This window comes from Cryptomeria japonica, chromosome 9, assembly GCF_030272615.1.
Source record: "Cryptomeria japonica chromosome 9, Sugi_1.0, whole genome shotgun sequence".
In the NCBI taxonomy this organism is placed as follows: domain Eukaryota; kingdom Viridiplantae; phylum Streptophyta; class Pinopsida; order Cupressales; family Cupressaceae; genus Cryptomeria; species Cryptomeria japonica.
In genome coordinates, this window is record NC_081413.1 from 585,192,082 (window position 1) to 585,264,170 (window position 72,089).

Consider the following 72,089-nt stretch of genomic DNA (forward strand, 5'->3'; position numbering starts at 1 on the left):
ATAGCATGTTGCATGGGAAACCAGTAAAATACAACTGGAAATGCAAAAGTCAATGGAGTAATTAACCAAGATGGTAGAGATATAGCAGACCACAAACATAAGTTACACATATTATTGTAATTGACCAAGAATGGTAGAGATATAGCAGAACACAAACACACTTCACCAAACAATATAGATATATGACAATTACAGCATTGACCAAAATGATATGGATGTAACAATGTCATTTAAGAACCAAAAACAATCAAAAAGTTCAGCAATCCACATTCTTGAATTCAATTTGAGAACTTTTAGAGGGCTATGAGATCCACATTCTCCAATTCACATTAAATGCAAACAATCTTATTTCCATTGTTTCATATATATATAAATAATTAAGGGTCATTATCAAATATGAGATTCACATTCTTCAATTCACATTTGCAAACTTTTCTGAGTACAAAAAAACCTATCTTCATTGTTTCACATATATAAATAGTTAAAGATTATTATAAAATAGAAGATGCATGTTTTGGAAACTTCTCTAGAGTGCAAACAACCCAATTTCCATTGTTTTCGATATAGAGATAGTTAAGAGTTATCATAAAATAGGAGATACATTTTGTAAAAGAATAAAATGTTTTTTACAAGATTTATGTATATAATTATACTGTTTAGAAGAGCTTTACAATGGCAGTAAATAGTAAAGTGCATAATAGCCTATGTTAATAATAAAAAATAGTATCACATTCTAGATTATTTAGATTGTGTAGATTTTATGTTAATTTTCTTATACCAACACGTCGAATAAAAATTGAAACATGATCTAATTCAAAAACAGAAAAATAAATATTATACTTCTGCAACTGCAACTTATTACAATTGTGCTTCTAAATTTAGTTTGTTTGCAGTTAATCATATGATAACATTTTTCTCCATTCAATTGCATTGTCCTTGCAATTGAATGACAGGCTTTAAAAGAATGGCAGTCATAACTATGAAGGAATGGTGTACAATAATGTGTGTTTATGGTTGTGTAAGGTCTGCTCCGTTGCCTGGGCACCCTTACAGTTGCAGGGTTTGGTGCGTGAGGAGGGAAAGAAAGGGTTTTGGGGTATTCTATTAAATTCTATATGTTTTAATGGCTAAATAATTAATGATCTTTTTTGAATGAAGATATTTATTGAAGTCTATGAGATTAGATAGTTTATGGGATTTAAATATGAGAACAAAACAAAGATCATTAAAGAATCAATCAATTAAATTTAGAAGCAAATTAAGAGCGACTAAAAATTATTGCTGATCAAGTTTTTTCTACTGTGAAATTTGATCAAGTAATGTGCTATCCTTTCAATTTATTCCTCCTCAAAGAAAGTATTTAGAACCTCAACTTTTAGAATTTCTGTATATTTACTTTGAATGTCCTAAAAAACTGTGCAGTGAAATGACTATTAAGAGCAAAAATAAGGACGCGTCTATTCTGGCTCCAAAAGTGACCTGTCATACCAACGACATGCATCAACATACATGTTCGAGACATGTATACCATGCCAATTTGGCGCAGTCGCCGGACCCACAGAAAATGACGTGGACTTGTCTTAGACTCACCAGTTTAAAACGTAGGGACCCACACGAAACTACGTGGACATGCCGGAGGACGGCGGATCCTAAGCCGTGGCTTGCAGTGGTGTGTTGTGCATAACACACACATTAAAAGCCATGAAAAACAAACAATTGGCAGCAACTGTAGATGACCACGTTCGGACAACAAAACGGCGGCAAAAAGAGGGCACAGGCTTCCAAAATGCGCAGGCTCCCTCCAAAATGGACAAAACCTCTCGTACATGTTAGTGACAGGTGGCTTAGTCCTTAGTCAATCGCAGCCGTTCATTGAAAAATCAACGATGTACAACGTACCACTAACACGCATGTTAGGCAAACCGTACTACACGTCCCTATACCTCCATTTTCAAAATACCTCGTGCCATTTTCTACCTCATGTGGAAAAAAAGAGGACTAATGGGACTAATGCAATTGCAGCCGTTCATTGAAAAATTGACGATGTACAATGCGCCACTAACATGCATGTTAGGTAAACTGTACTACATGTCCCTGTACCTCCGTTTCAAGATACCTCGTGCCATTTTCTGCCTCATGTGGAAAAAATGAGAACTAATGGGACTAATGCGCGATTAAAGCAAGTGTCCTCATTGTTGGGCATCCTCATTGTTGAAGTCTTCTGCTATTGTTGAAGGGAATGAAGGGCTTGAAGGAGGCAACGAGTTATAATTAAAGGGTAGCCTGCATTGTTGAAGGATGCTTCAATTTTTAAGGTTGTCAGGTATGTGGACAAGTCATTTTTTTTCTGTTTGTATATTCTGGGTTTCAATTCTTTGTTTTTTGTTTTTTATTTTTCTTTATATGCAGTGGGAAAATTTTCTTGTTTTGCTTTATATGTAGTGGGAAAATTTTCTTGTTTTGCTTTAGTGGGAAATTATTCTTGTTTTGCTTTAGTGGGAAATTATTCGTGTTAGGGTTAGATATCATGCGGGATGTGTGTTTGCTGGCTCCAAAAAGCCGTGGTAAAATGTGCGACAAACACGCGTGTTAGTCTCGTTGTACTACCATTTTGGAGCTAGAATAGACACGTCCGCCACATTAGGGTTAGAATTGGTGTTAGGTTGCCCATGTCTATTTGGTCTGTCATGTCTAGGCGAAGCTATTTGGACTTTCTTTTCGCTACAACCTTCACATTTGGCGACATTTTCACTATTGCGCTTTTCGGTATAAGTCTTACCGATAGCCTCATCGGTTATCGACAAGATAATTTTATGTTTTTGCCACTTATGTTCACTATACCGATGAGCCTTATCGGTATATGCTTCTCTGATATAACTGTCATTGACTTTATAGTTTAATCGACGAGAGTGATGCCGATAGGTCCGACCTTGGATTTCGATGCATTGTTATCAGTATATGATACACCAATCAACAACTAGTATTTGTTGCGTGTTTTTATCGGGGTTACTTATCCCAATAGTGTAACTTTCCATTATTTGTAATTTTTACTTCCATAATCAAGTAGGAACTTCTTCCATCCATAAGGGGGCGCCTTTTCTCATTATGCTTCTTGAGTTGTGCACTCGTCTATTCTAGCTCCAAAACCACAGTAAGGATTTAATAGAATAGCCGCATGCGTGTTAGTCGTGCAATAGCCGCGGCCATGCAGACTCCACCATACGGATTGACTAACACGCATGCTAGTCCTTCCATGATTAACAATTAAATATACCCAATTAGGTTGACAAGCTCGTAGATATAATACCACTCATTCTAAGACAACAATATACGTAAAATATATAGCAAAACACTAATATTCAAATTATTTTCAAATGATTCAAATCCATATGTAAAAATATCCATATAAATTTGTAGATAATTTTACACAAGTTTTTTGGTCTTCTTATTTTAATATAATTTACTATTTATTACATAAATATTCTACAATAACAAAAAAAGTTTGTTTTGGAGCTCTGGTCGAACGCGTCTATTTTGGCTCCAAAAAGTCAATACGAATTGACTAACACACGTGTTAGTCGCACGTGTGTGTATTATGGTTCGAAAATGAAGTACAGATTTACTAACACACGGGTAAGTATAGCGTTTTACACCGTCGATTTTGCAATTAACGGCTGCGATTGACTAACCTGTCGCTAACACGTTGTACGAAAGGTCCACTTTGAAGCGGGAGCACCTATTGTACAGCATGTTAGCGTTGTGTTAGTCAATCGCTGCCCATTGATTGCAAACTCGATGGTGTAAAACATGTGACTAATAGGCGTGTTAGTCATTGTGTACTACCATTTTGGAGCGGTCATGCGTGAAAGCGCATAACGCGCCTTATTAGTCGAAGAAAATTTTTATTAGCTATGTGCATCATATGAATCCAAGGTCTTCGTAGGATAGCATGATATGGATATGTGTAAGTGTACAAAAACATCCACAGACTATTGTGCAGAAAATTAGATTCTAGAATAACATGGAACATGTGGTAGATGAGCTTAGTTATTAGAAAGCACTAAAAAATTAAGGCATAGGTTGATAAAAATTCAAATAATTTATAGACATCATTGTTAGTCTGATAGATTTGCATGTCCATTTTGGAATCACAAGTATCTCGATTTCAAATATGGAGGCCAACTTTTCTTAAGAGACAAGCAAAACACAGGTTGCATTTTGGGGACGAATAAGTGATGATAGGTTGATGAACCTGTTTATCTATGAAGACACTGCATTCCTTTATGCGGTGAAGTTGATCCTTGGACTTGAGTATGTAGACAATGGATGGAAGTACAGAACGAATGCGGACATAGTGTCTCTATTTATGGCATGGTGTCTGGAGCTCTGACCTGTTCTTAAAGTCAGAGAAATCATGAACAAGTGTGTGAAGAAGGAATGGCTAGGCGGAATGGAAGCTTTATTAGGTTTGGTACGAGACATGGATGGCTTTCAAAGTGTGGACAAAGCGTGGATTCACGTGAGTGAATTCACTCCTCCCTTGCGACCACTCTTGCTCTGAAGCGTGACATTCACTAAAGAGGCCAGAAGAAGTGTAGCACAGGCTGGAATGTATGGTATTCTGGAATACCTTGAGATGGTCGATGTTTGGGAAGCGGGTGTGGAGATGGCAAAATGGGTACCTTGGTCAGAATATAGAGCACTTGTGCAATGAATAGTTCCTACACGCACAAAACGACGGGGTCGAACTTGTGGAAGAGGAACAACTAAGAAGGGTCATGTGCTGCAGTTCGGTGAAGGCTCCAATAGGGAGACAAAACTGAACCAAGTTAGGAACATGGAAGTGTTGGATGTGGAAGAGGGCACGGTCACTGTTTACATAGAGTAGCGAGATGGCACATACAACCTTTATTGAAGCAAGGACTGTGTTTGATTTTTTAAATGTTTTTGAATGTGTTATGTATGAACCGTTATGTATACCGGCTTTGATGGTCTAGCCAGCTAGTTGTGGAGGTTTATCTTTTACAATGTAAACATTTTCAAAATTAATATAAAATATAGCTTTACCGGACAAAAATAAAAATTGTTGACACCAACTGATACTCTTATCTTCCCTATTTTGAAATTGTTGTTAACATTTCATGATATATGGTAAAAAAACAAGTGTTTTTAATTGTATGTGCATGAAATTGTTCTATAACATCAAACTCAAGCATTTCAATATATATGACTACAAATTAGATTAAATTCTTGTAGCACAATTGAGTTTCTATTCTGGCTCGATAAGAAATTAGAAGATTTCAATATATATGTTGGAAAAAAACCATTAACCTTATCTTCCTCTTCTGTGCTCGGCTTTGTCTCCCACATCGGGTATCGGCATAACCCAAAACTCCTCTCACCGATGATTTGAGTTATCCCAATGACTTAGTATTTCTACCTTTCGGTATTGCCTCATCAAAGTAAGTTATGTTGATGATATCGTCTTTGCCGTCTAGCCCATCGAGTATCGGAGTAGTGTGGGATGACATTCGCCGATGACCCAGTTGGTCGCTGAGTCATGATGGGCAAAAGGACTTGCATATTCCCATCGCGGTCTCATGACCACCGTTGAATTTCCTTGGACCTGACCACAGTTTAAAGCGCTTTTTCCTCTTCACACTTTCTGAGCCCACCATTCAGTCGCTGATCCTCAAAGAGTAAAAGGACTCACAACTCTTCATTGCGGTCTAGCGACAATCGTCAAATTAAATCTTTACTGCTCAAACTTTAAGATCCCTTCATCACTTAACTGCCAGCATTGGATCTCTAGGCGACCCCACCACTAACGACTTGTCACCGAGTCGCGATGGGTATTAAACGTGCAACTTCCCATTTTGGTATAACGACTGTCATTGGATCAAAAAAGACCTACTTGACTTTTAAGAACCCGATGCATACATTAGGAAACCATACTTATACTTAGGAAAATTAAAGCGATCCAACTTAAAAGACAAAACCCGCCTAGACTTAAAACTCAAATGGCCCCTTTTCAACGACATAAAGACCCTTTCGGCTAAGTGGAGAAAAAGGTAATAGACAAACAGATTTTTCTTAGAGACAATAAGACATGAAGGATTTTTATCAAATGTTCTCAAAATTATTAAACCCAAAATTTATAATTCATGGACAGATTGTTGTAGCAGTGTGAATTGACTAACACATGTATTAGTTGCACGTTTTACACCATCGATTTTGCAATAAACGGTTGTGATTGACTAACCTGTCACTAACACGTTGTACGAAAGGTCCATTTTGGAGCTAGAATAGACGCAGCCCAACTATTCTGGCTCCATAACAAACCTTTCATACAACATGATTGTGACATGTTAGTCAATCCTAGCCATTTATCACAAAATTAACAGTTTAAAACATGCGACTAACACGCGTGTTAGTCAAACTGCTCGTGAACCTTTGCTCAGGTGAAGAGCAATACAAATTTGTAAACACACCTCAAACCTGCACCAAAAGAAATTACAAACACTTCTTGAGCAATAAAATAACATACACTAAACCACTATGAAAGAACAGTAGCAAGGTCAATCCATTTGGTATAGAGTACTGCTACAAAAATGACAAAATTACAAGGTAAAATCTGGAAATTGTCTTCAAAATCTATTCAAACTTTCTCACAAATGTTCCAACCTATGTAGAATCATTCTCAGAGCATTTTATATGCCATTTTGGTCATAATAAACTCTTCATCGATTTCCTAACCACCGATTTGCTAAAAAATTGCAAAGTTTCTCAAAAAGTTGCAAAAAGTTGTCCAGCAACAATGACAACTTTTGCTCAAATGTGCATTTTTGACTTTGGTGCATTTTTACTTATACTGAACCTCCTAGCATGACTTCCTAACATTAAAATGACATGCATAAATGCCTAATTAGGCTTACAGGTTGTTTTAGATCATAATGCAAATTTATGTCATTTTAGGCTTACAAGGGCTCATAGGCCAGATTTGAGAAAAGTAACAATCTAGGTGACAATCATCCTTCAAATGACTATCAAACACACATGTGGAGCTCTGAGTATTCCATTATTCAAACACCTAATCTAAAATATGGATCATCACCTCAAAATGTGGAAAATGCATATATAATGGTTAAAAGCTAGGTGCTCCTACACCAATGGGTGTCCAACTTACCTATTTCAAGAACTTTGGAGATTCAACATTATACATTATGATTGTAATTAAATGTTAGAATATTTAAACAACAATTTAGAGATAGACTCATTTAATAGTATTTGGAAACCCTGGTAAATAGTTTCCTAACACCTCACTTGGTATGATGAATCTCCTTAGCATGGTCTTAATTTCCCTATCTCTTCCATTTGGTGGAACAAGCTATTTTAGTATAAGGAACACCCTTTATGTCGGTGAATGTGGATCGAGCATGGGAGCTTCGTTTTAGCTAGAGGTAGGCCATACCCTAGTGGAAGGACAAACTAGAGACTTCTGTGTTTTTTCATGCGCTTTGGCAGATTGGTATCAAGTCGGTTAGATAAAGTACGTATGAGCATGGACTTGACAAGTTCTCATAATAGTAAAGATATGTTGTTCGGATGAACCTTGATTGGAATTCGGGCCTGTTTTGGTCTCTAGACTTCTCTAGAAAGTCGGGAACTTTATATAAGGAATGGTTCACATTGCAGTCTTAAGCCTAGAAGTATTGATCTGAACCAATGGTGCATGATTTTGGTCTCAGTTGCCTATGTAGAGAGGAATCGATTCAGGCCCAATGCAGTCAGCTATTTCAAGCAAACGATGTACTCTGGAATGCTATATGGTAGGTGGCTAATGGTATAATGGGTGCTAATAGACACTGGTGTGATGGGTTTGTTTATGAGGCTGTCATTTGCCCTATGGTTGACATATTCAATTCAAAGGAAGTGACCATACAGAGGATCGATGACTTTGTCTACCCGTCTGATGGATAGGTCGTGGCAAATGCCATTATAGAGTTGGATTCTGATTGTTGGGTTAACACCCTCAGCATCTATTTTAACCACACCAACTACATCTCCTCTGAATCGGAGGAGTCAAACAGTGAAGATGAGGAAATTTCCCAAAAAAGGGCAGCACAGGAGAGGAGGAAGAACTTCATCAAGGAGGCATGGGAGGTGTTTAGGGTAGGGGTGAGGAATGGGAATCTGGATATCTTCTGCAGACTACTCAACTCTAATGATAACTTCCTCTCAGCACCAGCCGCTATCAAAGTAATGGAGATTGGAGAGAACATGGTTGTCATACTCCAATACATTGGGAATTAGTTTTGTTTTTTATCTACAATTTCCTGTTTTGCCCATGTCACTTGAAACTACACTTCTATGACTCTATTGCAAACAATAGGAATAATTTTGTAAAATTAGCAGTAGCAATATTTTAGGTACTTACCCACTATGTTATAAAACAGCTTGTTATGGTAAATAGGAAAAAGTGTCAGTTGACACTATGTTAGAAATGGCTCACCATTGTAGGTACATGGAGCGCCTTTGATGATCATTTTGTAGCCAATATTTTTATGTTTAAAGATGTCATTTTCATCTACATGTACTGATGATGGATGGTGGACATTACAATTTGTAAAGAACCAATGCTTCTTATTTTTTAACACAATGTTTGTTAAGTATTGATGTAGTCAAATACAAGTTTTCTATCACATGAAGTATTGATCTATAGTTGTTAGTTTTTCCTTTTTTGTAGTTTAATATTGCTTCAATCTCTCTGTTAGCTTCAAATTGTTATGCAAAATCATTGTACCGAATCATCATATATGGATTTGACAGATTAGAAGCATTTACTCAACTCAAATCCTCCTATGATTTGCCTTGTGTGAACAACAATATGCCCGTTCTCTACATTTAATAATGGCGGGTTTAGGGTTTTTCAATTAGATTTTGTAATGGCTAATCGGCATAACTTTTTTGATAATTCAATTATTTGGCACCACCCGTCCTTCAGTCGGCATAGGTCTTACCGATCACTTTGCCTCCTAGCTAGGTTCTACTTTCACATTTATATCACCTTGGTGTAGGTCATTCCGATACACCCTCCTTTTATTCCTCCATGGTGTTATCAATGTTTTGGATGTTGTTGGAAGCTTTTCTTGGTATCCATAATTTTCCAAATTTTGGATTTCATCCCTTTGAAAATCTGAAAAAAAAAAACCTTTGTGTCGCACTATTTCCAAATCACTTCTATTTGCCTGTTGCTTTTTTCACTTAAGTGGAAGGATCACCATGTCATCGAAAGGGGCCATTTTGAGTTCTAGGTTTGGGCGGGTTTTAATTAAATTTGAAATGTTTCATAGTTTCCTAAAGTCCTAAGTATTTTCCTTTATGTATGCATCGAGTTCTTAAAGACCGAATAAGTATCTTTTGATCTAACAGTTGTCATGACACCACAATGGGAAGTTGTGTGTTGAATATTCATCGCAACCCAGTAACAAGCCACTACTGGTGGGGGCTGGTCAAACAGTTAATCCATACAGTTAATGGAGATAGCTAGCGGTAACGATTTAGTGGTGACGGCTAAGTAACGAAGGACCTTAATGGTGCGGGAGCACCTAGGACTTAGGCTCATAGTCCTTTCACAATTTTGGCTTGTACTGACCTTAGCCAAGTCAGGTTCCTAATAAGGACTCTAGGAGGGTCCAAGGTGTGTGTGTGATGTTTGATTTGAGTCAAGTGTAGGCTTACTTGAGTTAGTTTTCTTCCTAGGTTTGCACTTGGTGAATAGGTAGTAGTTGAGTAGTTGAAATGGCCTTCTTGATGGTAAAAAGTGGCATAACTTGGTGTGATAATTAAAGAGGTTTAGAATGGTCTTAGGATTTCTTAAAAAGTATTGATTAATGACTTATAATAGGTTGTTTAGGTTGGAAAAGCAAAATGTGGAAAGTTGTAAAAGTTGTCATGACAACTTTTGTCCTAAAGGAGATTAGTGGTGGAGTTAGGGAGAGAACAATTCCCTAGAATGCCTCCACACATGGGTAAAAATATTTAAACCTCCTATTGCATGGTTACCAAGGTTGGAAGTTTATTTTTGTATGATTGACAATCTTAAACTGCTCATTTTCGAACTGTTATCACTGTTTTTGGCTTATTTTGCATAAAATGTGAATGCTAATGAATTGAATCCATTGATCCAGTTTTGGATTGTAGTTCTTTAGTTTGTTCCAGTACTATTTGTTTCATTTCATGCTTTGTAGATAGGGCATTCTATTGTTTTCATTGTTTTGTTTCCAATCAGCCAGTTTTGGCTTGTAAATAGCAATTTCATGTAAAATGGTTGCCCCATAGAATCCCTCTGCGCTACCATCATGACTTGTTGGTAAATGGAAGGAAACCCATGGTAAAATGTAAATATGAAGGGAGGAGTTTTGGAAGTGAATATTGATATGGTTATCACCTTGTTCTAGGCGAGTCTAGGAGCAACCCGACTAGAGAAGACATGGTGAAAATTGAGTGCATAGTGCAAAGGTGAACACAAAACCTTAGCCAAATCATTTGGAGAGGTTCATGAGGTCCATATAGAGTTTCCAATACAAGCCTTGAAAAGACCTGTAGATGCCCATTTCACAAACTTGAACAGTCACTGTCGGTTAAGAGGCCTAGAAACCCTAGCAAACCCTCATTTTTGGGTTAGGGCACTGTACGACAAGTTGGGAAACCAAAACCACCAAAATCTCTTGGGGATAGGTGAATGCTTGAAGAAAAGTAAAACTCTTTGCAGGGTCTTTTGGACTGTAAAACCAAAAACCCTTGAAAACCGGATTTCAGAGGCCTAATAGGGGCTCATTCCTTGTAGCCCTATTTCTAGACAAAATGGTGAAATCGGTAAGAAAGATAGTGAATGCAAAACACAAATGGACCCAAATGGAATTAATTATATGGTAAATTCTACCTCCACACATTTGCAATGACTCACAACAATATGCGGGTGAAATTGACAAGTTGTTGTCAAGTTACCAAGATTGAGCATATGGGAAGCACTTTGAAATGGTAGGGTTCCTAGTCAAACACTTGTTACAAACACCTTGAGATTGGCAAAGAGAAAGCCCTAGAAGAGATTGAGAAGGACTTGGAGGTCTTTGAGAAAAGATAGACCTGGAGTGGTTGGTGGAATTGAGCAACACCAACTAGGTGAAGTGTGAGAAAGCTAGGCAAATCCCATCACTTAAGGATCGAACGGTTCTTGTTAGACTGCTATGAAGAGATGCTCATCCTTTAGTCTTCATGGACTAGAAACTGAATGGCGGGTCTAACCAATGTGACAAAGTCTAGAGGAAATCAATAGCTGTCGCTAGACAGCAAAGGGAAGATGCTTGACCATTACCCATCGCAGATCAGTGACAAAGAGCAGGCGAGTGATGAAATGATGGGCCCACTTTGAAGACTAAAGTGATTAAAGGCAGCATTGAATCTGCATGATCTAACGGTTCTTGGTAGACCACGATAGGAAGATGCTCGACCTTTACTCATTGCGGATCAGTGACTGAAGGGAAAAATAATCAGAAGAAGTCCTTTTGGTTTGTTGGAGCCGAAATTTGAAATTTAAAAGAATTAATGTTAGAAGTGCGCAGTCCTATTGATGATATTAATGCTCAATTGTTGGTAAGGTGCCTCCATAAGACATTGTTTTGAAATTCAAATTGCAAAAAGCTGTCAAGAAGATTAGCAGTGACTAGGTGTGTGGTATTTGTGATTTCTCAGGCAACAAGTAAGTTTTTCTACGACTGTGCTTTGCAATACCTGTTTGTGTGACATTGTTTGGTGGTGGAAATTTAGAAGGGGTTATTTGAATAATAATTGAAGTGATGATAGCTTTAGATTGATAAGATGGCACCATGAAGAGAATTTAAGGGAAAGATAGATTACCAAGAGAGGGCTATTTGCGATGACTTTCTTGAATAATTGGTTCAATCCACAAATAGTGCAACCAAGATAAAGGAACTTGTGCCCAAATCTCCCCGCTTGTGGATTGGTGATGGTTTATACGACAAGGGCTATTGGCTGAGAGATCCCGAGATAGGCATGATAGATTTAGGTATATTCAGGGTAGGGTTTGGCCAACAGAATACACTTGGTCCTATAAATAATATATGGGAATTAGATGTTGGGAAACTAGTGGTCCTTGGAGTTTTCGTGGACATTGATTTGTTGACCCAGATTGCAAAAATTTATGACCCTTTCACTAGGACTATGAGGAATGTAAACGGGGGCCCCCTAATTGAAATCACTGATGATGAACTCAGAAGAGTATTTTGGCTTAATGAAGCCTCAAGTTATTTAGAACCCATTGATTTTGAAATGCTCAAAAATGTCTATGATGCCTACAAGGATCATCTTAGGAATGGGCCATTGAAGGAATTTTTTGCAAAGATAAGAGGGTTAACATTGGTAAGCCCTAGCACAATGGAGCCTTTCCCTATGAATTTCTTCACTTTAAGGGCTAACAGTGTATATTGGTCTCTATGTCAATTTTTCGGAGAAGATGTAGAGAATGCCATGCCAACACATTATATGCTTATGATGGCACAAATTTTTAACCCGTCCTTAGCAGTAGCATATGATTTTACACCTTATCTTGTAGATGTCATTCATGAGGGTTTAATTGGGATAAATAGTGCTAAAGTGGACAGACCTTTTGGCTGGTATTCCATGTTGATGCATATGTTCTTGTTTAAAGGTGTGGAATATTTTGGAAAAGATATGGACCTACTAAGAGAAAGGGATGGTGAAGACATGTTAGTTCAGTTATGGAGTGCAGATTTGTCTTGGGAAAGAGAAGATGCTAGCTATCTAAAATTTGATAGATGCTTTGCATCTAAGCTTAGGATTATTTTGTGTCAAGAGTGTTGGTATTATGGATGTGCTGCATTGGTTTTGTCATTGATGTCAACACTTATCCTTTTGGAGATCTTTGGTTATGTTCACCAGCATGTTCACTGACTTATGCATAGTCACTGGTGTCTAGTTCACCGATAGGTTATATTGTTCACCGGCACTGAGGATGATTTGTTATCATCTGGAGATTACTTGGTTATGTCGATGAAATTGTTTGGACACTTGGTTTTGGTGATTTGGTTATTGGTCTAATAGAGTTTGCATATTTGTTGTTACCGGCAAATAGGTCTAGGTTATGGACTGACAAGCATTATCTATTTTAGATCAGCACGACACGTTATGGAGATATTTTATTCATTGGTTATTATTGTAAATGCATTGAGCTGACATGATGTATCGCATATTGATTCATTTGTAATTGATTTAATTGTAATATTCTTAGTGAGCCGACCTACACATTTGGTCTTAGGTTTTGGTATATATGTAAGATCTCAGTTGTGAGATTAAGAGGAAGGTGTGGTAGAGGATTGTAATAAGGTATATGTGAATATAAGCATATCTATACACACAGACATCATTTGAAGATTCAAAGAAGGTATGAAGAAGACAATCAGAGCTTAACCAGTACTGAATCTAGCATATGAAGATGCTATTTTGAGAAGTACATTATCATTGGATTTAACCATCCAATTGTAGTCAGTGTGACTCCCATTTTGTGATTGAGCAGTGAGCTCTAGGCAGTTGGCCTTTCTGCATGTGCAGACCCCATTTGTACACACATACTATATGGAGTAGTATCATCTGATTGTGGGTAAGGTTTCCCACCGTGGTTTTTCCCCTTACAGGGTTTCCACGTACAAATATCTATGTTATGTGTTGTGGATGTTATTTGTATTTATGTTTCATGCATTAAACTTTACCGATACTGTTATTAACTGTTAAACTGTCTACTGGCATTAAGTTTGGTTTATCGGTATTATGCACTAAGTTTGGTTAAGTTATATTTGAGTTGAAATTAATAGACAACTGATTCACCCCCCCCCCCTCTCAGTTGCCTTCGGGTCCTAACAATTGGTATCAGAGCCAAGTCCTCTTTTTATATAAGTTTAATAGCTTGAGGAGATTCTATGGCAACTAACTATTTTAGGGAGGACAACCTAAAGCTTGATGGAACTAACTATGGTATATGGAAGATCAGAATGGAGACACATCTAAATTGCATTCGAAAAGACATATGGGATGTTACAAAGGGTGGCTATGTTGGTCCTACACAGAGTCAGCCTAATCCACCAACCTTGGCTAAAGATCAAGAGAATGATTGCAAAGCAAGAGAAGCACTTTTGAGCACATTATCAGATCATAAAATCATGGGATTATCAAACCGATCTACTGCTAAAGCTATTTGGGATAAATTGGAAAAATTGAATGAAGGTGATACCACTATCAAATTTGCAAAACTGGAATGCTTCTGGGTCAGGTATGAAAATCTGAAAATGGAAGAAGATGAAAGGATTTCTGCTTTTATGGAAAGAGTTAATGAAATTGTTTTGGGTATAAAATGTTGTGGAGGATCCTTAAGTGAAGATGAAATTGTTTCTAAATTTTTAAGAGCATTGCCACCAGCATACAAAATGAAAGTAACTTCTATTAATGAATTGAGAATAATGCCTAATACATCAGTATCTAGAGATACTTTGGTTGGAAAACTTCCAGCTTTTGAACTTGAGGAATTTGATCCTGTTGCTACAATTAAGACAGATTTGGCTTTCAAAGCTTCATCATCTGCAACATCATCATCATCATCTAAAAAATCTGATTGGAAAACACTCTATGCTAGAGAACTTGAATAAATCAGAAGAGAGAATGAAGAACTTGAAGCACTATTTGCAAGGAAAATGCCTAAAGGTCCAGTTGGAAGTAAGTATGAAGGTAAAGCACCATTTAAATGTTTTAACTGCAATAAAATTGGTCATATGGCATCTAGGTGTCCTGATAGACATGCAAGATTGAAAGAAGAAGCTAAAAGAACATATAAGCCTAACCCTGAATATCAGAGATACATATTTAAGAAGAATAGAGACAAATCATGTTACTATGTTGATGAAGGAGTTACTGATGATTCTGATGAAGAACCGGTAGACAATGGATGGGCTTTTTTTGCAATAGTAGAAGATCAACCAACACCTACTATTCAACCGGTAGAGCAGGCCCTCATAGTTAAAATTGGAGAAAAGGATGAATGGATCATTGATTCTAGATGTTCACATCATATGACTGGTGATAAAAGTAAATTTTTAACGTTTCAAGAATACAATGGAGGTCTAGTAAGATTTGGGGATGATAAAGCTTGTTTGATCAAAGGAAAAGGCACTATATCTTTTGATGGTAAGCACAATACTGACAACGTTTATTATGTTGAAGGTTTGAAGCATAATATTTTGAGTGTTGGTTAATTATTTGAAAAGGGATTTCAGTTACAATTCAAGAATGGTAAATGCAAAATCATGAACAGAACTAGTTTGGAAATTGCAACCGGTAATCGAACTAGAGGTAATATCTTTCATTTGAATAACAATGAGAAAACATGTTTGATTGCACATATTGATGAAAGTTGGTTATGGCATAAAAGACTTTGTCATGTAACTTTTGATTGCATTGTGAAAATCAATATAGCTAAGGTAGTAAGGGTTTTACCTAAGATTGTTAAACTTCACAATCCGGTATGTAAGGAATGCCAATTTGGAAAGCAAGTTAGAGAAACTTTCAAGAGTATTCCAAAAAAATCCAATAATGTTCTTGAGTTAATTCATACTAATTTATGTGGTCCAGCAAGAACTAGAAGTTTACAAGGGGATAGATATTTTATGCTAATCATTGATGATTATTCTAGAATGTGTTGGGCTACTTTTCTCAGTGAGAAATCAGAAGCTTTTGGGAAATTCAAACTATTCAGGGTAATGGTAGAGAATGAAACCGGTAAGAAAATCAAATGTTTGAGATCAGATCAAGGAGGTGAATTCACATCTAAGGAATTTAATACATTTTGTGAAGTGAATGGAATCAAAAGACAATTATCAGGACCTCGGACACCCCAGCAACATGGAGTTGTGGAAAGGAAGAACATAACTATTTTGGATGTAGCTAGAAGCATGATATTAGAAGAAAACCTACCTTATGTCTATTGGAGAGAAGTAGTCAATACAATTGTTTATACATTCAATAGAGTTCACATCAAAGGTGAAACTGGTAAGACCCCTCATGAACTATGGTTTGGTAATACGCCTACTCTTAAATATTTTAGAATATTTGGAAGCAAATGTTATATTAGGAGAGATGATTATATTGGCAAATTTGATCCTAGAAGTGATGAAGGAATATTTCTTGGTTTTTCATCTAAGAGCAAGGCACACATATGTTTTAACACGGGATTGCAGAAAATCATTGAGAGTGCAAATGTGAAGATTGATGAATAGTTTAGAGGTAATTCAAGGTCTATGGACTTTGAACTAACATTTGAGATAATCACAAATGAACCTACACCTAATACACCGGTACAGAATGTTGATCCAGTCATAACAACATCATCTAAGAATTACACAGTGACTAAAGAACAACAGCAAGTGAATACACCTAGGTATGTAAGATTGAATCACTCTGAAAGTTAGATAATTGGAAATAAGTATCAATGAGTTATGACTAGAGGAAGATTGGCAAATGAAGAGGTGTGTCTAATTTCTCAAATTGAACTAGCAACTATTAATGAGGCATGTGAATATAAACATTGGATTAAGGCTATGGAAGATGAATAAGAACAAATTGAAAAGAATAACACATGGACATTGGTTCCCCAGCCTAAAAAAAAATGTAATTGGAACTAAATGGGTATTCAGAAATAAACTTAATGAAGATGGTAAGGTAATCAGAAACAAAGCAAGATTGGTGTGTAAGGGAAGGAATTGATTACAATGAAACCTTTGCACCAGTAGCTAGAATTGAGGCAGTCAAATTATTCTTAGCTTTTGCAACACATAAGAACTATAAGGTATATCAAATGGATATTGAATGTGCATTTCTGAATGGTGATCTTGAAGAGAAAGTTTACATTGAACAACCTGATGGATTTTCTTTAACAGATGACAAAGATATGGTTTGCAGGTTAAGGAAATCTTTATATGGATTGAAGCAAGCTCCTACCACTTGGTATGCTAGATTGGACAAATATCTTTTGAAGATTGGTTACACTAAAGGTAATGTTGACAACAACATATACTACAAAGTGACTAATGATGACATCTTGGTTATTGAATTTTTTGTTGATGATATCATTTTTGGAGGAGAAGAAGGATTGTGTAAAGACTTTTCTAATAAGATGCTGGAAGAATTTGAAATTTCTATGATTGTGGAGATAAAATTCTTTTTAGGATTGCAAATTTCACAGAATGATAAAGGTATATTCATAAATCAATCAAACTACTTGAAGGAATTACTTAAGAAATTTGGCATGGAAAACTCTAAACCGGTAAGTACTCCTATGACTACAACTGATAAACTATCATTCAATGATGAATCGACACCTATTAATCCAACAAGATATAAATATATGATTGGAGGTTTACTATATTTGACACAAACAAGACTTGATATTAGGATGTATTGTTTCAATATTTCAGAGTAATCCTAAGGAAAATCATGAATCAACAGTGAAAAGGATTTTCGGGTACCTACAAGGCACAACAAATCTTGGTTTATGGTATCCTAAAGATGAAAATTTTGATTTATGTGCATACACAAATGCAAATTGGGCAGGAGATGTAGATGATAGAAAAAGCACCACCGACAGAGCATTTTTTCTTGGTAGTAGACTAATTTCATGGTTGAGCAAGAAACAAAGTTGTACATCACTATCAATAGCAGAATCAGAATATGTTGCAGCAACAACTAATTGTACATAGGTATTATGGATTAAACAAATGTTGAAGGACATAAAGGTAAAATGCAAAGAACCTATAATCATTTACTGTGATAATATGGCAGCAATTGATATATCAAAGAATCTGGTATTTCACTCTAAAACTAAACATGTTTCTATCAAATTCAATTTTCTGAAAGAGAATGTTGAAGTAAAAGAATTGAAATTGGTTTATGTGAATACTAAAGAGAAGATTGCAGATATCTTTACTAAGCCTTTTCCTAAGGAAACTTTTGAATATCTAAGAGAGTAGCTTGGAGTTATACCCTCATAGGTAGAAACTTAGACAGTTGGAGCATGGCATCGGATCGATAGCAATGATAGAGAAATCTTTTCCAGCTTTGATGAAGGAGAGCTACTTCTCAGGGGGAGTAGATTGGATAAATTTGGTTATAACAATTGGTATTTGTAATAAGTTCCATGAACTAATTATATTTGGTTTTGTATTTCTTTGCCATTTGATGTCAAAGGGAAGATATATCTATGGAAAAACACATTATCTTTTAGGGAGAGATTATTCATTAGGGGAGAGATTGTTACTCTCTATATCTGTATTTTGATTTTTGGCTAATGATCTCTTTCGGAGATTGTTGGTTTTTATTTTTTGGCATTTCTGCTTTGGCACTTAGATGGTTTTTCCATCTTGTGTTGCCATAAATGCCAAAGGGGGAGATTGTTGGTATTATGGATGTGTTGCATTTGTTTTGTCATTGATGTCAACACTTATATTTTTGGAGATATTTGGTTATGTTCACCAACATGTTCAGTGACTTATGCACAGTCACCGGTATCTGGTTCACCGACAGGTGATATTATTTACTAGCACTAAGGATGATCTGTTATCATCTGGAGATTACTTGGTTATGTTGATGACATTGTTTGGACACTTGGTTTTGGTGATTTGGTTATTGGTCTAATCGAGTTTCCATATTTGTTGTTACTGACAAATAGGTCTAGGTTATGGACCGGCAAGCATTATCTATTCCAGATCAGCACAACATGTTATGGAGATGTTTTATTGATTGGTTATTATTGTAAATGCATTGAGCCGACATGATGTATCGCATATTGATTCATTTATAATTGATTTAATTGTAATATTTTTAGTGAGCCGACCTACACATTTGGTCTTAGGTTTTGGTATATATGTAAGATCTCATTTGTGAGATTAGGAGGAAGGTGTGGTAGAGGATTGAAATAATGTATATGCAAATATAATCAGAGCTATACATGCAGACATCATTTGAAGATTCAAGGAAGGTATGAAGAAGATAATCAGAGCTTAACCGGTACTAAATCCAGCATATGAAGATGCTATTTTGAGCAGTACATTATCATTGGATTTAACCATCCAATTGTAGTCAGTGTGACTCCCATTTTGTGATTTAGCAGTGAGGTCTAGGAAATTGGCCTTTCTGCATGTGTAGACCCCATTTGTACACACATATTATCTGCAACTGTATCATCTGATTGTGGGTAAGGTTTCCCACCGTGGTTTTTCCCCTTACAGGGTTTCCATGTACAAATATCCGTGTTATGTGTTGTGGATATTATTTGTCTTTCTGTTTCATGCATTAAACTTTATCGGTACTATTATTAACTGTTAAACTATCTACTGGCATTAAGTTTGGTTAAGTTATATTTGAGTTGAAATTAATAGACAACGGATTCACCACCCCCCTCTCAGTTGCCTCTAGGTCCTAACAAAGAGAACCCTAGGATCCCAAAGGTTCTCCTTGAATTCATCAGACCTAAGGAGTTTGGAGAGAGCATCAAGATTATGTCCAATTGGGGTGACATATTCTTATATCCCATTTCCACTGTTTTCAGATTTTATGGTTTTAGTGGAACCCCATAATTGCTCCCCTACCAAGTCCCTTTGAAGATTGGTATTGCTGAGATTATGAACCAAATTGGAGGCCTACAAGAAGCAGAGCTGGCGACTAAAGGAAGAGGGAAAATCTCCCCAATAGTCAGCATGGCACATCAATTTGTAGTCACCAAAGGTGGTTGGCTATATTTTGAGAAGTTCCTTCAGCCATATAGATTGTCAATGACAGTGGCTAGGTTTGTTGATCCTGAAGACTTCTTCAATGGTATGTTTAGGAAGAAAGTCAAGTGTGGTCACAAAATTCATCAATTTCACCTCCCTAAAGATCTGATAAGAAATGAATTTAATTTGGATGAGTAGGAAGTAAAAAGGAAAAATGGTTGGCATACAAGAAGACCCTTGATTTTGTCCAATTTTTTGACAAGAATTATGATTCTTTGATAAGCTTTCACCCATTTGAGGAGAGGATAAATTATTTGATAGGATACTTTGAAGATGCAATGCACTCTAAATAAGAAGAAGGATGCTTTAATGAAGGCAGACCCTGAGAAAGCCAAGCTTGTCTTCACTAAGCCCATTTTGTCCAAAGTCATTCCCCTTGGAGAGTATGTAATGTATAAGAAATCAAGATATAATGTGGTAATGCCTAGGAGGGATGAACCTTCTACATCAAAGGGAAAGAGGCCAATGGAGGATGCCCTTCAGTCACAAGCTTCCCCAAAAAGGTAGAGGTTGGAAAAAGAGGCACAATCAAGTGAATCCCTATATTATCCTTCTTAATCCCCATTATTTATAGGTGATGAGTAGGAAGTTGTTGAGCAATTACTGCAACTAGGAAGCTTAGGGGAGATTGCATGTACATATGGAGAATTGCAAGAAGGGATGCCAGAAGAGCCAGCAGGTGCCAAAATGGACCTTACTATTGACAAATTTGGAGGTGCCAGTGATGAATTTTTGGCTGATAACAGTTTTGTAAAGACAGGAGCCTTTCTGCAATTTTATTGGCGAAGGCATATAGGGCAGTTTAAAGAAAGGTGTGAAAAGGGGAAAGTTGAAAAACCCCATAAGGATACATCTATTGTTGAAGTAGAAATAAAGCAAGAAATGGTGAGAGAGTTTGAAGCAATTATCCCTGAGGAAGGGAGAAAAATGATTGTAGATGCTGGAAAGCTAATTCTCCCAGAATGGGATATAGCCAATGCAATAATTTTTGATGCAGTAAAGAATGAGACCATGCCTTTAGAGGGAATGAATTATAGTACTAACCATGCAGCCCTTGTAATATGGTCACTTAAAAGAGAGGAAAATAAAAGAAGGAGAGATTTCTCATAATCTGATTACTCAGGGGGCATGATTGTGAAAAGAGTCAGAGACACAGGGGTAGTAGAAGTTGCTAGCATGACCTTAGAGTCTGCTAAATTCGGCATGGCAGTGGCTAAAAAAGAGGCCAAGGAGAAAGCTGATCTCCATGCAAAATTAGAGATGGTCCTAAAGGCTTATAATCAAGCAAAGCTTGAGCTAGCTTCTAAAGATGGCACTATTGCAGAGTTGAAGAGTAAATTGGAAGGACAACATCAAAGGGGTGAGTCTTCCAAACTGATGAATGCTTATTCTCCTAATAATCCCCCTCCTTCCAGCCCAATTATTGAATTCCCTCCTTCTCCCATGACTCCTAGTTTCCAATCAGCTGAGAACATTCAGGATGAGATTGAGAGATTAAGGCAAGCTCAAACAATTTTTGCAAATAAGTATGAGGAAAAGATCAGGGGTATTGTTTTGAAGTTTGCCGATATTATTGGGCCAGCAATTGTGCATATACATATGGGAAGGGTAATGAGTCTTTTACATTCTTTCAAAAAAGAAAAGGCTACTTTGGAGCCAATTTTTGATAAATGGACCGCCAGAGAGGTGGATTTGAAGACTATATATTCTTTGTCCCAGGGAGAAGAAGGTGCTCATGTCATAATCAGACCTACTTGTGAATTAGCAAATGAGTTGTCTAGGTTTGCGGCAGAAGGAGTTAACATTGAAAGGAGGGCAAACTTGTACTAAAAGGAGTATGCAAGTGAAAAAATTGAATTGTTTCCTGTAGGGTTTTTGAGCGCCAACAAGATAAAAGATAAAGAAGTATGGATTGAGGAGCTGGGTCATAAATTATGTCAGAGAATTAATAACATTATAAACATGGATGATACTTATTTATTTAATCAAACTATTGAGGAAAATGAGAAAATAAAATCACATTTTGGCTTTTTGGAGAAGGAAGTTAAACAGTTGACAAAATCATGGAAGAGTTGGAACAAACTGAAGAAAAAAATCATTACATTCTTGTGGCCTGATGATGATACATTCAAAATATGGGAAACTAAATATATTTTGAAAGAAGTAGAGGCAGAGGAAGGTCCCACTGACGCCCTGGCATGTGGCAGTTCACAAGCAACCTGATCTATAGAGGAATAATTTTTCAGAATTAGTTGCGCTCCTATTGCTAGAATATTTTGTAATTGATGTAAGTTTTTGGGGGGAATTATGGTTAGGATAGGAATATTTTCTAGGGAAGGCTAAAGCTTGTCGCATCTTATTTTCTATAAGTGGATACCAGGACTACCTAGAAGGGGATCGCAAGAATTTTGTATGAAAGCTCTGGCAAAATATATACAGCCTTTTGTTTTGGCATTTTGCAGGATCATTTTGTGTCTATGTAAAACTTTGATGAGAGAATATTAATATACAATCAAAACATTTATGAGCCCAAATCTATGTTGTCTTTGTGTCTGTATGCTTGTTATCATTTTCATTAAATGATCTAGGATTGTTTAGTTAAATGATTTGCAAGGCAAATTATGAGAATGTCTTAGGTTTTTTCCTCAAGGAGGAAAATTAAGTATACTTAATTCCTTTTCATTGATAATGAGTAAATTTGCATGAATTTGATGACTGGATCTACCATAGGTTGAGAGTTTATATATGTCAGGCATATATAGATTCAGTAAATCAAGGTGATGATATGTATGTGAATTTCTATTGTCGAATTTTCATTCCATTCTTAATGACTCAAGAGACAATTATAAGATCATCATTGTCAAGGTTTCATTATGTGTTGTATGAATAATATAAACCCATCTTTACATTCAATACCACATCATGTGATGGCACATCACAACAAATCAAAAAAGATTTATCAAGAGGACATATGGCTTCATCAAACACGAAATTACACACAATGATATGAAGATAAAGACATGAAATCTTCTATGTTTAACTTCTCCAATAAAAATGTATACAAAAACTGCACTTGCAAAATACTTTTCTAAAACATAATACTTGCAACCCACCCAGTGGCCAAAAATATCTATCTATCTATCTATCTCCCTTTTTGATACAAAAATGACTCATTACATATACATGAGCCGATTTTGGTCATCCAATAATGTGTTACATTTTTTAATATGCTCCAAATACTTGTTGTCCTTATGAGTGCTAGTGTTGAACATGGTATCTCTGACAATGATCTCCATGGTAACCATCTTCTCCATCTGATCACCTGTTTCCTTCATGTCCAAAATATTTGCCCAGGCAACATCAAGGGATGCATTGAGTACATTGTGGCATTTTGTAATCAAATCCCTCTTTCTTTTAACTGCTCTGCATCATCCACAATATCTTGTATACCATACCTAACAATATCCTTGTAGTCAGTAAATTCTTGGTCAATATCTACGCCAAATGCCTTGTGTTTGTTCAACCTTCTCTGGATCTTCTCAACTATTTTCTTATCGGCATTCTTGTCCTCGAATAATGCCTTCAGCCCCATCAAGATCCTTTTATGAGAAATCATATTGTCCAAGGTCTTCTGACAATTCGCCCAAAATTATCCAAGGATTTCCACTAAATGCTCAAACCTATTAGTTAACAGACAACAAGCAACATCTACCCTGGCAATTCGGATTTGCCTCCTTAACTTGATGTTCTCTTTCATCTACTCCTCATACTTCTTTTTCCACTAAGCATCAGTATCTACTATCTGTGGCACTTCATGTCCATGACCTCTCAACAAATCTTCATATAAACTTTTATATTTTTGACCCTCTTTCACTACCCACTGCATTTGGGCCTTATTCAGTTTTGCAATGTCAATCCCCAAATTTGCAGTGACAATTGGGTTAACCTCTCCCACTTTTAGATTCATCATATTCCCAAATGCCTTATCCACATCTATAATTTTGGGTCTCTTATTTGGAGGGTACAGGGCCCAGAGCAACATTTCCTCTTCATTTGGATCATACCTTGATCCAATAAAAATATCATTTACACCCTATATATCTAACTTTACATCCTTTGTATCAGAATGCAACAAGCTATCAAAAATGAAAGAGGTAGTTAAGTCCCAACCTGGGAACAAGATGACACTCACCTCAGTAAGAAGTTGTCTCCCTCTCTGTGGTGTCATTATGGCCACCTCTGCATCAATGTCTTCTTTCAATTTCTCTCTGCTTCATTCTGTGGGGTAACATTTGGGATGCTCTCCCTCAATTTTTTCCCTTTGTAGTGATACAAAAATGATTTGAACTCTTTAGAGTGTACAAAAACTTCATATGCGACAAAGGAAGGATTCTCTTCCATTCTTACATTTGCATTTGCATTCATTCTCACCATGTCTTGCTCATGGCTCTCTGCACCTCTTCTAAGTCAGGTGCTAAGAGGGTCCATACAGCTATATTCTCATCAGACCCACTCTCAGAATCTCCTTCCTCTCTTAGTTCCTGAAGCCTATGCTTCCGTTCTTCCAATCTTTGGTTCAATTCCTCCAAAACTGCAACAGTCTCATTTCATTCCTTATTTCTTAATAGATCTTCAGCCTCCAAGGGGATATGCAAATACTCTACCAGATTTTGGCTCTTCCTATAGATATGGATGTATCCCTCTAGATCATAATTCTTCTGAGCCTGGTGTCCATATAGATGATACTCTTCTACCAGCTTCTTTTCTATCATTTCATAAGCCTTAGTAGAGACAATGGTGAAATCTCTGAAATGTAAAGTGCTAGGCATAAACACCTTCTTGTGTGCACCAGCTAAATACTTTGCATTTGTCATGCTAAGCTGCCTAACAATTTCTAAATAGGAAATCCTATCAGGAACTAATGTGGGCAACATATATGGAACACCCTCAAAACCATAAACCCTGAAAAAGGTGAAATTATGGCATACAAACTAGTCACCCCAATTGTGTTTGACTCTGGTGTCTCCAAAAGCATGGGGTCTCAAGAATCTCTTTATCTCCAGTGAGATAGACCCATCACACTCCACCCCGGATAATTTGTACAAGGGATTCACAAAGTATTCTTCAAACAACACATAGTTTGATTTATCGAACCTTGAATCCCACAGGGATACCCATAATTGGATTAGTTGGTCCTGTCCTTCCTTGTTCTTGGAAGTCACCTTTAATTCTTCTAGATACAAACCCTACATCTTCCCATGAAACAAAACCATATGCATTAGCAATGAGTAAAATTTGAAAGTAGGGCTAGGCTTTATTTGCAAATTCAAGAATCCTTCTTGCAACTTCTCTGCCAAGTAAGTTGCATAATCAAATGGACTTGGCTCATGAATTTGAATGTGTGCAGCCAACACCAATGGGCCTATCCTTGTAATATTAGGAACTACTTCCCTATAGATCTAGCCACATGCCTAGTATATGTACTGCAAGTATTGTCTGAACAGAGTGATTTCAAAGGGAGGATCATCCTGCTCTGTAAGTCGTCCCTTCTCCTTCTTGTGAATCGCTAACTTCCACACTATATGAGCAGTGTCCATTTGGGTATACTCTCCTTCTAGGTTTGTAAAAGATAGTGGCATGCAGGGCTCATAACTCATACCAAAGACCTCTTGAATGGTCCCGGCACATATCCGGATGAATGGATCCCCATTAGGCAATTGGATGCATCTTTTTTCTTAATTGTATTTCCTGGTAAGCAATTCCAATAATCTTAGATTCAGAAAAACATTTGGGACCACCAATCTGTCCAAATTTGTCATCCAAGGGTTCGAAAATGGCATATCCTTGTTCCGCCTAAAATAGTGATACAAAAACAATTCATGGCCCCTTATGGTTTTCCAGATATCTCCAACCTCTTTGTACTTATCTTCCAATTGATCCTTGGGCGGCAAATAGGTTTTAGATCTCCTTGACTTAGCACCTGACGACTCCATTTGGTCAATCATGTCTTGGTTCAATTTTCGCTTCTGCACACCCTCCACAGACTTTGTCTTTTTAGCTTTAGTGGACTGTGTATCTAAAATCTCTATGACCTTTCTTTTCCCTTTTGAACTAGAAGCCTCCATGATTAAGTGCTTGAATTCTCAAATTACCCGCGCTTCCTGTCTGCAACTTCAATGTTGATGGTTGAAGAAACTATGAATAATTCTGTCATGAGAACTCTTTCTTTATGTTGTGTATGCAACAAATAGAGGGAGTCTTTAATGATCAAAACTCATCAATTTTTCTTCGTGTGGATCAAATCCACCTGATCGCTAGCATTTAATAGTGGCCATCATATCAGATATTCCAGTAGCTATTCGACATAACCCTACCTGATATTTCAATTACTTCGCGCCACCCAAATTTTATGTTCCTTCAATTACCTTTTTGTCTCCCCTATCGGCATAGGTAATTCTGACTAGTCTTTTTGCACCTTATTCTCCTTATCGGGCTGCTTTGGTCTATCAGTGTATTATTTCCCAATGTAGTCACTTCGCTTGTGACGAGCTCATCTTTGTTATCGAGTGTCGGGATATCTCAATATGCATCTCCTCGATAATGTATGTTATCCCGATGAGTCTTTTTCCTTTCTTGACTAGAAATTATCAGAGAAAGTCTTTTTGATAGAGTCACCTTCTTTATTTGGTGCATCAGGTATTGGGGTAAAATAAATTAGGACCTCCCAACAACCTGATGTCCTCGCTATGCATACATCACCTTGTTAGATATCGGTAAGAGTTCCACTGATAACCCCATCGGGTATCGGGATAATATTTTTTCCTCGTTGCCGATAGTGTATGTTATCCTGATGACACCGTCTTCTTGTCACACTAACATATCAGGAATTCATCGGCTATCGACGTAACAACGAACAAGTCCACCTTCAGGCCTCATCCCTTCTTTCATCCCTTCTTTGTCATCAAGTCCAGCTAGATATTCATCGAACAGTTTTCCACTATAGTATAGCAACAGCTGTTGGATCTGCATCTAACTTGCACGCCCTTTATCTCTTCATCCATCTATGCCACATGTCATCTTTAGATTCGCTCGCGGATCCACCTGGACTATCATCTCAAGCTTCCACTCTACTGCCACCTCATCAGTCACCAAGCCACGATGGTTAACCAATGAGTATCTTCATCATGTGGCATAGCTACAATCGTCTGATCATCCCTGACTTGCTCACTTGTTAACTTGCCTGAGCTGCTCTTTTTCCAGGCCCCACCTTTGTCACCAAGCTGCGGTGAATAACGTTCATGCATCTCCATCATGTGGTATAGCAACAACCATTGGGTCTGGATCTAACCTACATGCCTTTTATCCTTTCATCCATCCAATACTCGATGCTACCCTGATGACTGAAGACAACTTTGTCAGGTCATCAAGATGACTTCAAACCTGCTACTCTGAGCTCCAAAATGAACCTTTCATATAGCGTGTTAGCGACAGGTTAGTCAATCGCAACTGTTAATTGCAAAATTGATAGTGTAAAACATGTGACAAACACAGATGTTAGTCAAGACTCATCGGGTATCGGTATAGAAGACCAAGACCGCTCCTGATAGCCGATACCTACTTCGATATGTCTAGGCCATCGCCAAAGTTTGTGCCGATAGATCTCGCAGATTTTCTTCACACTGTTTCATCAGTCAGAGTTAACCTGATCAATATGAACAAAGGTCAAGTGAATTAGAGGCATATTTCCAACACATACCACTGACATCTTTGAACATGTTCATGACCCTACTCTATGTTGATCCTCCAAAAGTACTTCTGCAATGAAACTAATTATCAAGATGAGGATTGCCAGAATGTCATAGTACTTAGCATTCCCTTCAATATGCCCAAGTGATTCTTTTTCATGAAGATACTGCATCATATCACCTATACATACAATCCAGCAGTAAATGCTCTTATGATGAAACTAAAAGTGTCCTTATATAGCACAAAACTATTTAGTAAAAATATGTGCTAGTAGGATGAAGGTCTAATAGTAATGTATCTTTGTGAAGTAATTTGTGCCGAGTGACCAATATCATGGCAAACACATTTGACATCAACCACTATCTCAAAACACTATCACATTGAAGATATCATCACTGTGGTTGTTTACTGTTGATGATATCTCTTTCTTTGTCCAATATGTGCAGGACCAAAATGGGAAAACACCAGAAATGGTAGGACATTATGGTATTGGAAGTTCAAGATGTTGGTGAAGGTTTGTGTCATTTTTGTTCAAGGGATATTCAGTGGACACCAATTTGTGTAGAAAATGATTCAACGATAGACCTATGTGCAACAATTCCACTGGGTAGATTGGATGCATTCATCAAAGGGGAACCGTTGCATGAAGGTGTTGAAACCCAATTCCTCCGAAAGTGGCACACTGAGCACGATAGTGTTGTGCACAACACACATACAACAAAGATGTACAATCGATTTGTAGACACATTCTTTCTTATTCTTTTTCTATGTTTAATGACATTATGACAGTTGCTGATAATAGGAGAGTTGTTTTTGAAGGTATTGGTGTTCATATGGACCAAAAGACAATAGGAAAAAGTCACCGAATAAGAAGCGTGCCTGGCCATATCAGAAAAAAAGAGGTTGTACATGCCACTTCATTGTTAAGGTGTTATATGGTAGGCCAGATGTGGCCATCTTGATATTGAAACAACCGTTGCATGTAGACAAGAATGGTGAAGCTTGTAATGGCGTGAATGATACCAGTAATGAGCCGTGCTCTCATTTTGCACCAAACCTTTCTAATGAATGCAAGGCATATATAAAGAGTTGTTGTTGATGGATGTGAGCGTTGACGCTATTATGGATAGACATCTTGATGATCCCATTTTTCATGACATGTTGAAGAAGAGAGATTCATTCGTCACACGCAAGGATGTTATGAACATGGCGATGAGGGTTTGTTCTATTTGGTCATGAAAGCATGTGCACAATGCCACTAGCATCTTAGAATGGAAAAAATAAGATGAGGCAAAAAAAAAAATTTCTAGAAGCCCCAAGGTACCGACAGACCTTTCATTATGAGAATACAAATAGCTTGGATGCTTGACATGATGGTTCGATTCTTGCATGACTCAATCATCTTAATGGATTCAACATTCACAACAAACAAATATGGGGTAAGTATCTTCAAAATTAACCTGTTTTCATGCAGTCCATTTGATTTGTGGATGGTCATGATCTTTCTGTTTGTTGTTTAAAATAGTATCAATTGTATTTGTGTCTCATCTTCAATGAGCAACAATTGGGGGTGCTTGTTGCATGGGTTGTGACATCGAGGAACAAGATCAAGGATATACAGGTATGGTTGATGGAGTTATGGAGATGAGGAAAGGAAAAAAGGCCTGATTGGAGGATCAATGCATTTATCACGGATGACGCGAGTGCAAAGATTCAAGCGATAGAGTAAGTGCAAGAGTGAAATGTTTGTCTACATGAAATCAAACATTATGATATGTTGGTCTACGTTTTATTTCAAATGAGCAGGCTCCTGGCTCAATTAAATGTTTTGTTCATAATATGAGTGTTTTTGAATGTCATGTCATACTTTGTATTTGCCACATGCATCAAGCATGGTTGAAGAATGTGTACAAGTATGCAACGAAGGAAAGAGCAATGGAAATTTTTCACAATCTAGGGGCAATAATGATGGCAATGCATAAAAGTGAAGAGAGAATTATGGAGGAGCTGCACAATTTCTTTGCCAAATTTACTGATCAACCACATTTTCTAGAGTACTTCTATAGCACATGGTGTCAAGGAGAAGGCTGTATCAGTGAGTTGGACATTACATTCGACTGGTGGCTTATGACTTGTTACCTGTTTTGGTTGTGGTTCGGTAGTTGACATCATACTCCTATTTTTAATATTTTTTTCAATTTTTTTTTGGCCAGCTATGTGGGCGAAAAACTTCAAGAATTCCGCTCATGCTAACCAAGACACAAATAATGCCATCGAATCATACCATGGAAAATTGAAGTCACTGCACCTAAGAGATGATAAAAAGACATGCTCGAGGAGGATGGACAATTTGTATTTTATACTTGTGTATAAAGTGGAACCATTCTACCAACATAAGAGAGAATTGCAGCATTTTGGATTTATCAAAAACTATAGGTTGACTCATTTGCAAACTAGTATGGAGAGGTCAAAGGCAATTCCTGATGCTGATTGTGTTCTAGATGACACTACTCCTGGTTGGTACTGGGTGAAAAGTCAGTCCTCATGCAACTGGTATGTGGTTAGGAAATTTGGGGATCACTTCTACATCTATGAATGTCTGTGGAGTTTGCGAGGAAACATGTGCAAGCATGCATTGAAGGTTGTTGCAATGATGAACAATTCATTCCATGATTCACGTGTTTGGGTAAGTGGATGTTCACAAATGTTGATCTTTGATAACTTAAAAGATCTGTACTTCACTCTAAGATCTTGTTTCATACAAATCTTATTCCTATGTCCACTCCGACATCTACTAATACTAATGAAAACCCAACACCTGAACCTGTCGTCGATAGCATTTCTAATGCACATACAAATTTAGAGGATGTGGACATCGTAATGTGGAACGAAGCAAACAGAAAGTTAAACATGTTGTCGCAAACAATGCTAGGTTTAGGCGATAAACTAATGGCGTTTGTAGGCTATCTAGATAGGTTCATGGCTGATCTTCAGAATGCCAGTGCCATGTCATTTGCTTTTAGTCCCTCTAGCAATCCAGCCAATTCAACCACTAAACATATGTGGCCTTGGTTCAGTGCAAGTTGGGTCCATTATCACAATTGGCGGCAACATAGGCAGAGTACTACGAGTGAGATCTGCCATGTTGTTCAGCAGCTTGTCACCTTTGAGTTCCCCTTTGAGACTTCTAGGACAAGAATGGGAAAGAGGCAATTGGACCAAGCACCGGAACTGCATGTCCTTGCCACTGCATCGGTTGTGTTTGATACAGGTTGGTACTCTAGTGTCACCTATAAGTGGTTTCTAAACATGTCAATGTTACATGTGTTTATTTAGTCGTCATGTCTTGTAGTCAATGAAAGTGATCCACACTTATGTGTGACAATGTTTGGCACCCCCTCAACACCTGGCCATAGGAGTCGTCATCGATGATTGGATTTTGATGGTCTTTTACGTGGATAGGGTTCATAGAATGATAATCCCTGATACAAATTTTGGTATTACTTGTTCAGATTAAGCTTTCTATTTGTAACTATGTCATATATGTGCTTGATGTTTCGCCATTCTTCATTCAACCTATTACGTAATATGGAACAACCTTGTTTATTATAGTTGCATTGCAATGTTTACTATTACTGTCCCTAACCATATTTTATAATGTATCTTTGTATGCAGGCCCATTGTTTTTTTTTCCTTTTTTATCACTAAATGGCTTTAACATACACGTCAAGCGACGGCGCAGGTTTTATGCAACTTAATTTTCAGTATGACACTTTTATGTTAAATAATTAATATTCTTATGGTATGATTATGTCTTGCATTTTTTTAGTGCTTAACACTCTTATGTCTTACATTTATTGAATGCTATAGTTATATTACTAACACTCTTATCGTATGTATCTGCAGATTGCTACAGAGGTTGGTAGAGAATGACGAGGAGTCTTCCTTATTTCAGTGCCTCTTGAATATCGTTGTTTCAGATATTATCTGAACGATAACTCCTAGACAGGCCGCTAAGTGGACCATTCTAATTGGAAGACATTATACCGAGGACAATATGTACACTGTCCACATAGAAGAGGTGGTGTTGTTCACCTGATTCTCGACTTCAGTGACGGTCACTTTGTGTAGCGTCGTAAATTGTACGCACTTGCTAGGGTGGTACAATTTCACACCTAGTTTAGCACCCGCCTTGGCGCATTTTGCATTTTGCATTGCATTTCCCCTTTAGCACTTAATTAATTAAATTAATTAGGTCTAAGGTCCTATTTCATCATCATCTACATCATAAAGTTGGGCCCTTTCATTAAAGTGTTCCCTTTTCATTTTATTCCTCCAATACATCATTCAATCAAAAACCCTAATTAGGTCCTATTTCGAACTTGGGGGCTTGATTTCGGGGGTCAAAACATCTCGAAATCACCTGTAACTTCGGGATTCTCCCTAAAATCATCATATCCGACGGCCCTGAAAATTTGGCAAAAAGTTGTCGGGACCATGGCACCCGGAGTGCACACGGTCCCAGACATTTTTCTCAAAATTTTAGGAGCGCGATCCAATCATAAAATAAAGCTTAACCCCAAGAAATTGGTGGGAGATTCAATCTCTAGGTCAACCAAAAGTTGAAATTAAGACCTAGGGTTTCATATATAAGAGCTCTCTTTCTTCATTTGAAAGGATCCGATTTTTGTTTTCAGGGACCTCATATGCAGCGAAAGAGCAGATCTTTGAAGACTTCAACAACATTCAACATCCTTCTATCAAGCATTTATCAATTTCATTCATCCATTTAGGGCTTGGAAGACATTGAAGAGCAATAGGAGATTACCGACTGAAGATTGGCTTGTACCCCTCCCTTGGGTTTGGGTATGATTTCATGTTGTTTTCATGTCTTTGCATAAGCCTCATTATATCATTTGTATTCATGCTTTAGATCACTTTGCATCTTGATTTGGAGCATTTACATTATCATTTACAAGCAATTAGGGTTTACTTTCTAGGTTGCTCTAGTTTGCTTACTTGCATTTTAGGATCTTGCACACACACAAGGTCTGCACACACAATACATTTTACAATACAACTTGGCTATTCGTGGAGGTGGAAATCACTGAAGCAGGGGTTTGACTAAGGCAAAACCCTATATAGCCACCCACCAAACACCTTTTCAGATATAAGTGCAGTTTTCAGAATTCGGACGACGCCACAAATTACAGATCCGGAAGAAGCAGACGGAGACACGAACTTCACACCAAATTTTAGAACAGAAGACCAGGACTGGGGCATGGGGTGCCCTGGTCCTGCCAGGACAGGGGCACTGGGCGCCCTGGTCCCTTTGTCAGACAACAGTTTCAGCATTTTCGACAGCTTTTCAGGTTGCAAAACAGTAGTTTTTGGAGCAGTTTCAGGGGCAGAATCAGGACAATGGCACCCACGCCCCCGTCCCGAACATTTTTACTCAGATTTTAACTCCGAGTATGCATTTGCATTCTTTTCTTGTCCTTGTGTTTACAACTTTCCATCATTTAAGTTCAATTCTGCGATCTTGTTACTAGTTCATACTTGTACTTTGGGGTTAGGGATTGAACTTGCATCGTTCTATCTATCATTTGCAACAAAGGAATAGAAATCCTAATAGGTAGCCCATGGCTCTCTCTTCCACAAAAGGGAGTAGCCAATTGTCTGATACCTCTAGGCTCTTTCGTATTCCACAAGTGTGTGGTTGAAAGTGAGATTAGGGCATGTTTGCTTAGTGTCACTTTTTCTCCTACACACTTTGTATAGGCAACTATGGCGAGTGTATTTCACCCTTGCATACTGGCCAGTCACTCTCCCTCGGATTCACATAATGTGTGCTAACAGACCCCATTAGAGATGTGGATGGTCCCTGGTGCCATACTCCAATGACAGTATTGAGGATGCCACAACATTCTTTCAATGGAACCTCCTTATTATTGACTACACCTGCATTTTCACGGGTTATGGTAGTCCTCAGCCAGCACAGAGGTTTGTCAGGATACAGAGTAGATTCCCAAAGCAAAGGAGGTCCTCTCATTAAAATTGTATAACTACTCCTGTATGACTATGCTCTTTTTATAAAACAGTTCATTTCTATGGTTACATAGCCAATCTTTGTACGTCGTTTGTATTGATTGTTTATGATTTATATGTTTGTGTCGGTTATGTTTATAATTTATATGTTTGTCTCTATACACTTTATATGTCTACAAACCAATATACTTTATATGTTAATTTAAATTAATAAATATAATCCTTTCTCTAAACATCTCATAGGCATTAAGTCTACTCTAAAAGGAATAGCATTGATTTCTGTAATAATGCAATTTTGATATGCAATGAAATTAAGATGTGAGATATGGAATGCAGATAATCTAATAAATATAATCCTTTCTCTAAACATGTCATATCATTAAGTCTACTCTAAAAGGAATAGCATTGATTTCTATAATAATGCAATTTTGATATGCAATGAAATTAAGATGTGAGATATGGAATGCAGATGTGTAAATTATGAACACTTGGATTGAAGACAATTTTCTCTCCTTCATGATGATGCAAGTATGTCAATGTTTTGTTTAAGATAGATCAACAAGATTAATTATGGAGGTTAGGTTTAGAAATGCATTATTGTTACAATATAAACAATCCATTACATGTCATCAAAGGGAATGGGTGATAGGGAGGTAGTGCAAGTGGAATGCTCAAGTGACTTGTATGTTCACTAAGTATAGGTCCTTACTAATTTCAAGGTATTGTTGCTGTAATCAGAGTGCAAGGTTCATAGACAACCTGAAACTTCCTCTTGATCCACCTCCCTAAGACAAGACTTCATGGTTGCTCAAGGGCTTCAACCCCATAATCACTCTGGCTTGGTAAACTAACTCCTTATTCATCCTCTTGGATTTCATTCCACTATCCCTAACCTACTCCCTAACTACACAAGGTCTCCTTTTATTTTTTTACACATTCATACCAAGTTTTGCTCCCAATGGTGTCTTTTGTCTTCTACGTTTTGAGATGTAGAAATCCTCCTCAAGTGCTAAAACTAAGTTTTTGGAGTCTACCCCACAAAAGGTGTCAAATTCATGTAAGGAAAACTTTTTTTAACTAGCATTGATGACTTTTGTGTTTTACATCCACCATTTGTGTACCCGATTTGATAAAAACTCAATTTTGAGGCCTAAAAAGGCTACAAGCAATTAGCCCTCCTTTTGGGGTTTTGTGCTCACCCTGCTCAAGAGATGGACTTCCAGACTAAAATCATCACATATTTGGATACCCTTTTGGGGGTTCTTGAAGATTTACAAAGTTTAGGGGTCCCTAAAGCCTTCTCCGTGACTATCCCAAAAATGGGCATAAAATGAGGGTTTTGGTAGGGCTTGTTGGCAAAAACCAAATTTCAAACTTGAGATCCTCCAAATGACTCAAGGACACATAATTATACCTTGTTTTTGACTAACCAGGCCATAAACAAGAAGGTTTAAACCTCACAAAGTGAAGAAAAAGATTTTCATAAAATGCACAAAAGGGAAATGCAACATTTGACAACTTTTCACTTTTTGCCTTCTACAAACACAACTTTGCGAGAATTCAAATTACAAACTGAAGCATATGAACATGGCCAACATTAGAGACAAGAAGGAATCCAATTTTCCCTACACAAAAGGCTTTAGGCAATTACGAAATAGCAAATAGTTCACTGTCAAGCTAAATAGGACTGCGCTTTTCTCTTTTCACTGTTTTTCCCACTTTGGACCTACACTTTACAATGTTAAAACTCTTATTTGAAGGTATGTTTGTGCTTTCTTAGCAATGCTCTACCTTCTTCATGCTTGTATTCCTTCATATCTACAACTTGGAGAGGATAAATTCATGTACAACTTCAACAAACATGTAAAAATCAGTCATACTTGACTGTGATAGCCTGCTGAGCATTTTTCATTTTGCCTAAAGAGATCATTGTTTGATCTTGGCATTTACAATACCCATGGGCAGGGCTTACACCTCTCTTTATTCTTGTTTTTAAACAAACAAAGTATTGACAAAGGTTTTCACACACCAATGAATGGTGGAGAGAAAACAAGGAAGGAAAACTACTACCAAACAGTGACTCACTGTTTTGGTTTACAATTCACCAAACTGAAACATATAACCCTCCTTTTCTAGGCTTAGGAAGCCTCTTTACTTGCATATAACACTTGGACATTCAAACAAGTCTGTTCACCAGAAGAATGCAATTGCTATGGGAGAGCAAAGCATCAAACTTATGCAAGACCCTAGCCAAATGGCATACTTGCCTAGGGCTCCATGGCCACAAAACTCCTTGTACCTGCACTCTTGAAACCAAAACACATATTTACATAATTTACAAATTGACCAACTGGTTCTTGAGAAGCCATGAACATTTTAGAACTTCAAGAAACCAAGTTGGTCAAGCATCCTTGCCCAAATTCCTAGACAGGGCAATGAAACTATCAAATCAAACCAATTTTGCTACAACCTCAAAACTTAACCAAATTTAATGCCACCAAAGGGAGAAGTCTAAGAAAACATAGTAGAAACTGAAAAATGCAAGAACAGTACGAAAAAGTACAGCAGGTGTACAGACTGCTGCTCACATCAAGTTAGAAACTAGGGGAAAAAAAAAGGTAAAATGAGTGCAAACTTTCATAATGATTGATAACTCCGATTGAACAACCATTACAATAGTTCCAACAAGAGAATAAATACCATTCCAGGTTGGTTAACCTCCTGTAGGGACACGTACATGTCCGAGCACACTAAATTTGACATTTTTGATGCCTAAAATGACAACTTTTATGCCTAGAAGGTGTAGGGTTGAACTCAAAACCCACAAAACACCTAAAACCACTTCTCACACCTACAAACCAAACAACAAACATGCCTATACCTTTTCAAAACAAAATCACATTAAAAACTCACTTTTTACAACACTTTGCCAGGCAACTCCAAAACTAGCAATTTTGAGAAAAAGATGAAAACATGAAAACAAAACCTCACAATGAGTTCAAAACTCATCCAAACAACTTAAAGACACAAAAACAACTTAAAAAACCATTCCCACTCAAAGCTAATGAAAAGAAAACTTACTCTCAAACCTGTGTTGAAATGAGGCGTAGGTGCTCTTGCACCATACTCCCCTGGTGACACAGAAGTCATGTGACTCCTTTGGGCAGAAAAGAGAGAGGAATACCAACCTTGGGGAAGTCACTTTCAAGTATCCAAGTGGCTTCAGAGGCTAGTTGATCTTTCCACTTGATCAAATGTTCAAAGTACTCATGCCTTCTAGTCTTCTTGATGATTCTAGAATCAAGTACCTGTTCAAGAATGGGAGAAGAAGAAGAGGGGAGAGGTAGATCAAAAAGGGAATTTGAAATGTCTGAAACTCTTTGATTCTCTGCTGGAGGCCGCCCCTTGAAAGGTAACAAATCTACAACATTAAAGATAGGAGATAAAGAAACATCAGCAGGTAAATCAATTTTATAAGCATTTGGACCATACTTAGCCAAAATCCTGCAAGGTCCAATTCTTCTCATTTGTAACTTGGTAGGAACTCCCTTTTGCAATCTAGACTTGTTGCGATGTACCATCACAAAATTGCCAGCTATGAATTGGACATCCCTCTTTGAAGCATCCACCCTTGCCTTGACTCTTGCTGTGGTATCCTGCAAAGACTGCTTAACCTATTCATGTATCTGTTTGAGAGATTGTGCCACTAACATGTTGCAAGTTAGTAACATCATGTAACTCAAAAACACCTCTTGGATGCATACCATAAACAACCTGAAATGGACTCTTACCAGTGGATCTATTTAGACTTTCATTGTAAGCAAACTCTGCTTATGGGATGAGCTGATCCCAACTTTGTCCATACTCCTTGGTGAGACATCTGAGTAGATTACCCAATGTTCTATTCACCACTTCTGTTTGGCCATCTATCTGTGGATGGTAAGCTGAGCCAAAAGATAAGTTAGTACCTGATTTCTTCCACAAAGTCTTCCAAAAATGACCCAAAAACTTAACATCTCTATCTGATACAATGCTAGATGGCAAACCATGTATTCTGACAACTTCTTTAAAGAAAACGAAAGCAATATGACTAGCATCATTAGTAGTTTTGCAAGGTATAAAGTGAGCCATTTTACTAAATCTGTCAACAACCACAAAGATACTATCATGCCCTATTTTTGTCCTTGGTAAACCTATAACAAAATCCATACTGATGCACTCCCATGGCCTAGAAGGAATGGGAAGTGGCTGATATAAACCAGCATTAGTGCTATGACCTTTGGTCTTCTGACATACCATGCACTGTTCAACATACCTTCGAACATCTCTCTACATCTTAGGCCAGTAATAAAAATGTTGAACCAACTCTAAGGTCTTGTTGAGACCAAAATGGCCACTCAAGCACCCATTATGTTTCTCTTGAATGAGATTGTCTCTCATGGAACCTTTAGGAACACATAGCTGTCCTCCCCTGCATAACAAACCATTCTGCAATGTATAGTCAGCATACTCACTATGAAAATGATTCTCAAAAGAAGGACAAACTTTATAAGAAGCAGCAAAATCATCATCATTAGGATATAAATCTTGAAAGCAATCAATCCCAATACTCTTTACTTGGATCTTCTGAATAGTTAACAATCTCTTACTCAAAGCATCAGCTACTTTGTTACATTGGCCTTTCTTGTGCTTAAGAGTAAATGTATATGCTTGTAGGTGCTCTACCCATTTCACATGTCTATGGTTGAGTTTATCCTGAGAATTCAATAAACTGACTGCATGGTTGTCTGTATACACAACAAATTCCTTAGGAAGCAAGTAATGCCTCCATTTACTGAGTTCTTGCACCAATGCATATAACTCTAAATCATAAGATGAATACTTTTTCTTTGCATCATTCAATTTTTCACTAAAGAAGCAACTGGTCTGTTATCCTGACTCAAGACTGCACCTACTGCAAGATGATTGGCATCACATTCTATTGTAAAGATCCTATCAAAGCTAGGAATGATTAACACTGGTTGTGTAGCAACTCTAGTTTTGAGTAACTCAAACCCCTTATTGGCTGCTTCTGTCCATTGAAACTTAACCTTATGACCATCCTTTATTGTATCTAACATGGGTGCACAAATCTCACTGAATCCTCTGATAAACTTTCTGTAAAACTAGGCTAGACCATGAAAACTCCTAACCTCATTGGCTGATTGTGGGGTTGGCCAACTTGTTATGGCTGCAACTTTAGATTGATCCATCTTAAGATCTCCACTGGACACAACAAAACCAAGATAGACTAGCTCTTGCTGCATAAAATCACATTTCTCAAGATTTATGGTTAACTCCTCATCAGATAATCTTTGCAAAACAATAGCTAAGTGTTTCAAATGCTCCTCTTTAGTCTTACTAAAAATGAGAATATCATCTAAGTAGACTACCACAAACTGATTGAGAAAATCCTGAAATACTTCATTCATTAACCTCATAAAGGTACTGGGAGCATTAGAGAGTCCAAAAGGCATAACCAACCATTCATAAAGACCCTCATTTGTTTTAAAAGTAGTTTTCCACTCATCACCCTCTTTTATTCTTATCTGATGGTAACCACTTTTTAAGTCTATTTTGGAGAAATACCTCACACCCCCTAAACAATCCATCAGATCTTCTATCCTGGAAATGGGGAATCTGTATCTTATTGTGATCTTGTTGATAGCTCTGGAATCTGTACACAATCTCCATGTGCCCCCTTTCTTAGGTGCTAACACAGTGGGCACTGCACAAGGACTTATACTCTTTCTTATTAATCCTTGATCCAATAACTCTTGAATCTGTCTAGCTACCTCTTTGTTTTGTTTAGGAGTCATCTTGTATGCTACTTTGTTTGGCAAAGAAGCTCCTGGTATAAAGTCAATTTGATGACTAATGGCTCTGGGAGGAGGTAATGTTGCTGGTTGTCCATCACTGATGATGCTCTTAAAGTTATCAAGAAGTTGTTGTACTTCTTGTGGGATCTCAACTTGTTTTGTTTTCTTATCCTCCTTAGGTTTCACTACAAGTGCATAACCAATCCCATCTCCCTCTTTCATGGTTTGGATGAACTCTTTTTCATTGACTAATAGTACTTTAGGTGCCTGTGGTTTATTGTTCTCTATCTCTTCACTAAGGGACTGAATTTTGTAGACAATGCCATTCTTTTGAAAGGAATATTTGTTTTTTTCACCATCATGGTGTGCCCTTCTATCAAATTGCCAAGGTCTACCCAATAGTAGATGGCAAGCATCCATGGGAAGGATGTCACATAGTATCCTATCCTTGTATTCACCTATATTGAAGTCTACCCATGCTTGTTCATTCACTAGGACATGTTGCCCCTTGTTTAACCAGGTTACCTTGTAGGGTTCACTATGCTTCATTCTAGGTAGGTTCAATTTGCCAACTGCCTCCTCTAAGATAATATTATCTGTGGAGCCTGAATCAATAATCACCTTACATACCTTGCCCAAGATTTTGCACTTGATCCTAAACAATGCTCTTCTCTGAGACACTTCACACTTATGAGGTTCTTGCATCAATACTCTCCTCATCATTAGACTTTCACCATCTTCGGGTGCTAGGTGCATTGCTGGAATTCTTATACTACTCCCTTCCTCCTGAACATAGTTCACTTTTCTTTCACCTCCATGGGAAGAACTAGGCTTTTCAGGACACCTATAAGCAAGATGACCCAATTTCTGATAGTTGTAGCATTTCATTGTGTAGAAATAAGACCCTCTACCTGGGCCACTAGACCTACCCATTCCTGGGTTGCTTGATCCCCTTCCCTTAAAATTAGGTTTGCTCTAAGAATCCTTGCTTTTCTCTATAAGCTTAGATTCCCCCTAGGCTCTTTGGTCTATGTGTCTTCCCCCAAAACTACCTTGATGGCCTTGACCATCTCTGCCTCTTCCTCTACCTTGGTTATGCTGCTCTTGCTTCTTCCTACTCCTTTCCTCTACCTTGAGTGCAAGTTGATAGCACTTCTGGACTATTGTAGGGCACAACAAACTTAACTCTTCCTGTATGTTCCATCTCAAACCATTGAGATACCTAGCAACCTTGACATTCTCATCCTCTTGGATCTTTGACCTAAGGCATAGCTTTTGAAACTCCTCGGTGTAGGTGCTGACATCTAATTCTTTTTGCCTAAGGTTTTGCCTTCTCCTATGGAGCTGTATTTCATAGTCCTCTAGAATGTAAGCCTCTCTGATCTTAGACAACATTCCCTTCCAAGTTGCTATGGGCCTTTTTCCCTCTTTTCAACATTCATCCTAAATGAACTTCCACCATGTTAAGGCAACTCCTCTCAACCTGGACTTAGCCACCTTCACTTTCTGGGCCTCTGTCACACCATCACACTCAAAATGGTTCTCAAGCCCCTCGATCCACTCCATGACCACTTCTGGGTCAATTTTACCACTAAATAGTGGGACTCCTTCTAGTGTTCTCCCACTCATAGCCTTCAAGGCTTTCAAAAAGGGTTCATTCTCTATCACAGGGTCTGGTATAGGGGTCTCATCCTCTATAGCTAATAGCTTACCCTTACCTTATGTTCCCTCTATCTTATTGTTGGCTTCATCTTCCTTCACTTCTACTTCACCCAACTTCTATTCTAAGAGGTCTATCTTCACTCTGAGTAACCTATTTTCTTCTTCCTGGTCTTCCACTATCTTTGCTAGTTCTGCATTTGTCACCATGGTTGTCAAACTGCTGCTTCTTTCCAATTGTAGCTAGGCTCTGATACCACTATGATAGGGAGGTAGTGCAACTGGAATGCTCAAGTGACTTGTATGTTCACTAAGTATAGGTCCTTACTAGTTTCAAGGTACTATTGTTGTAATCAGAGTGCAAGGTTCATAGACAACCTGAAACTTCCTCTTGATCCACCTCCCTAAGACAAGACTTCTTGGTTGCTCAAGGGCTTCAACCCCATAATCACTCTGGCTTGGTAAACTAACTCCTTATTCATCCTCTTGGATTTCATTCCTCTATCCCTCCCTAACCTACTCCCTGACTGCACAAGGTCTCCTTTTATTGGTTTACACATTCATACCAAGTTTTGCTCCCAATGGTGTCTTTTGTCTTCTACGTTTTGAGATGTAGAAATCCTCCTCAAGTGCTAAAACTAAGTTTTTGGAGTCTACCCCACAAAAGGTGTCAAATTCATGTGAGGACAACTTGTTTCAACTGGCATTGATGACTTTTGTGTTTTACATCCACCATTTGTGTACCCGATTTGATAAAAACTCAATTTTAAGGCCTAAAAAGGCTACAAGCAATTAGCCCTCCTTTTGGGGTTTTGTGCTCACCCTGCTCAAGCGATGGACTTCTAGACTAAAAGAATCACATATTTGGATACCCTTTTGGGGGTTATTGAAGATTTACCAAGTTTAGGGGTCCCTAAAGCCTTCTTCGTGACTATACCAATAATGGGCATAAAAAGAGGGTTTTGGTAGGGCTTGTTGGCAAAAACCAAATTTCAAACTTGAGATCCTCGAAATGACTCAAGGACACCTAATTCTACCTTTCTATTGACTAACTAGGCCATAAAAAAGAGGTTTAAACCTCACAAAATGAAGAATAAGATATTCATAAAATGCACAAAAGGGAAATGCAACATTTGACAACTTTTCACTTTTTGCCTTCTACAAACACAACTTTGCAAGAATTCAAATTACAAACTGAAGCATATGAACATGGCCAACATTAGAGACAAGAAGGAATCCAATTTTCCCTACACAAAAGCCTTTAGGCAATTACAAAATAGCAAATAGTTCACTGTCAAGCTAAATAGGACTGCACTTTTCTCTTTTCACTATTTTTCCCACTTTGGACCTGCACTTTACAATGTTAAAACTCTTATTTGAAGTTTTTTTTCTGCTTTCTTAGCAATGCTATGCCTTCTTCATGCTTTTAGTCTTTCATACCTCCAACTTGGAGAGGAGAAATTCATGTACAACTTCAACAAACATGTAAAAATCAATCATACTTGACTGTGATAGCCTGCTGAGCGTTTTTCATTTTACCTAAAGAGATCATTGTTTGATCTTGGCATTTACAATACCCATGGGCAGGGCTTACACCTCTCTTTGTTCTTGTTTTCAAACAAACAAAGTATTGATAGAGGTTTTCACACACCAATGAATGGTGGAGAGCAAACAGGGAAGGAAAACTACTACCAAACAGTGACTCAATGTTTTGGTTTACAATTCACCAAACTGAAACATATTACCCTCCTTTTCTAGGCTTAGGAAGCCTCTTTTCTTGCATATAACACTTGGACATTCAAACAGGTCTGTTCACCAAAAGAATGCAATTGCTATAGGAGAGCAAAGCATCAAACTTATGCAAGACCCTGGCCAAATGGCATACTTGCCTAGGGCTCCATGGCCACAAAAATCCTTGTACCTACACTCTTGAAACCAAAATACATATTTACATAATTTAAAAATGGACCAATTGGTTCTTGAGAAGCCATGAACATTTTAGGTCTTCAAGAAACCAAGCTAGTCAAGCTTCCTTGCCCAAATTACTAGACAGGGCAGTGAAACTGTCAAATCAAACCAATTTTGCTACAACCTCAAAACTTAACCAAATTTAATGCCACCAAAGGGAGAAGTCTAAGAAAACATAGTAGAAACTGAAAATGCAAGAACAGTATGGAAAAGTACAGTAGGTGTATGGACTACTGCTCACATCAAGTTAGAAACTAGGGAAAAAAAAAGAGGTAAAATGAGTAAAAACTTTCATAATGATTGATAACTCCGATTGAAAAACCCTTACAATAGTTCCAACAAGAGAATAAATACCATTCCAGGTTGGTTAACCTCCTATAGGGATAGGTACATGTCCAAGCACACTAAATTTGACATTTTTGATGCCTAAAATGACAACTTTTACGCCTAGAAGTTGTAGGGTTGAACTCAAAACCCACAAAACACCTAAGAACACTTCTCACACCCACAAACCAAACACAAAACATGCCTAGACCTTTTGAAAACAAAATCACATTAAAAACTCCCTTTTTACAACATTTTGCCAGGCAACTCCAAAACTGGCAATTTTGAGCAAAAGATGAAAACAGGAAAACAAAACCTCACAATGAGTTCAAAACTCATCCAAACAACTTAAAGAAACACAAAAACAACTTAAAAAACCATTCCCACTCAAAGATAATGAAAATCAAACTTACTCTCAAACCTGTGTTGAAAATGAGGCCTAGGTGCTCCTACACCAATGGGGCAAGATAATTGAAGACAACACTAGTCTATGTGTATAACACTAGTAGGTAGTATAAAATAATATCATAAGTGATGGACAAGGAAACTAAAAAATTGAACATAAATTAAATATAATACAAATTATCGACAAAGTTGTCAAACATGGTAAATACAATCCGCGAATCAGCGAAATCGACTAACACGGTGTGTTAGCCTATTTCATCATTTCGCGGGGCAAAAGGAAATGGTGGTCAGGTAGTCCACGAATCAGCGACAGACGTTGTGTCAGTCAATTTTGCTGATTCACGAATTTTCTTTACCATGTCCTTTTACCCTGTGAAATGGAGAAATAGGCTAACACATTGTGTTAGTCTATTTCATCATTTCGCGGGCGAAAAGGAAATGGTAGCTTGGCAGTCCACGAATTAGCGAAATTGAATAACATGACATTTTAGTTTATTTCGCCATGTCGCGGGCCATAAGGAAAGGTTGAAGCTATTCTGGATCCAAAACAACTGCCATTGACTAACCTATCGCTAACACGCTGTACAAAAGGTCTTTTGGAGCCAGCAATCGACTAACACGGCGTGTTAGTCGATTTCGCCGTTATGCATGGAAAAAGGAAATGGTGGCCAACCAGTCCACCTATCAGTGAAATAGACTAACATGTCATGTTAGTTTATTTTTTTTAGTCAATTTCGCTGATTCGAAGACTGGTTGGCCGACATTTTCTTTTGCCACACGAAACAGCAAAATAGACTAACATGTCATGTTAGTCAATTTCTCTGATTCACAAAATGTGTGGCCACCATTTCCTTTTCACTCGTGAAATGGAAAAATAGACTAACACGCCGCATTAGTCCTTTTCACTGATTCACTGACTAGCAAGCCACCATTTCCTTTATGCCCACAAAATGACAAAATTGACTAACATGGTGTGTTAGTCTATTTTGCCGTGAGACGACGATGTGGAATTAGCAGGCAGCCAGTCAGTGAATCAGCGAAAATGACTGACTAACATTTCTCAAATATATATATGAAGTGTTACTTTCAATTTGAGTTTCTTTGTTTATGGAATACAAGTATAACTAACCTGCGTGTTATACTCTACCTTATTTGTGTGCTAAATCTTAAATAGTTAAAAACTCATTGATCTATATTTAATATTTATGAAGAAGAATACTCATTGAGCTAGCTATCTTATGTACTTGTGATTCGGTTTATCCATCATTTATAAATAAGCATTTTCAATCTTCAATAAGCAACTATTATAAGAAGGTGGAAGTTAAGAAAAATTGTCATCATACAATTACTGGTTCTTTTAAATCCGCTATATAAAAACCTTTAACCTATAGTTAGGTTTCAGGTATAGATTCACCCACCTTAGTTTGCCAAGACTGATTCAGAAGTCATTAAGAGAAGTGTGAAAACCATTCATCATACAAGACGTGTAGAAAAGCCACATATAACCATTCAGAAAGCATGAAAAAGTGTACAAGAAAGCAATTATTAACCATTGAAGTTGTTTAAGTGAAGTCAATCACATTTATTTTATTTTATTTTTTGAAAAGATGGTGAGGCCACTTAATATATTTCATTAATATATATATATATATATATATATTTACAACTGGTTCAAGAAGGGATCCCAAAGAAAAGAACCAGAAAGAAAAACTTCAGTCAATCACATTTATTGAAATTAACCATTCATGAAGCATACAAAGTGTTTTCTTAAATGAAAAAATCTGTCTAATTACAAACAATCTACACAACTACTGACGTTTTATTCAATAGGAGTCAACAATATAAATCTACAAAACTTTTGTAACAGTACAAGCCTGTTATACAGGCAGAGGTTGAGTATTTAAATGACTTTTGTTTCCCCCAGTGTTCGGAGTAAGGGGAGGCACATCATTCCCATCATCTTCATCGATTAAGGAGGCAGACACCTCTGTGTACCTCTATTTCTAATGCTGAGTGCATCGCGCACAAACATCTAGCATGCCCTGCATCTGGTCACTATAATTTTGTTATTTTTAGTGCATGCCTCACGCACTACCTCCTATCTCTCATTCACCATCTGCAAACTACGCACTTGGGTGGCAGGTTACCTGCCAATTGGGAATCCATGTTTTGGGAAGATAACTCCATTATTCACCACTCCTCGTCCTGCATCCAACTTATTACACATCTACCATGAAACTATAATGAAAGTTTGATGTATTTTAATTGATTTTTTTTGTTATTTTTTATTGTTAATTCATTTCAGATTCAGTGTTAAAAAACAAACAATAATAATGGTATATTGAACTGTCGTAAGCTATAGTGGAAAGAGCACATGGTTCACAATTTCAATCAAACATTCTACTTGATCTGTATACGTAAAAGAGTTGTAGGAACCCTATTGCTATGCAATAACAAAACCTATGCATATGCAATATTTAAGAGACCTTGAACAAAACTTGAATAATAAACGACTATCATCAACTTTATTCTACCATCCACTATCATTATTAAAAATGTTGCACACCAAAGATAGATTTATGAAGTTATTAAAGGGTAGTTAATGGTGTAGGATCACCTTGAAACAGTCCAACAAATCAAGCCTTTATAGTTATGTAGCTTAAAATAGCAAGAAAGGTTGAAAATAAAGTACAATTCATTTAAAATGTAAACAATAATTGAGAGGGTTTAAACTATGGTAAGGTAAAAGCCATCTCAATATAAGATCTCCAAATCCCATCTGAATAGTCTTCAAGACTGATCTTCCACCACAGTATCTCGCTCTAAATATTAGGAAAGAGGAACAACAACTATGATCGAAAACTATTATCGCCTCTACTGTCTAGATTGTGTGATGGAGTTGACAGCACCGTAAGCTGCTTTACACTTCTTCTCATTATTATGCAACTCGAGAGGGGTGATGCTAGAACCTCCTTGCCATGGCCTACATTGTCACTTAAAATCTGGGCACTAGGGTAGGATAGGTCAATAAGTCATTCTTCACATGTTTAAAGGAATTTAGTAAACTGCAAAATAATACGATCGCTAAAAATTACCTCTGTTGCAACATTATTTCTTTCCAGTAACTCTAAAACCTTCTTCCTTCTTGCCTCCCTAACCAGATTGCTGTTGTAAACTCGCATTGCTTCCTTTATCTCTTCCTTCCCTTCAGTAGGAAGCTCATCACATGTTTTGTTGCCATATTCCATGCACACCGGGTCAATGACACAGTTTTTTTGCATACTGTGTAGTACACCAATTTGGTATTCAATATTAGACTCCCTCTTTTTCAAGTGCATCAGCGATTTCTCCATATGATCCGTGCTATGTTGTCCACTACCACATGGTTGACAACTGTGTCATGCAATCCCCAATAATGGAAGTTGATGTTCTCTGGCTCTATGCATATTAAGCCTCCCCAGATCTCAAAATTGACGGCCTCCAACTTTGGAACAATAACAGAAGAGACAAAAGTTGTGCAACCTACCATTAATATGTTCTCTTTTGTGATCGGCCTGTTGCTGCGCACAACCAATAGACATAAAGAGTCACATTCAATTTTACACTAATCAAGCATTATAAAGATAATCCAATATATAATGACTAATAATGGACCTCCTTGTTACTCGTCCCTCCTCCTTGTTCCTATTCATGAGGGCTGACAGAATCACATTGATGTTCAGTCTCCTACTCTATGCTCACCTCGTGCTCGCTATGAACATCCCCTTTTTCACTCTCACCACCTGGAGCATCAGTATAATCATCCTCATCTATATTTCCAGTGGCTTCATCTTCCTCATCAACACAGCGACTATCATAATATCGTTCAATAAAATAGCACACACCATCGATGCATTTTATGCCCATGTATATATCTACATTTCCACTTATAAATCCCAACTTCCAGCAACCATGCCATGCAATGATGGAAAAAAAATATAATGCAATGATAAATAATTACTAGTGTGGTTGTGCAGTCATTGAGAAGCAGACTTGACAATGGGTTCAAAATTGGAGACCCGACTCGTGACCCATTCAGATTTGGATCCCCAACTAGTCCTTGACCTAAAGGTCCATCATCTGACTCTTTCATATTTGGATCCCCAACTAGACCCGCATCTAAAAGCCCAACTCCTGACTCTTTCAGATTTGAATCCTCAACTAGTCGTGGATGTGAATGTCCAACTCCTGAATCTTTCAGATTTGAATCCCCAACTTGTCGCGCATCTGAAAGCCCAACTCTTGACTCTTTTAGATTTGAATCCTCAACTAGTCCTTGATGTGAAAGCCCAACTCCTTAATCTTTCAGATTTGAATCTACAAATTGTCGCGCATCTAAAATCCCAACTCCCGACTTTCGGATTCGAATCCTCAACTACTCCCAGATGTGAAAGCCCAACTCCTGAATCTTTTAGATATGACTACCAAACTAGTCCCACATATGAAAGCCCAACCCTCTCCTGGGTATACAAATTAGTTCTCCAGTCACAAGCATTAAACAGTGACAACACCAAGCACTACTACATGTTGCATAATCCATTAAAACTACCTAGCTTACAGGTAGGCCGATGTCACGTGTCACTGGGAAGCGAATGCAGCCAACTCCCAGGAGATCATCTGCCTTTAGCTCCAGTAACCCATAATCAAGATCAATAGTTTCCCTCAACCTTTTTCGCAATGCAATTGACATGATTGAACTGAAACAAAAAAAAATGCAATTCAGATTCTTCACACTATTAATAACACCACACATTCATCACAAATGACACAGCCAACACACGACTAGTTATTCCCACATTGCAATACAAATTTTGCATGTCGTTGTGTTATGTACAACCCAGCTAATGGTTTAACTATAAACTATCCATGACATTCCATTGTAGAACATATTTCATTGCAATTGCAATGAAATAATGACTATGATCCATCGCCAATGCTTTTAAAAAGACTTCTTGTGTTCTCCACATCCAAAATACAACACAAAAACCAGACTTTGTTAATGATTGATAAACAAGGATGCAAAACACGCTTAACACATTAGCTGCATCTATTTTGGCTCCAAAACAGACCTTTCCTATAGCGTGTTAGTGACAGGTTAGTCAATCGCAACCGCTAATTGCAAAATTGACGGTGTAAAATGAGTGTGCAACAATTAAGATGGTCAATCTATGTTAGAGAATACACAAGGGTTCATTAGCATTAACAAAGTTTTTGACAATAATTAATGGGTACAGAGACCTCCAATTCATTATTCCAAAGACATGTACTTTGAAATGAGTATCTATTATAAAGCTTCAATCTCTTTGTTGATATGGGAATATTATTATTTATTAAAAACATAGTCTTCAGTTATGAAAAGAAAAGAAAAAAAACATTGTGAAGGATATACACATGAGGAGTTCATCATGTCAACCGACATCTGAAACAGAAGCCCAAATAACATTTCAAATCAGAGTTGGATCATCGAACACATGTACTTCTCAAACATCATGAAAATGAATAATCTAGATATACAAATACACTAGGATGAACATAAAAACTCTCATGCAAATCAACAGAATATATACAAATTTATAACACATAGTTCGCAAGAATTAGGATTTCTGGTTCATATATTCAACACTGGTTTCATTGCTCGAAGATCCATAAATAACAATCGTACTACATTTAGGTTGGAAAATAATATCTTATTGTCTAATATGGTGCATCTATAGCATATAATATAAGGTATCAGCCAATTGCATTGTTTATTTTCATCATTATCAAATTCAGTAAAAGTAAGGACATTAATATTACATGATCAAGAACTGAAATTTATACATACATTTGTATCACATAAAAAAATTATATACAACAAACTATATATATATATAAATATATATAACAATCCCCTTTCAAAAAGTTGCACAAGCCCAAAGATTATTAATAAGGGGACATTACAGTGCAAGTAGTAGTATTAAAGAAGGGAGAGAGAGCAACAACCTAAGAATGTCTAGACGTTTGCCAGGGGACTACTCAATAGTCCTTGAAAATCAACAACCTGCATGGATAACTAATGTTAGTGGTAGTCTACATTGGGAAGTAAATGCATTTCAAAAGACATAAAAGGAACCTACATGTTCATATATGAAAATGAAGTTTGACATTCAATATAAACTACCACTAAGTAATTTATATCACCTAAATTATATGTGTCAATTTGCCATAGTGCCAGAGTTGTGCCAGAGTTGTCTATATCAACCACCTATTTTCGTACTATTGTAATGCGCTCAAGGACATATCTTCTATTCTGACTCGAAATCAATGCTATGGTCTGACTAACCTGCAGCTTAGTCACACATTTTATACTATATTTTACATTCAACGACTGCAATTGAATAACATGTCACTAACACACAGTAGCATTTGTCTATTCTCGAGCCTTGTTATTGACTAACTCCAACTCCAATTTTAAATCGCATTGCGTGTTAGCCTTTGGCTTTACCATTGTTAGCTGCATCAAATCACAAACTGTACATGAACAATGGTCTGAGAGGTTGTGTCTATTTTGGCTCCAAAATAGACAAATCATACAGACTAATAGCGTCGTGTTAGACAAAAGCAGCCATCAAATGTAAAACCTATGATTAAAAACCTTCCACAAACATGGGGTTTTAGTCCCCCCATACTATTTTTTGCAGCCACAATAGAGACGTCCCGCTGCAAGAGTAACTTGAGTTTCGTGCTAGTCTTTTATCTAACAAACATACCAAGTTTTGCAGCTCGCGGCCTCTTCTTCCTGTCAGGATGTCATCCAAACAACAAACCAAGGATTGAAACCGAGAACTTGACAACAACTCCACATCACATACCATGGGTCTAAGCACCACAACATTGGTTATGACATTGAAATGATTGTAAGAATCAAAACCAAGAGATGATGGTTATAACCAAGAGATGATGGTTATGACATTGACATGATTGTCTGCAGGTTCAATGCGACTTACTAAAAAATCAAAACTGGTTACATGATTAGCGTAGTCATAACCCATTGCGTTAGATGATGAGCCTTTTCCTTTGTCATGCTTTGGGAAGCGTTCCTATACATTTTGAGTTTATCATTGTTATTTCCAAGTTTTGCATTTGCTACCTCAATCTCACCTCTATCAATAAGATCTTGTATGTAGATCTTCAGTTTCATGCACTTTCGTGTATCATGTCCCTTGATACGATGGTATTCACAATACTCATTTTCATTATACCATCTTGGTTTAGGTTGATTGGGATCAAATGGGCGAGTGATTGGAAAAACCACTATACCTGCTTGGACAAGTTTGTGAAACACCACTTCAATAGGCTTAGCAAGAGGAGTGTGTATAGGGGAAAAAGCGAGACTAGGTTAACATGCCCTAATCCTACCTTTTGACACACATTACGGAATACGAAAGAGCCTAGAGGTATCACACGATTGGCTACTTCTTTTTGTGAAAGAGAGAGCCATGGGCTACCTATTAGGATTTCTATTCCTTTGTTGAAATTGAAAGATAAAATGATGCAAGTTCAAGTCCTAATCCCAAAATGCATGTACAAACGAATAACAAGATTGCAGAATTGAGATTAAACAATGAACAGCTGTAAATACAAGGATGAAATAAGAATGCAAATGCGTACCTGAAGTCAAAATCTGATTGAAAATGTTCAGGATGGGGGCGCGGGCACCACTGTCCTGATACAGTGCCAGAAACTGCTCCTGAAACTGCTGTCTTACACTCTGGAAACTGTCAGAAATGTTGTCTGTCAGGAGGACCAGGGTGCCCAGCACCTCTATCCCAGGGACCAGGGCACCCAGCGCCCCTATCCTGGCAGGACCAGGGCACCCCACGCCCCTGTCTAGGTCTTTTACTCTGCAATTTGGTGTGGAGTGCTGTCTCGACCTACTTTTCCTGGATCTGTCACCTGCGATGTCGTCCGAGTCCCAAAACCTGCACTTATATCTAAAAAGGGTATGGACGGCTATATAGGGTTTTGCCTTAGTCAAAACCCTGCTTCGGTGATTTCCACCTCCACGAATAGCCAAGTTGTATTGTAAAATGTATTGTGTGTGCAGACCTAGTGTGTGTGCAAGGTCCTAAAATGCAAGCAAGCAAACTAGAGCAACCTAGAAAGTAAACCCTAATTGCTTGTAAATGATGATGTAAATGCTCTAAATCAAGATGCAAAGTGATCTAAAGCATGAATAAAGGATATATTGAAGCTTATGCAAAGACATGAAAACAACATGAAATCATACCCAACCCCCAAGGGAGGAGTACAAGCCAATCTTCAGTCGGTAATCTCCTGTTGTTCTTCAATGTCTTCCAAGCCCTAAATGGATGAATGAAATTGATAAATGCTTGATAGAAGGATGTTGAATGTTGTTGAAGTCTTCAAAGATCTTCTCTTTCACTGCATGTGAGGTTCCTGAAAACAAAAATCGGATCCTTTCAAATGAAGAAAGGGAGCTCTTATGTATGAAACCCTAGGTTGTAATTTCGTCTTTTGGCCGACCTAGAGATTGAATTTCCTGCCAATTTCTTGGGGTTAAGCTTTATTTTGTGATTGGATTGTGCTCCTAAAATTTTGGGAAAAATATCTAGGACCATGTGCACTCCGGGCGCCACGGTCCTGACAACTTTTCACCAAATTTTCAGGGCCGTCGGATATGATGATTTTAGAGAGAATCCCGAAGTTACAGGTGATTTCAAGATGTTTTGACCCCCGAAACCAAGCCCCCAAGCTCAAAATAGGACTTAATTAGGGTTTTTGATTGAGTGATGTATTGGAGGAATAAAATGAAAAGGGCATGCTTTAACGAAAGGGCCCAACTTTATGATGCAGAGGATGATAAAATAGGACCTTAGACCTAATTAATTTGATTAATTAAGTGCTAAAGGAGAAATGCAATGCAAAATGTAAAATGCACCAAGGCGGGTGCTAAACTAGGTGTGAAATTGTACCACCCTAGCAAGTGCGTACAATTTACGATGCTACATTTAGCCCCCACTTTAGCAGTTATATGCAAGCTAAAGTACAGAAAAGTAAACATCATTTGAAAAAGGATATATCCATAAGTTGTCGGACGAAGCCCCCAACGGTATCTGCAGTACACAGTTAGGAACCGCACCCTACAAAACACATGTTAGATCACAAAATCACCTAATGCTTACTAAGGAAAGTGATGAAATTTGTGAGTAGCTATATGCCCCCCCTGTTTCAACTTGCTTATTAGGGAGGTGAAACAGGGTAGCATGTTTACTTACGACAAATTGTGTAAGAGAATACTGATGAGGGATGTTCACTGAATAGGCTTCATCAGAGCACTTTTTGGAACATCCCGAGAGTAGGGGAATTAAAATACGATTCCCATGCAACAAATGGCTCAAAAATCGCATCTCCCAAACTCAAGTTATGATGAAATGAGTGATAGAGGAAAATTAGGGTTTCAAAAGTAAAGGTAAAGGAATGAAAGTATATACTTTGAAAGTGACATTTGCATTTGTCACTTTGTTGATTTCGGAATACTGTTCATTGTAGCGGAGCCCACATAGCCATCATCATGCCTTCATGATGACCGGAGCATCCCATGAGGATTGAGATCCTTCGCCAGGCCGTGATCGATGACGAGCCACTGGACGAGGTGAGTTGACTGAGCATTGACTTTTGATTTTCTGCATTTTGACTTTCTGTGATCGTTTGCGGGCCCTGAAGTCTGACCCTGGGCCCCACCCAGGGCACCATGGTCCCTGTGGGGCGCCATGGTCCCCTCAGGGCACCATGGTCCCTGACAGGGCGCCATGGTCCCAATCAGGGCGCCATAGTCCCAATCAGGACTTGGCGAGGGATTTCAAGGTTCGACAGTTTGCATGAGTGATTTTGATGATTGAGTACTGATTACAGTTATGTTTTTGTGTTGCAGGGTCTCCCATACATGAGAGAGCATACAGCAGGAAAGATTCTTCACAATTTGTGAGATCAGATTCCGCGACTGACTCAGGCAGAGAGAGACACATTGTCGATCATGGGATTATGGTATGTGATCTCATGCCAGCCATTCGGTTCCATCCTGCGATGCTGATGGCATTGATGGAGCGATGGGATCCTGACACATGCACATTCCATCTTCCAGTAGGGGAGCTAACGGTTACACTTGAAGATGTGTACCGCATACTTCGTCTTCCTATCAGAGGAGCTACTGTGACATACGCAACAGATCGGTTAGTGGAGGACCATCAGAGAGAGCAGGTATATTGCATAGGGAGAGTCATGCCGAGCGAGACGAGAGGTCGCATCATGGTCAGCTGGCTCTTACATCCTATAGGAGAGGTGCCCCTTGTGAGACACCTTATGATCGCCATCATAGCACTAGCTGTCTGCCCTAATGGGTGAGGTACGCATATGCATAGGGGTCTCACATGGTGCATCAGAGCTATGGAGAGACATAGGAGAGTATATGCTTGGGGTAAGAGTATGCTTGCACATCTCTATCACGACCTTGAGGAGTATGTGTTTGGACAGGGTTGCAGCTTGATGACATGCACACTTCTGCAGGTGTGGATATTTGAGCACTTCACATGCACCAAGCTTGTCGGCTTTCTGATGAGTATGGCTAGCGAGCGACCTAGGGTGTTTGCTTATCCACTTACCAGCGAGTGGAGATTTGGAGATCTGTTATATTGGAGAGTAATATTTGATAGATTGATAGTCGAGGTGACAGTATGGAGACCCTATCTGTGGATGCACAGATGGGATGGGATGGAGAGAGAGTTAGCATGCTTACAGAGGAACCGCCTACTGCGGGGATGATATTCACATATCATAGTCCCATTCTACTTCGACCGAGTACGGAGGCAGTTTGGGCTAGAGCAGTGTGTTCCAGCCAATGTGCCCATCTATACTCGACACTCACGAGTCCTTCCCAAACCTAGAGCAGTAGCGAGATCGACAATAGATGACATCGAGACTATAGATATAGAGGGATCTGATCAGGATGTAGTCACTGATTACTCTACAGAGCCTGGAGCACAACGCAGGTATGTCTCATGGATTATGAGATCATACCTAGGGCCTATCTTTCCACCAGATCACCCGATAGGCCATCCAGGCCCATGGAGACATGGAGACTGAGATGAGGACCAGGGATCTAGGTCAGAGGAGCCAGAGGAGGGAGAGGGTCATGAGGAGGCAGGAGATCCTGATCCACCCACAGGAGATCAGCCTAGTGCCAAGGAGGAGGAGGAGGAGGAGGACACGGATAGAGATGAGGATGAGGAGGATGCAGGTGAGGATGCGGACGAGGATGAGGATGACAAGGAGGATGACGAGGAGGAGGAGGATAGAGATGAGGAGGAGGGGTCAGATGCAGCTCCCCACCATTCAGGAGATGATACCATAGCTCCGGATCCTCCTCTTATTCCCCAAAAGGGGGAACATGAGGCGATACGAAGACCTATTTCTAGTACTGTCCAGCCTACACCTATCATGCACAGATTATTCGAGCGAGGGGAGCCTAGTAGTTCCCAGTCATAGATGCTACCATATCATGATCCCTATTGGCATGAGGGAGATCCAGGTATAGTAGGTTTATATTGATTGATTAATGTTTTGATGATATAGACTGGTACTAATACAAAAATCTGTTCTACTGCTACAGCTAATGTGCAGGAGTGGCGTTCCCTGATTCAGCAAGCAGTGATAGACATTTCCACGATGGCACAGATCCCCAGTTCCTCACAGATTGCTTATAGGCCTCAGGGGAACGCGGGTCGGCATGAGGACTTGTTTTCCCCATTCCGAGTACAGGTAGCCATATGGAGGGAGATAGAGAGAGTCCCATCAGAGGACCTTCAGTGGGCGCGGCGAGATCTAGCAGCTGCTCAGGCCGAGGCTACCTCCTGTCGCGTGATCCTTATGGATAGGGATCGTAGGAGTTCCTCTCGGAGTCACTCGCGGTCTATATCGCGCTATACACCTATGGGTCCACCTGCATGGCCAGATCAGGAGGGAGCATCTAGTCATCACTCTCCAGCCACCAGCCCTAGGGATAGGAGATGATTTTATGATGTAGGATAGGTCACATTTTGGATGTACAGTGACCTATATTTGTATATGATCCACATAAATATATATATATATATATATATATATATATATACATGCTTCTCTTTTGTCTCAAATGTGTTATCTTTAATGCTTAAAACAATGTATATTTTGCTTTGATTAAATCTAATACATTTGGTAGATGTACATGTATGTTCAGGATTTAATTTCCATGTGATTGATTTCTCAATGCTCCATGATTAAATTGATACATGTGTGACTTAATTAAAATATTTAATCAAGTACTACTTTGATGATAGGGAAGAAATATGCATTAAGTTTGAGAATCATATAACTAATGTGATTTAATTTTGAACTTAAACACAACATGATATGATTCCACTTAACACATAAGACATTGTGGAATATGCTAGCATAATGGAAATGTAAATCTTTTACAATTTACATAAATGAATTCAAGACAAACTATAAAGTAAGGAGACACGCTTGTCAAGAACGAAGCAATATAGATTAAACACCATAACATTTAATTCTATTTTGCTCTAATTAGGAGATACTAACATATTACCCAATGTTGAAGAACTGAAAAGAAGATAAATAAGGAATGAAGAATTAAGCATAATATCTATGCAAGTGCATAGCATTTATAGGTTCTTTAAGAGGCGTACCATCTACATCCGCTATCTTGTAAGCACCTGATCCATAATCTTCAATAATGATGTATGGTCCAAGCCAATTAGGACTAAATTTTCCCTTTTCTACAGGTAAGGCATTCACATTGCGCTGATTCTCATAGAGGACTAAGTCACCTACTGAGAAGGAACGTTGAATAACCTTATCATTATAGCTTTGTTGTAGAGTTTTGTGATACGCTTGAATATGCTTAAGAGTGTTTATATGTTGTTCATCAAGCATCTCAAGCTATTGAAGTCGTTGTTCTCTATAAGAGTCATCATCTACTATACCTTTGAGAGAAACCCTAAGTGATGGAATCTATAACTCTAAAGGCATAATAGCATCAGCACGATAAACAAGATTATAAGGAGTAGTTCTTGTAGAAATTCGTACACTCGTTCAGTAGGCCCAAAGAGCATAGATTAGCTGATTACTCCAATCCTTACCATGCTTGTTCACGGTTTTGCGAAGAATTTGTTCAATTATCTTATTGGATGCTTCGGCTTGACCATTTGACTGAGGATAGTATGGTGTAGAAAATCGATGTTTGATATGACACTTCTTGAGGAATTTCTTCACGTCCTTGTTCTTAAATGATGTCCCATTATCTGAGATTATAGTGGAAGGTATCCCGAATCGAGAAATGATGTTTTCTAAAAGAAATTGACAAATCACTTCAGCAGTAGTAGAGCGAAGGGGAATAGCTTCTACCCACTTCGTAAAGTAATCTGTTGTAGTTATAATGAAGGTGTGTCCTTGAGATGAAGGAGGAGAGATTTTACCAATGAGATCCAAACCCCATGTGGAAAAAGGCCAAGAAGCTACTTGAGAATGAAGTTCTTGGGTAGGAGCATGAATCAGATTATTGTGTTGTTGACATTGATGACATTTCTTAACAAATGAAAAAGAATCCTTCTGCATAGTTTGCCAATAGTATCCCATACAAAGTAATCTTTGAACCAAGGATTTTGCCTCCGAAATGCCCCCCACAGGCACCTAAATGTGCCTCTTCAAGTGCAACGGGGATTTCCAATTTGTTAAGACAGCGAAGGAGAAGACCATCATAACCCCTTTGGTAAAGGACATTAGAAAGAATGATATATCTAGCAGACAGCTTGCGGATTCTAGCCCTAGTGTTCCTATTGGCGGAATCAGGAAAGGTACCATCGGTCAAATATCTTACGATATGTGAATACCATTCATCTGAATCTACAAAGTCACAACATGTTACCAAGCTAGAATCGTCTACAATAGCTTGAGAAATAAGGTTGTGAATAACAAATTTAAGATCAACCACAGGGTCCTCTAAAGATACAAGAGAGGCCACACATGCCATTGCGTCCGCATGTCGATTATCTTTTCGAGGAACCGGTTCCATGGTATAAGAATCAAATTTTTGTAATAAAGAGATAGCAAGCTCTTTATATTGTGATAATTTGTCTTGTTTTGCTTGATACAGTCCTGTTACTTGTCTTATAATCAATTGCAAATCTCCATAAATATGTATGTGTTTTATGTTCAGAGCTAAGGCTGCTTTTATTCCCTCTATAAGAGCCTCATACTCAGCAATGTTATTGATACACAGGAAATTTAGACGATAGGATAAGGGAATAGATTTCCTTGTAGGAGAAATTAGAACAACACCTGCCCCCGATCCCGTACGACACTTAGAACCATCAAAGTATAATTCCCAAGTTTCATCTTTCTCTATAGAAAGAATGAAGTCATCGGGGAAAGACTCAGAATTAGGGAAGGAGAAAGGTGAAGGGGCCTCAACTAAGTGATCGGTCAATGCTTGTCCTTTAATTTCTCTTTGTGAAACAAATTTAAGGTCAAATTCGGTTAACATCATAACCCACTTAGCTAGGCGTCCTGATAAATCAGTTTTAGAGAAAAGATGCTTCAAAGGATCAAACTTTACCATGACATGGACTTCTGAATTTAAAAGATAATGTCTCAATTTTTGAGTTGCAAACACCAAGGCCAAGCATTAACAGCATTTTCGACAGTTTCCAGAGTGTAAGACAGCAGTTTCAGGAGCAGTTTCTGGCACTGTATCAGGACAGTGGCGCCCGCGCCCCTGTCCTGAACATTTTCAATCAGATTTTGACTCCGGGTACGCATCTACATTCTTATTTTATCCTTGTATTTACAGTTGTTCATTGTTTAATCTCAATTCTGCAATCTTGTTATTCGTTTGTACATGCATTTTGGGATTAGGACTTGAACTTGCATCATTTTATCTTTCAATTTCAACAAAGGAATAGAAATCCTAATAGGTAGCCCGTGGCTCTCTCTTTCACAAAAAGAAGTAGCCAATTGTGTGATACCTCTAGGCTCTTTCGTATTCTGTAATGTGTGTCAAAAGGTAGGATTAGGGCATGTTAACCTAGTCTCGCTTTTTCCCCTACACAGTTTTATTAACATGATATTCTTAATAAATATTTTGATGTGTAAATGCCTAACAAATTTAAGATAAATTTTAAGAATTGTTACATGGAAAGATGTGTACAAGTCACATTCACATTTTAAGTGGTCATTATACCCATGTTCACAAAATTAAAAAAACATGGATAAGATTAGGTAAGCATGAAGTTTTTTTTTATGAGAGACACCCATGCAACTTTTTCATCATTTGACACTACACTTTTAAAGACATGATGATAGCTTAGACCCCAAAATAATGTTTTTGTTATTAGCAACATCAAAACAAGGGTATGATCTTTTACACTAATAGCCCATAGGCAATATTAACAATTAACAACACACTAACAAGAAACATACTTACACCATTTAAAAAAAAAAAGCGTAGCATCTTAACAAGATAGTAAAATGATATAGAAAGTCTTAGAAACATAAACCAAAAGGCCTAGAAAGGTAAAGCCAACCAACTAGTGGCTATTTGAGCACATGGTTCCAGTCATCAGTGAGGAACTTGAATAGTTCCTTGTAGTTCCCTTCATTGTCAGCATCTTTACCCAGGACATTGTTTCTACATCAAACACAGGGAAGTGGTCAAGTTGTGCATCACCCTTTGATTGAACTTGGATATGTTGATCATATTCTTCTCTATCTCCATCACCTTTTTCTTTATGGTCTCTAATTCCCCCGTCATGGTCCTACAATTGGCACAATTGTGTGCACTCTCCCCTTGGTGATTGTCTATCTCCTTTGACATGGCTTCTTCGGTTAGGTCTTGGGGTTCATTCTTACCACTGTGCTTAGAGATGTCATTGGTTGGTTTGTTAAAACTCTTTTCCTTCCACATGCTATCCTCAGTTTCATCTTCATCCTTTGCGACATCCTCCATGTCAACTGCACTCACCTCCTCTAATTCCTCCCCATAATTAGCCATTTTTTTGCCATCAGTTTTGCTCACTATATGATTGGCCAACCCATTTGAGCATCTATGATTGGCACATCCACTCTTACTATCATATTCAGTTCCCTTCTCCTCCTCATCACTAACCACCTCTAGAATGGTAATCTTGTGTTTGATTTTGCTAGGAGGAGGATCTTTGGGATTTTCTTTCCTTATCCATGTCAGAGGTGGTAGCTGAGAGTTTATCTTTAGCCACCATACTAAGGGTAGGGTTAGAAAGGGAGCTAGAGTGAGATAGGGTTTTATTTGCACAAAGGGATTTGTAGGCATTTCTTTTTGTTAGTCCCCAAGGAATCAAGAATGGTAGCTTGAGTGAGCGAGTCAGAGCACAAGGCTTTGGGGGCTTCTATAACTGTTAGTTGTCTAGGAGGGAAAAGGGGCAAATGGAGGTGGTATAGATAGAAATTAAGGCCTTGGTAGAGGGGTATAGGTTTCTAGCCTTGATTTTTGGCCAAACCAAATTTCTAGAGATGTTAACAAGAAAAATGGAAGAGAGAGAAAATCATAGTTACAAAAATGATTAAGGAGAGGAAGATGGTAATAGTAATACACTTTGAATCTTCCTTCTGAAGTAAAAATACTTATTAAAAATAGACAAACCTCACTCCATGGGTCCATCAATTTGGCACAATCAAATCTTCCATGTAGCCTAATCGGTTTCTCCTCATCCTTGAAGAATTGGGCTAAGATTTCATTCTCTATAACTTGACTTTGTTTCTTCCTTTTTCTTCCTCTAGTGGAGAGGCCTATTTCTTTCCCAATAACTTCCTCACTAATCTCAAATGATACACCTCAAACAGTAACCCTCCTATATTCCAAAGACTTAGCAAACTGGACATATAGGTTTTCGTCATACCAATTTATGCAATCAATAAATTGGGCCACCTCTCCCTCCCTACAGATATGTCATACTATGGGGTTCCCTTTGAAATCAACATTGATGCTGAGATCAATTCTTATTGTGTCCCCACCCATAGTGAAAGTTGTTACGGTAACACAGAGAACACAAACCAAAGACTTAGCCCTTTCTTTTTCCATCAGTCTAAACTTAGCCTATAAAACAAACTTTTGAGCCTTGAAATTAATTGTCTTGGTCAAATGCTTGCCAATGGTGATATAATAATTGATAAGTGCTCACAATAAATGCAATACGTGACAATCCTTTGCCTCTAGACCAAGTAAAAGATTATGCTGGAATTTTTAGCATAGAACATAGCAACACATAAGACAATCATTAAGAAAGTGTTATTTTTTCTCTTAATAGTCATTTCACTGCACAGTTTTTGAGTACATTCGGAGTAAATATATATAAATTCTAAAAGTTGAGTTTCTAAATACCTTGTTTTAGGAGGAACAAATTGTAAGGTTAGAAAATTACCTTGCCAAGTTTCACAATAGAAAAAACCTGATCAACAATAATTAGTGGCCGCTCTTAATTTGCTTCTAAATTTAATTGGTTGATCTTTAACGATCTTTATTTTGTTCTCATATTTGAATCTCATAAACTATCTAATCTCGTAGACTCCAATAAATATCTTCATTCAAAAAAGACCATTAATTATTTAGCCATTCAAACATATAATATTTTAAATACAATACCCCAAAACCTTTTCTTTACCTCCTTACACACCAAACCCTGCAATAGTAAGGGTACCTAGGCAGTGAAGTAGATCGAGTACACAACCATAAACACACATTATTGTACACCATTCCTTTGTAGTTATGACTGCCATTCTCTTAAAGAATGTCATTCAATTTCAAGGACAATGCAATTAAATGGAGAAAAAATGTTATCATATGATTAACTGCAAACAAACTAAATTTAGAAGCACAATTATAATAAGTTGCAGTTGTAATAATTTTTTTATTAGGGTAAAACAGGTTTTCAAGGGGCCTTGAAACCCTTACAATCAGAGAACTACCATTTATTAATGGACTAGACTACCCAACAACAAACAACAAGTTTTAGAAAGGACTTGAAACCTTTTGGACTTACGGGCATCTAGAACCCACAACTCAAAGAATTCACAAAGCATAAACAACAATATAGAGAAACTAAAACCAATCAAACACGAGCCAAAGTTCAAGAGTGAAACATTACAAAATAGGTTGTCCCAAGTAGAGGGTCTAAGTCAACAAACAATCAACATCAACAAACCAAGAATGAGGGTTATTTCAGGCACCCTTAGCGAACAAGAAGAATTTTCCCAGGCTCCCATAACCTGTAACAAAAAATCCGAGCCACAAAACCTAAACCTAACAAAAAATAAGCATTGACAAAACCAGGCCCTTGAAAACTACTAGCATCTAGCCAGTCCGTAAAAGAAACAAAAAAATATAGGGTTTTTCCAGGCTCCCTCAACCTTGAGAGTGGGTTTTACAAGTCTCCCACAACTTGTCAAGGCCCAAACAACAACATATCTTCCTAAAAGCATAATCTGGGACATAGGGTTTTAACAAGGCTCCCTTAACCTTAAACTTGAGGAAGAAAAACACTGAGAAAAACATACCCTCCATCCTTTCCACCTCAATAGGAGAATAAGGAAGGAAATCAACATGAAGACCAGACTACGCTCCCAAACAGTCAAGAGACAACACATCATTATCTTCCCAATGACATTTTCCAGTCTCAACCATAGCATCCACCTTCACCTCAATAGAAGATAGGCAATCTCCAACACCAAGATATGGCCACCTCTAAAGAAGATAGGGCCACCTCTATAGGAAAATCCAGAGAAAACCAGAGATGTTGAGGAAAAAAACAAAGAAAAAAGGAGAAGCCAACCCAAGGGCCAATAAGGATAAAAATATTCAAAATCACCCATAGAAAGGGTGCACCAAACAACACCTAGGGGACCACAATGAAGGGCACCAAAAAAGAAAGATAAGGAGGATAACCCATATTAGAGAAATGGTTACTATCCCTCACAAAGTGCATCAGGCCCAGAATCCTTAAAAAATAGAGACCTCCTTCCAAAAAATAGGACCACACAACCGAGTCAGCAACATCTCTCAAAATGATGAAAGAAGTAGCAAAAGAAACCCCAAACATAGCCCACCCACTCTACCTGTATATGGTGAAAATGGATAACAATAATAACAATATTGAAAGGCTAAATGAATCCAACCACAAAACCCTAGCCTAACAATCAACAAAGATCCACCATAACATATGAAGATTACCTAAGACAATGCAAATCACATGAAATCACAAAGATTATACCATCACATGTCCAATAGGGTTTTGATCTCCATTCTTCCTATCTCCATTGATCTTGCTTGATATATTTGCTCTCAGATTTTATATGCACAAGAGCTCAACAAAGAACGGAATGTGGTTGCAAGTAGGATCGTAGTGTAGCCAATTGAACAAGTTGTTAGCATGAGTGATTAGGGTTTGATAATGAAGGAAGCATCTCCTTAAATAGAAGACACAATAAGAAATGGAGGGATAAGATTGAGAGGTGTAAAAAGGAGGCCGGCTAGGATTAGAGGGTAGGTAGTGTATGAATTAAGAGATGAATGACATGTGTCATGTGTAGAAAAAGCTAATGAATTAATTAGATAAATAAAGATTTATTTAATTAATAGAAGAAGTAGGATAATTAAATAAATAAAATATTTATTTAATTTAGGAAAAAGATAATTTAAATAAATAAATGTATTTATTTAAATGAGAAATAAGGCTAGAAGAGGATAAATGAATTAATTAAATAAATAAAGATTTATTTAATTAATAGAAGAATTAGGCTTAGATAATTAAATAAATAAAATATTTATTTAATTAGACATGGCAATTTTGAGTGTCTACATTTTGCCCCTCTTTGAGACAATGCGGCTTGTCGCGTTGTTTCAAAGAAGATAAGATGAACTGATACAGAGTTGCCCCAAGATGGGAATGATATGCCCCCTCGAGAGATTGGATGAAAATGTTTGAAAAGATTGCAGACAATCTCTCAATAAGAAAGAAAGGCTAGAATGGACTGACTGGATAAAGTGACAGAGTCATGGGATAATGAAGATTGACTCGGGAAATGAATGCGAGGGCTAGGGTAGGCTATAAGATAGACCATGGGCAAAAGACATCCTCATTGTCATCTACACCTTCACGAGATCAAAGTGCAGAGCGAGAAAAGAGTAGCAGCAGTCAGCAGCGATGGCTTTCATACACAGATTCGACCATGTTCGCTGATTTCAGAGACCAGCAGAGGCAGGAGAGCCGGTAAGTACCACCAAACCTCCTCGTAATTTGACGCATTTGCTTTTGTCATTAATGTATGCCGAATAGAGCAATAAATGCGCTTAGAAGTAGGGTGCAAAAAATGCAAAAACCAAGAAACCGCGTTTGCGTCGGTGTCAGGCGCTTCTGTGTCCGACAGGCGCGTCTGTGTCGGTGCTAGGCACGTCTATGTCTGGAACCGCGTTTGTGCAAAATGCGGGCGCGTCTACGTCCTTCAGGGGCGTTTATGTTGCAAAGTCGCGTTTGTGAACAATGTAGGAACGTTTATGTAAAATAGGCGCGCTTGTGTTGTTTAGGTGCGCTTGTGCAGTCTATAGGCACGTTTGTGAGTTAGAAACGCGTTTATGTCTGAAAAATGCAAGGTTTTGTCTTCTAGGTCAAATCGATAGTTTTGTGATGAACATACGCTGTCGATTGGATAAGCTACTGAGAGGATACACTCAAGCAGGTCCTCTAGGAAAACTAGGATAGATCAAGGCACTTTGTGATGAACAGGGAGTACCAAGATAGAGTACTTTGTGATGAACAAGGAGTACCCAAAGTTTGAGCAGCACTTTGTGATGAACAGGGAGTGCAAATGTGAGTAACACTTTGTGATGAACAGTGAGTGTCACACACGTAGTACTTTGTGATGAACAGGGAGTACTACTAGGATAGATAGCAACACTTTGTGATGAACAGTGAGTGTCACTAGAATAAATAACCATATGCATTTAGATAAAAAGTAGCATTTTGTGATGAACAGTGAATGCCACAATGACTGACATGATTGATTTGTGTGACTGCAGGAGTATTTGCCTATGCTGGAGTCACGGGAGAGATTCCCGTTGACACAAAGGTTGTGACCGGAGTTGTCGTTTTAGGATAGAGCTGCCATCGAGGAGATGGGTTTGAGACACGTGTTGTATGTGCCTGAGTTTCAGGCAAACATGGGTTTGCTAACTGCGCTGGCCGAGAGATGGCATTCAGAGACTTGCACATTTCATTTGCCAATGGGTGAGATGACAGTCACCCTTGAGGATGTTTACAGGATTCTGCATATACTGATTGATGGAGATCTGATTCCATATGATCGTGACGGAGACAGAGAGGCTTTGAGACGGGTGTTTCAGGATCCTGGCCTAGAGATGAGAGCAGGACATGTGGCATGGGACACCATGACCGCAATAGGGTTAGCCTTGCCAGCTGTGATTGGAGGAGCTATCAGTGGGTTCCTATGTCTGGACAAGGTGACATAAGGGTTGGTAGTGGGCTAGGGAGGAGCATTGGAGACACTGGTGACGCAACACACCAGATATGCATGGGGTCCATGTGTGTTGGCCCACCTATATTATGAGCTTCACCAGTTTGTATACCATGGATCAGTGGGGCTGGGCTGTGGAGTGACACTACTACAGGTTTGGGCGTACGAGCATCTACCTATTACGCAACCGATACATTTCAGAGGGAGAGGTCATGGACGGAGTTTTGTTCATCTGTATGACATGATCACTTCGCAGCCGCAGATTGGCAGGTTAGAGCATTGGCGGCGAGTGATAGATGACATTGACGTAGTCATCTGGAGGCCATATCTGGGATGTGAGGAGTGGGAGGATGATGCAGTGGAACTGCCTTACACCTTTCAGAGCAGGTATCTGATTGGGCAGATGCCCTATATACTAGAGAGACAGCTGGTGGACAGAGTATGTAGGTAGTATGGCAGGATCTAGAGGATGCCACGAGGCTCGGGTATGTATGCCCGTACAGTTAGGGATCAGGCACAGTTCAGGCCTTTATTGTCATATAATCAGGCGCTGACACAGCTGGTAGAGATAGTGCCCCTACCCTGGGATTTGTGGCCAGAGATCAAGGACGTCAGGATGGATGCAGAGTATGCAGTATATTGGGCCATGCATCCATTCCCTCGATTGACAGATCTAGGAGAGCTACTGGAGGGAGATGGAGGAGGAGATGATGATGATGATGGTGGGGGTGATGGGGGCCGAGGCCGACGGAGGTGGAGGGGAGTAGTTGGGGAAAGGAGGGTGGCACCTCGGAGGGAGGGTGGACAGGAGGGACAGGCCCAAGTGGTGAGGGGTCGTGGTGGATTGCCCCTGCAGGTACCAGCAGCACAGGGTCCTAGAGCACAGGGATAGAGATAGGTACAGGTACAGGGATAGGTGCCAGTATAGGCACAGGAGCAGGGACGGAGACAGGTACCCATTCAGGCACCAGTACAAGAACAGGAATAGGCACAGGGGCAGGCACCCACAGAGGGAGAGCCACAGGCAGAGGCAGAGGGTGGGGATCCAGAGGAGGATGAGCTGATTGAGCTTAGGGAGATCTGCCAGGGCCAAGCAGATGAGATCCAGGATCTGGAGAGGGAGAGGGACTGACTCAGGATCAAGCTCAGGGATACTAAGCGAGAGAGGGATCAGGCAATTCAGCACTATACGGAGGCTGAGACAGTGCTGAGGGCAGGGAGGCAAGCGGCGGAGGATGCAGGAGCAGGCTACGCATATGTCCTGCGAGCCGGAGAGGAGATTGCCTACTGGAGGGACCTTTATTATGGTGCTGTGCCAGCAGATCAGTGGGTGAGGAGCTTCCATAGACCATCATGGACAGCGGCAGCTACGGGAGGGAGCCAGAGGAGATAGGCATCGAGTGGTGGGGTCATGGGTCCTCCACCACCACCAGATAGAGGGGACAGGCAGGGTGATCCTGGAGCGGGTCCTTCTAGGGCTCAGATTCCATCGAGGCCAGGCGGCTCCGAGGGAGGGAGTTCATCATAGCCATAAAGGGCTCCCTTGTATCAGTATTTGTACCATTTTTGTATTGTAGACACCTGCGGGTGATTTTGTAGCCATATGATTTTGACATCATTGTATCATGACACTTTATATATATATATATGAGATGATTCATTTTTGTGGCAGCTATATGCATGTGTACCTATGTGATGAGATGTTCTTATAATGTATGCTTTATGTGATGGATGCAAATATGTATATGATGCAATGCAATATTTTTGTTCTTTTATGTTTTATATGTAATGCATGATGCAAATGTGAATGTATGTAATGTAGATGAATATGATAATGCAAATGTAAATTATGCTAACAGGTGTTGTGTGCAGGATGTGATGTAGTTGTGATATCTATATGTATGTATGAAATGCTTATATGTGGTAATGCAGGTGCAACTACATGAAATGCAAATGTTTTTGGTGTGTCATTATACTCAGTCATGTGATAGCGGGCTACGCGGACTCGAGAAGGATGATGGAAGTCAATCAAGAAAGGGGGATGAAAGATAGAAGATATGAACGTGAAAGAGCTTCTTGTGCGTTATCATCATTGAGCTTTATTATGGCAAGTAGGTTATGACAATCGAGGCATATGTTCGACCCAGAAAGTCATTGTACCCATTTGCATGGAGATAAGATAGTCACAAACAAGGAATGCCCCAGTTCATACTAGACTCACAGTGTCCTCATATCCTTGGACAAGTCATAGCATTACTAAAAGACAATCCACAGACAGCAAATGCAAATAGGTGACGATACCCCATCCTCGCCTTTCTAGTCAAAGACATCCTGGAGATAGAATCTCTAGTCAAAGACATCCTGGAAAAGCTAAAAGACATGTCACCAAAAGATAAAATCAAAAGAAAACCAAGACTCGACACCAACATCTACTGTAGTCCTCAAGTTTAGTGTCTCTTGTCACTTGTATAAGTCTTATTTGATTGTGGTCACAATGTTCACTTTCACAAAAAGGATAGATAGCACTGAACCATATGTTGTCTGAGTCTGTTGAAAGATTTGATTTGTTGAAGCTCATTGTTGCTGCTGTGTCTCGTCTGAAACTGACTGAATCCATGAAACTGATACTTTATTGTGGAGAAGATGAAACTATATTGCAGATATGTGATGCAAATATTGCTTTATTACAGATTGTGCGTGGATAGACTTGAAGGAAGCTGGAAGAAACTGTACTCCTCGAAACATGTGGTGTTCTCAGTTCCACACCCATCACTAGATGTAGGAATTGCCTTAGCCACAGATAAGATCTGACTTATTATGGATGGAAAGGGAGGTTTATTATGAACGGCTAACCAATCTTGGGTAGATCAATAACAAGCCATGATGGGAATGGGTAGGTTTATTAGGGATGAATAGGTTGTGAGTGTGTGCAATGTGAAAGGATGAAAGTGAATCCTGAAGGAGGGAGGAGCAATGTCTCTACGCATGGCGCTGGTCACCCAGTTTTCACCATGGTACTTGCCCAGGGCGCCACTGAAGTGGTTTTCACCATTGGACAAAATTATTTCTCTTTATTTTTTTGATTTTTCAATTTTTTTTGTTGTCACAAGGCACCTGTTTGCCAGGTTTTCACCAAGTAACGATTTTTTTGTTTTTATAATTTTTTTGTATTTTTGAATTTTTCTGATTTTTTTGTATTTTTGAATTAGGATATTCCGAAGAGCTATGTGTAGAACCTGTGAAGGTGCATGCTGTTGATAGGATCCTCCAAAGGTTCACCTTCTATAGTTGAGAGTTCATATGCCCCAGATCTATAGGTTGCTGTAACGATGTAAGGACCAAGCCAGTTTGGTTCGAACTTGTCCCTCTTCTCTCTGTCTTGCTGATTCTTGGGATTTTCTCTGAGAACCAAATCACCTACCTCAAATGTGCGAGGCTTGACTTTGTGGTTGTAGCTGTGACTCATTTGTTGTTGGTAAGCCTTGAGATAATTAAAAGCAGTTTGTCTCCGTTCATCCAGCAGTTCTAGTTCTTGTAAGCGAGAGACCCTGTAATCTTCATCGTTGATGATATTTTGCAAAGAGACCCATAAAGAAGGTAACTCGACCTCAATAGGCAAGATGGCTTCAGTGCCATAGACAAGTGAGTAGGGTGTAGCTCCTGTAGGTGTGCGGACACTTGTGCGGTAGGCCCAAAGTGCAAGATTGAGTTGGATATGCCAGTTACGGCCAACATCGTCGACTGTCTTTTTGAGGATTTTAAGAATTGTTTTATTAGATGCCTCAGCTTGGCCATTACCTTGGGGTAATATGGTGTGGAAAAATGATGGGAAATATGGAAGCGGTCATAGAGTTTACGAACATCCTGATTTTTGAAGGGATGCCCGTTATCAGTAATAATGGAATCAGGAATACCATATCGGCAAATGATATAGTTAAGGATGAAGGTAGCAATTTGTTTTCCAGTGACTTGTGTGAGAGGCACGGCTTCAATCCACTTTGTGAAATACTCTGTGGCTGTGATAATGAATTTATGACCATTGGAAGAAGGAGGGTGAATCTTGCCTATGAGATCAAGTCCCCACTGACAAAAGGGCCAAGGAGACGTGAGTGGTTGTAGTTCCTGTGCTGGTGCATGTATGAGGTCTCCATGAATTTGACATTGCTTACATTTCTTGACAAACTAATATGAGTCTTTTTCCATATTGGGCCAGTAATATCCAGTCCTGATGAGTTTCTTGGCCAAGGTAGGACCACTAGCATGCGGACCACATATCCCTTCATGCACTTCACGTAACGCAATTTGAGCTTCATCACTTTCTAAACATCTAAGAAGAGTGTCATCTAGACCTCGTCGGTATAGGATATCAGCTAGAATGACATATCGAGAGGATTGGCAAATAAAAGTGCGGCGTTGGTTATTTGATAGATCAGGAGGTAAGGTATTGTCGCGAAGATATGTGAATATGGAACCATATAACTGGGATTCGGGACCAACAATGCATATCATTTCAGTAGGAGTGATCTCATATGAAGGAACCAACAGGTTGTCTACCAGGAACTCATAGCAGGTTTCATTTTGAGGTAGATCAATCAGTGAAGCAATTGTAGCCATGGCATCTGTAGCACAATTCTGCTCTCTTGGTATCTGCTCAAAATCTTTGTGAAATGTTGTTTCAAATCATCCACCATTTGTTTGTAAGGAATTAATTTTTCATCTTTTGTTTGGTAATCATCAGTTGCTTGACGGATGACAAGTTGAGAATCCCCAAAAACATGAAGTTCTTGGATCTTCCACTGAACTGCAATTCGTAATCCAGTTGTTAATGCCTCATATTCTGCTATATTGTTAGTGCAAGGAAATGATAAGCGGTATGATTTTGGTATAGAATCGCCTTGAGGAGTTATAAAGAGAATACCAGCTCCTGCCCCATGTTGTGTGTATGAGCTGTCAAAGTACAGTTGCCATGGCTTTGCATGTGATATTGTTAAAATGGATTCATCTGAAAATTCCAAATTTAGAGGAACATCATCAATCATGGGGGCATCTGCTAATTGATCCGTGATTGCTTGTCCTTTTATTGCTTTTCTATCTACATACTTGATGTCGAATTCACTCAGGATCATTACCCACTTAGCCAATCGCCCAGTAAGTGTTGCTTTATTGAGGAGGTATTTTAATGGATCAATTCTTGCAATCAACTTAGTCTTATGAGTAAGCATATAATGGCATAATTTCTGTGAAGCAAAGACCACAGCGAGACATGCACGCTCGATTGGTGTGTAGTTTAGCTCATATCCCACCAATGTGTGACTGATATAGTATACTGCTTTTTCCTTACCGTCAGCAATTTGTTGCGCTAGGAGTGCCCCCAGTGCTGTTGGCGTAGCTGATATGTATAGTAGCAAAGGTTGATCTGGAATTGGTGGCATCAAAACTGGTGGATTCAAAAGATAATCTTTGAGTGTCTGAAAAGCTTGTTGATAGTTATCATCCCATTTGAACTTGATATTTTTATGTAGCAGGTGCTGAAAAGGATTACACTTATCTGCAAGTTGTGCTATGAATCTTCGTATAGATTGGAGTCTCCCTTGTAAGGATCAAAGTTGACTGATATTTCTGGGTGGCGGCATATCCAAGATAGCCTTGACTTTTGCTGGATCAGCTTCGATTCCTCTTTTGGACACAATGAATCCTAGGAGCTTCCTGGAGGTTACTCCAAAGACACATTTCTTGGGGTTTAATCTTACTTTGTATTTTTCCAATCGATCAAAGACGACTGAAAGTAAGTCCAAATGTGTATCTCTGTCTATTGATTTACCCAAGAGATCATCAACATAATCTTCCATGGTTATGTGCATGAGATCATGAAAGATAGTGGTCATTGCTCTTTGATATGTAGCACCTACATTTTTTAGCCCAAAGGGCATGACATTCCAATAGAAAGTTCCCCACGAACAAGTGAATGATGTTTTATGTTGATCCTCAGGTGCAATCCTGATTTGATTATAACCAGAAAATCCATCCATTAAAGATAACATTTCGTGACCTACTGTGAGATCAACGATCAAGTCAATATTTGGTAATGGGAAGTCATCTTTTGGACAAGCTTTGTTGATGTCTCTGAAATCTGTACATATTCTGATGCTACGATCTGGTTTACTGACAGGTACTAAATTGGAGATCCATTCGGGATAATCAATTGGGCGTATGAATCCGACATCCAATAACTTCTCCAGCTCTGCTTTGACTAGTAATGCCACTTGTGGATGCATTTTTCTTAATTTCTATTTCACTGGCTTTGCCCTCGGTTTGACTGTCAAATGATGCATTACCAAATCCGGATCTAGTCCAGGCATATTAGCGTATGACCATGCAAAGTTGATTTGTCGTTCCTTGAAGAAGCTTATGAATTTTGACCTTTCAGACTCTGTCAACGATTGAGCTAGGAATATGTTGTGTGGAACCTCTTCTGTACTAATGTTTGTCTTGATAGTATCCTCTACCAACATGGATG